The sequence below is a fragment of the Pseudonaja textilis genome, chromosome 1 (genome assembly GCF_049901715.1).
Source record: "Pseudonaja textilis isolate UNSWEBS1 chromosome 1, rPseTex1.2, whole genome shotgun sequence".
Classification (NCBI taxonomy): Eukaryota; Metazoa; Chordata; class Lepidosauria; order Squamata; family Elapidae; genus Pseudonaja; species Pseudonaja textilis.
In genome coordinates, this window is record NC_141990.1 from 252,754,293 (window position 1) to 252,826,381 (window position 72,089).

Genomic DNA, 72,089 nt, shown 5'->3' on the forward strand with positions numbered 1-72,089 from the left:
ATTTCTGGTCCGTCTTTTACAGTTAGGTTTTTGGTGGGTTGAGCTATAATTTCTTTTTGTGTGAAGACTGATGCAAATAATGGGTTAAGCAGTTCTGCTTTCTCTCTGTTGCCTGTTACTTCCTTGCCATCTTCTCTCCTTAGTGGACTGACTGTTTCCTTGATTTTTTTCTTGTTATTTATAGGTTGAAAGAAACTTTTTTCTTATTATCTTTGACCTGATGTTTGGCTAAGATCATATCAAAAATATGCATACAAAAATAATATAGTTTCAGACCAGCCAAGCCATGTTGATATTTGAATTTCTAATAAATTACAGGTGAAAAATTGAGATCATTAATTAATAATTACATTTAACTAAAAGTGAAATGGGAAACTTGAAATTTATGCCTGGCTATTGAAAGAGCAATAAATTTGAAAAATTTGGGAACGGAAAATCTTGGTGAAATACAAAAATCTGCCAACTTACATAAATGACCCCAAAACAATGGGAACTATTCAGTTTTCCCTCTCTTCTGTTTTGTCATTCAAAGGCATTGTGGTTCCTTCTACACAATACAGAGGAATTTCTCCTTCCTTTCTGCCCCACACAGACTCTCTCTCTTTTTTTCTTTCTCTCTCCAGCAGTGCATGCTACATGAAGTTTCAAGTCAATTAAGGCTTTGAATAAGAGATGCAAAAAGCCTGCAGAGGCAGACCAATATTCCTCAGGGTGCAGGTAAAAAAAGAGTGACAGGGAAAAATATCCTTACGGCAAGTTTTTTTTAAAATAAATTCATCCATATAATAGACTGCAGATAATAGAGCTTCAGGCTATCTAAGAAATTGGAAAGGTGTTTCAGTATAGCCAGTTGGCTCCCATATCTATTAATTGCACAGAAGCTGGAAACTAGCAGCATCAATAGAAGAAAGAGAAATGATGGCAGCTATGCTTCCAATTCCCTTGGCTCTATGGATTCAACCAAGACATGAAATTATCTTTGTAGCCTCTGCCTGATGTGGGTAGAATCAAGCTTCTACTCCCCCTACATCTCCTGCAAAAGATGTTTTGTTTTGACTCATAACAAAAAAAGTTCCTTGCACTTGATGGCAGGTAAGCAATTACTGGTAGCCTTTGTATACCTTTGCTAGTTGCAGAGTGGGGTTGAATCCCTACTTATTTTCAAACTATTCTGACTACTGAATAAAAACATGCTTAGCTGTTGATCACTGTCCTCCAATGCAAAGGTCTGACTATTACACAGTATGGTAAACTAGAACAGATACTGTAGACATATCTTACTTTCTTACCCCTGCATGCTTGGGTGCTATCTTCAAACATTGGATTGAAAATTTACAACAAAATAAATGCTGGTGCCTTGGCAGGCAATTTTTCTTGTGATTCTCCTACTTGTTCTTCTTCATTCTAAAAGGGAAGTTAGAAACAGTTTCCAAACACAAGACAGTTGGAGAAATTTGGCTCTACATTTCTGAAACATGTTTCTGGCTCTCATTCTCCTCGTTTGCTCAACCAGTTAAGTGATTATTTTTGCATCATTGAACTACAAGTTATTTCTTAATACTTACTAAGTTTTTCAAGTTAAATTAAGGAAAAAATATCCCTTTTCAAAGAATTTTTATTTAGATTATGCTAAAAGAAATCAAAAGTTCATAGAGACTTTTCTGTGCCATACAGAAGGCATTAAATATACACTGGAAATAAAAAATAGCAATATGCCCCTTATTTACATCATTTGACATTAAGCTGTTTTTACTCTTTTGATACTTGCGCTGGAATGATTTGACAATTTTAGATATTCATCCAATAATATTTTTCTTGATACATACTGTAGAGTTTTCAGTTAAGTATGTTAAGAACTGGGATTTTTCTGCTCCAGAAAGTAGGTTATGCTGTGATTTTACTTCTTGCAACTTCTTTTAAAGTGGAAGGAGTATCAGAATAAAACTGTAGATTTCTAATTTCAAAATCAGAATAGCTTCTTAAATTAAATTTACAGCATGGTCATGGAATATTTCTGCATCCTAGGTGCACATAATCATCTGTAGTTCACTGACGCAACCAGCTGTGAACCAGATTGTATTTATTTGTTTCCTTCTAATAATTGGGAAAAACAGATGGTTGAGAAGATGAAACCTCAACTTCTCAATTTCAGTTTAACCCTTTCTGATAACAGTACTTGGTCTCTGCTTTTTCCCAGCTGCTACACAGTCAAATTTACACTAGAACCGGCAGTGATTGTAAATATTTTGTGCCTCCTGTAGTTAGACTCCTCATGGATGGTCTATAAGAATGCAGCAAATTATTGCTAAGGAATCACTAAGAGATTCTGTAAGACAGGCAACAGCTGATCTCCATTGTTTGCTTATTATATTTGCATGATATGTGAAGAGCACTTTTGATTTCATTTCTTTATTCCCAACTTTAGCTGCAAAATCAAACCATCTGTAGCAACAGACCTAACTTCTAGTTTTATTTTGCAACAGTAAAAGAGAACAGTAAAAATAGTGTCTCAGCTATTCTTTCTATTCCTTCTGAATAACTATTTAATTTGATGTGTCATATTTGACCAGTGTGCTGGATATATGTGCTGAATGTTATAAAGTGAAAAAGCATCAGCAGGACAAAAGTCTTTTGTCAAATAAATGAAGGTAGCAAGATGCCATCACAGCATAAACTTCTCCCCATTCACATGCACATGCAACATCAGCATACATGTAGCTTGGCTTGAGCTCAGAGTAGATGGTGCAACAGTGTTTTCCCTATTTGTCCCGCACCTGAACCTCCTGCAGAAGCTTCCAATAATGCTTCTTTATGAATATTTGGTCTATATAATTTATGATCTGTTATGACACAATTTCATTGATCTTTGATAAATGATTTTTAAAAAAGAGTGTTGTAGCCATGCATTTTAGAAGGTTGGATGTTTTGTATCCAATTTTTCAAAATGCCAACATAATAAGAAACATATTGTACATTTAGTGTAATGATGCAAAAATAATCACTTAGTCCAGTATAACCAAGAGGAAGATAAGAGGTTAAATTTGTGCTAGCCACTGAGTGCTGCATCAGCAGGCTAGTTTGTAGGAATCAATATAGCAGATTTTCAAGTCAAACATCAGTTTTTTTAAAAATCTGTGTGAGGCACAGCCTTTGCTGACAATTGTGAGATGCTATTTATGCCAGCATCAATCACCTAAAGAAAAGGTGATACAAGGGGTATATATCCTGGCTGAAATGTTTTGTCCACAGCCCTAAAAAAACATTTAGCAGATTGAAAATGAAAAAGTTGGTTTTATCCAAAGAAATTGTATCCCACAAAATAAAAATTGAATGGACTCAGAATAAATAAAATAATCATGAAAGAAATCAATAAGTCTCTGATTTAAAATTTGTGCCACTAATCAATTGAAAGCTTGTTTGGTCAGAAAACAGAAACTGAATTGAGTTGAGAAGAGATTGGGGAAAAAAAGCAGAAACAATTGAAGGGAAGACGATCAGGAGCTACAAGTAAGGCCACCTTGTAGGTCATCTAACCAACCAACCCCCCACCTAAGCAGGAGACCCTACACCATTTCAGTTGTAGGCTCAGCTGGTTTTATCTGGTCTTGGTTGGGTTTCTCTGCCCTGATTTCTAAGATCATTCCCACAGTTACATGAAATATAGGTTAAAATCTAAATGCTACGAAAGAATACAAATATCAATCCCTAGGTCTCTAGCAAACAATATTTAGTTGCTTAAATTCATGAGAAATTCTAGGTTTCAGAACTCAAAGAATGGTTCCAGTGCTGGGCTCAGAGTGGATCAGAACAAAGACTCAAAAGTGAAAGACATTCCAGGGAGAGTCTTGCTACTTAACTGAAACAGAGGTAGTTCATATTGGAAAACCATGTTGTAGCAGAAAACTCAATAAATGTACAGGTAAGAAGAAGGAAGTCCAAGATGAAATACTGAACACTTAATGTAATTTGGTAAATGCTTTAGGATTGAGTCCCATTTAATACCAAAACTACTATATATATATCGACAAATTTACAAATACTTAACAATTAACTAACTAAATGATTAAGCATGCAATTAAATAATCATTCAGTGTACATTTGTACATGTGTACATTTCCATGGGAATTGTCCAAAGATTACTTTTGTGTTTCCAGAATAAAAGCAGCTCTTTAAACCGCAGTCATCAACCTTTCTATCTCCATGGAGCAGCAGCAGTAGCAGCAATGATGATGAGGGGGGAAGGATGGTGCAACCTAGCTCTTGCACATGTGCAAATGAAGCTTTGCATGCTTGCCCACCACTTGCATGGCCCAGTTTCCAATGGGCTACAGACTAGCCTGAGGATTGAGGACCCCAGCTTTAAATCCTATATCAGATATCTCCATGACTTCTTCTCCTTCACTTTCTCCTTCTCATTTTTCTGGGTCCTTTTTTTGGGTGGGGATGGGATCAACCAAATGTTGATTCATTGGTTGCAATAGGAATTAATCAAATGGACTGATGTCATGGGCTGAGAAAGAGTGACTGGCCTAAAATCACCCAGTCGGCTTTCATGCCTAAAGTGAAACTAGAACTGTCTCCTGGTTTTTAGCCTGGTGGATTAGATACCAGAGCAAAGTGGCTCTCTAAGTTGTCAACATAACTTGAACATTTTTTATTTATACTTCTTATATTTATATCCAGCCTTTTTTCCAGGAGCTCAAGGCAGCATACACAGTATTCCCTCAAGACAGACACAGACTCCAGAGAGTAATTAGGACTGCAGAAAAAACAACTACTACCAACCTGCCTTCCATCAAGGACCTGTATACTGCACGAGTCAAAAAGGTCGTGAAAATATTTACAGACCCCTCACATCCCGGACATAAACTGTTTCAACTCCTACCCTCAAAACGACGCTATGGAGCACTGCACACCAGAACAACTAGACACAAGGACATTTTTTCCAAATGCCATCACTCTGCTAAACAAATAATTCCCTCAAAACTGTCCAACTATTTACAAAGTCTGCACTACTAATACTATTAATCTTCTCATCACTCCTTATCACCCATCCCCTCCCACTTGTGATTGTATGACTATAACTTTGTCGCTTGTATCCTTACAATTTATATTGACTGTTGCCTATAATGATTTGCTTATTATACCCTATGACTATTATTAAGTGTTGTACCTTATGATTCTTGACTCTTGACAAATGTATCTTTTCTTTTATGTATACTGAGAGCATTTCCACCAAAACAAATTCCTTGTGTATCCAATCACACTTGGCCAATAAAGAATTCTATTCTATTCTTCCATAATAACAACCTTGTAAAATAAATTACACCATGGAATATTGACAGAATTTGTTTACATGCTTTGAAATAATGTTTGTTTCTCATTTCTTCTTTAATAGGGTATGCCTACTTATATTCCTAATATTCAATTCATACAGTATTGCAAACTAATACTGATATTAATATAAAAGGTAAGTAATGCTTGTTTCATATCTGAAGTAATGATGCTCTATATAATTCTTGGAATTTGAGTACAGTCAGGCTATTAACTATAAATGAAAAAACACCCCATTTAAAATATGAATCAGATAGCTTCAAAACATCTGACTGTTATATTTTAGTACATTATCATTCTGAACACAAATCATGAAAAGTAAGGAAGCATGGTAGTAAATCAGAAGGCAATTTTAGGTTAGGTCTTTGCAAAAACATGACAAATTGAGGGATACCTCAAACAGAACTTGGAGGATTAGCAAGGCAGAGAAAGGATATACCACTGCTGTTGTAAATAATCAAAACTTAATGAAGCTTTTCTTATCGCTATGCCAGTATCACAGCAGACAGCAATACTGGATTTTCTATCACTTTAGCAAATACATCATCATAAAATCATAAAAATACATCATAAAAAAATGTATGGCTTTCTTACCTCGCTGTTGTCATAGTCTGGGTCTGAACTGATAAGATATATTTGACACACAACAAAATAGGAAAACAATAAAACAACTAGTTTCCAAGAGATACATATTTCATAGGCAATAAGTCATAGAAATGTTATCTGGACAGAAATGCACTACTTAGCAATTCCTAAAACATTATACTGATACAGGCTTAACACACCACATGCAAAGAGATAATAGTTATCTAAAGTGGGCTTGGTAACAACTATTAAGAAAAACAAAAGGTGCCTAGGGCCATCCCATGGAGAAGAGACAAGATGAAAAATGCCCAGAATTCTTCATTTCACTACACTGCATTCTGTTATCAAACACGTAGGGCAAAAAATGTGATTGAATACTATCATTTAACATTGAGAAAACAAATACAGTTATGATATTACAGCCATAAAATGAAGCCAGCCTCTGATCTTCATCCTAAACTCATTCCTTGAATGTAAACCTCATCTATTTCCATTTAGGATTAGTGACATCTACCATACTAACCTAACTTGATAGTGCACTTCTAATATTTGGTGTGGGACACACAATACTTCCATTCTAAAACTGAAAATGAAATTGTTAAATCAGGAAACATTTGAAATGAGAGCTAAGAATTCTGGGCAATTAATTTCTAATGCTGCAAGATTTTGCCATTCAACTAATTATAGAATTGCTCTGCTGTCTTTAGTAGACTGGAAATTTGTCTTAATATTTTTCATTGTTTGATGCTCCAACTTCACAGCCTAGAAATTTCTTGAGGATTTATTAAAAAGAGAAAAAAAAATCAATGAGTATAGCAACCATGCAAAAACTTTCACCACCACAAATTCTGGAATAATTATTGGCAGATTGGCAACTAACATCTTATTCATGAACAGTGTTTTTATATATCATCCAAAAGGCTCAGGGCAGAACAGGAAATGATTGATGGCAGTGAGGACCAATCTCAGGTGTTGCTAATGCTGGAAGACAATTGAAACAAGGGTAGTCGACAGGGCCAGTGGGCAAATTTGCTGCCAGTACATTATCAAAGCACACAAAATTAATTATAATGGTCATGAAGCCACTTTCACCAAAACTGCTCTGTATCTTTGAAAGCTAGTTGATTCAAAGAATGCCAAATCTTTTTTTAAAATCTAAGTGGATGATTATATGTATTTCTACAATCACATGTAATTTTCCCCAATTGCACATACCAGTAATCTATCACCCCAGACCAAGTAGTGTTCAGTTTACAACCACTCACTTAGTGACGTATGAAGGAGAATATTCAGCAGGTTCTGTCCAGTTCTGGAGAACCGGTAGCAGAAATTTTGAGTATTTCAGAGAATCAGCAAATACCACCTCTGACTGGCCCTGTCCCCATCTATTCTCTGCCTCCTGAGTCCCAGCAGATTGGCTGGGTCTTCTTTTGTTGCCCTGCACAGGAGAACAGAGCTGGAAAGCAGGTTAGTGGGGTGGGGAGGGAATGGGATTTTGCAGTAACCTTCCCCCAGGAGTGGGGAGGGAATGGAGATTTTACAGTATCCTTCCCCTGCCACGCCCATCAAGCCTCGCCCACCAAGCCATGCCAACCAAGCCACGCCCACAGAAACGGTAGTAAAACAATTTGAATCCCACCACTGGTATGAAGCTAGGACAGAGTCCCCCTTATGATCCAGACTCAAAATTCCAATGGCCACTCCTGCAGTCATGTAACTGCAATGTGGACACTCAGCAGTTGGCCTACATTTGTAGTGTCCATGGTCACATAATCATAATGTATTGTATTTTTTGACAGAAACCAGCATTTACTTCCAATCTCTGGCAAAAAACAACAACAACCATCCACTGCAGACAATGGGTTCATTTAATGACTGCAGCTTACAACTGTCATGACATACAATGGAATGGTCATACATTGAGAATTGCCTGTATGCAATGAACCACCACAGCTTGAACCACTGGGGCTCTGGGTGGAGCAGGGCCCCCTAGTGAAAGGAGATTAGATGGGCTGGGATCCTCCAAGGAGAAGCCACCAATAGGTTGACCAGGTCCGCAAACCAGGGCCTCCTTAGCCAATAGGGTGCCAGGAGGAGAAGCTCCACACGTTCCTCCAACATCTTCCGAATTACTGCCAGAATGATGGGAAATGGGGGAAAGGCATAGAGGAGACCCTTGGGACATCTGCACCAAAGAGCATTGATCCCCTTAGCTCCCTGGCAAGGAAACCTGGTGAAGAATCTAGTGACTTGGGCATTTTGAGGAGTGGAGAAGAGATCCACCTCCGCTGTTCCTAATCTGAGGGAAAGATCCCTGAATAGAGATGGAGGAATGGGCCATTCTGCCTGGTCGACTCGGCTCCTGCTGACCCCGGAGATGTGGTCTGCCGAGATGGACAACAGGTACTTCTCTGCCCATAACCCCAACTGTAGAGCCTCTCTCATGAGGGCTTTGGACCTCATCCCCCCTTGCTGATTGACATGAGCCTTTACAGCCATGTTGTCCATTAGGACTAGAACATGAGAGCCGGTCACTGATTGCCTGAAATGCTTGAGAGCCAGAAAAATGGCTCTGAGCTCTAGCCAATTTATGGGAAGGGTCTGCTCTGATCTGGACCAAACACCCTGAGCTATCTGGCCCTGCATATGGGAACCCCAACCCAGGAGGCTGGCATTGGTGGTTATCACTCCTCCCTGAACAGGAGTCCCCTCCAGATAGATGGGGAATGCCACCAATTGAGAGCTCTCCGGATTTGTGGTGGGAGTGGGACCTTGATGGATGAGTGGCTGGTTCCTGCTCATTGGTGGGGAAGCAGGAACCATTGGAGGGGTCAGGAGGATGCCAATATAGGAGACCATCTTTCCCAGATGTTTGGACAGCAGCAACAGGGGGACAATTTGATGTGGCTGGATCTGGCTGATGATCTCTGCAAGGCTCTTTCCACGAGCTGGGGACAGGAAAACCTGGCATGACATGGTATCGATGACTGCTCCCAAGTGTTGCAATTTGGTTGTGAGAGAGAGCTGGCTCTTTTTGGTGTTGATGGAAAATCTGTGGCTCTGGAAACATGACAGGGTAATTTGCAGATCCCAATGGGCCGCAAGGATGGAAGAGGATAGAATCAAAATGTCATCCAAGTAGCATTGGATCCTCACTGGAATAGAATGCAGAGATGCCATCAATGCTGCCAGAACCTTTGTGAAGACCCTTGGAGCCATTGAGAGGCCAAAGGGAAGAGCTCAATACTGGTAATGGGTATTCTGATAACAGAAATGGAGAAACTGGCGATGATGAGGCCAACTTAGGATGTGGAGGAAAGCCTCAGTGAGATCAATGGAAGAGAGGAGGTCGCCCTCCTGAATGCTCTCCAAAATAGAATGCAGAGCCTGCATTTTAAATCCCCTGTATTTTACAAATTGGTTGAGAAATTTTAGATCAAGGATGGCTCGCCACCCCCCTGAGGCTTTGGGAACAATGAAAAGGAGAGAGTAAAGTCCACGTCCACGTTGAGAGGAGGGAACAGGTTGAATAGCCCTGATGTCAAGAAGGTGCTGAATGGCCTGATTCATGAGGGCTTGCCTGGAAATGTCTCGAGAGACAGGACAGATAAAAAAATTGGGGGGTGGCGTTAGGAAGTCCAATTGTAACCCTGACCTAATAGTGCTGAGCACCCAGACGTTCGTCATTGACTCCTCCCATTTGGAGGCAAAGAAGGGTAGGTGACCTCCGATGGGTGGGGAGAATGAGGGATTACTTAGAGCAACGGAAGGAACAACCCCCTCCCCCCGGAAAGGGCCATTTACCAGTAGAAGGTTGTTGCCTGCCAGATGTTTCCGCCTGTTGGTCAAGGCGTTGGGAGTACAGCCTGTGAGACCAGGGGAAATGAGATGAGGTCTCCACTCGGAAGGCAGGAGGGCGATAAGGAGCAGGGCGATAGCCGGCTTTCTTCCCAGAGGAAGAGAGAATTTTACGTTTATCTCTGGTTTCGATGAGATAAGGTTCCAGAGCATCGCCAAAAAGCTTATCGCCTGTGAATGGAACTGAAGCCAGCTTCCATTTTCAGCGTGACTCCACCTGCCAATTTCAGAGCCATAAAAGTCTTCTTGCTGCTACAGAAGATGCCATGGCCTTGGATGCAAATTTGGCGGAATTGAGAATGGCATCCGCAGTGAATTCTGCTGCTGCAATAATCTTATTAAGGTCTTGGTGAGACCGAAGGTCAGAAGCAGGCAATCTATTCTGGAGTTGGCGCAGCCACCATATGGATGCCCTCATGAAAAAGGATGCTGCTGTTGACGCCCGAACAGCCCAAGTAGCGGCCTGGTGATTGCGCTTGAGGGTCCGTTCGGAACATTTATCATCCGGTTTCAGGATATCTTCTGGCTCTGTGGGAGTGCCAGAAGATGAGAACGAGGCCAGAACCGGAATGTCAACAGAAGGCACTGCCAGGGCATTGTCCAGAGCTGCGCTGACATTGTAGAAATGTTATCCAGAGAAGATGGGCAAGGACCTGCTGAAGGAGAAGTGCACTGCTCCTTGACCATGTCCAGGAACAAAATGGGAGAAGGTAAAATCTCTGCATGCACTACAGGCTTGGAGAAGAGCAAATCCCCTTGGCTAGAGGGATTTCCTTGTGGCTTGGGAGCCACTTCCTCTGGCAACAGCTTGGCAGTGACCAAGGCCTTGCTGAGTAATGGCCTGAAGAGAGTAGGTTTGAAGACCAATGCAGAGGATGTCTGCTTTGGGCGAGAATCCTCTTCCTCTGAAAGGTTTTTGTCAAAAATCTCATCCTCTTCACACTCTGAATGAGAAGAGTAACTGTGTTCAGATGGTGAAGGCCTTCCTTCCTCATCAAACTCCTCCCATTATGGTAGAGAATAATGGACCCTGAGGTCCTGGGGCCTGTGTAAATCAGGATGATGAGGCAAGGAACTTATAGATTGAGAAGGGAGAAGTGCCTGAATCCTTTCCAGAGGTTGAAAAATTTGCTTGAAGCCTTCAGCCAATCCCTGCCTAATGGCTAATGAGACAACATCTTGGATATCCCTTTGGGCATATCCCTTGGATATGCCCAAAGGTAGAGGCAGAAGGCCGAAGGCCCACTGCTGTGGCAGTGAAGGTGGCTTCAGGCCTAGATTGAGGAAAAGTCCGAGGCCTGGAGAGAGGGGGAGGAGCATAGCACACAGAAGCCTGTTGGAAATAAGGCCCAGATCTGCTTAGATCCTCAGGATCTGATTGTACAGCAAGAGCCTCAGGAGACCAGGATGGAGGATGGAAAGGCTCCCCTGGGAGGGCTTGGTTGGGGCCCACGGGTATCACCTGAAACATGCTGTAGTTGCACTCCCTTCTGTTGAATAGTTCTGTTGAACTGCCTCTCTAGAGCTGCATGTCTGAGCTTCTCTGCTCTCAATTCAGCCTGAGTTGCCTTCTTAGGGGCTAGAATCTTAGCTTTGATTTTAGCAGCCACCTCCCTCTGGACTGATTGGGTGCGTTGCCTACATCTTTTTCTCTTATTGGGCTTAAGAGACTGTTCCACTGGGGGGGAAAGCTCTGTCTGAGCCTTATCTTGCTCCATTTGTAGAATAAAGGCTCCTGTGTTGGAAAGAAGCTGTTTAAAAAATTTTCTATTAGGCCCCTTAAGGCAGTGGCCCCCAACCTTTTTTGTCCCACGGCCCGGTACCGGCATCACAAAATGATCCACGGCCCGGTACCGGCATCAGCATGCATGACCAAGGCAAGGCGAGCCGAGCAACTGGCCAGCCTACCGTCCCCCACTTCTCCCCACCACCTTCAACTCCTCCTTTGTACCTTTGTCGATGGGCTTTTCCAGCTCTTTCTTAATCTCCTCCTAACGTGATACTCCACCGCCATCGCGACGGCTCTTCATTCAAAGCTCCCCCGAAACTAAGGCGCGAGGATTCAGCACCCAAACGCTGCTTTCCAACCGACAGCCGACAAGCTCACCCGGAAGCACTTTCTAAACTGCCATCAGAACAAGATGGTGGCGCCCGCTTCTTTACGGCCCGGTAAAAAATGCTCCCCAGACCGGTACCGGTCTGGGGCCTGGTGGTTGGGGACCATTGCCTTAGGGGATAAATGGCCCCCAGGCTTACAAAATGGCTGCTCAACTCGTGGTGGAAGGCTTGAATCCAAGATGGCCACTGACTACAGGAAAACAGGCTCCAAGATCGAAGAATCGCTCCTTAGGCTATACAAAGCCCCGAGCGGTCAGTAAGTGAAAAACGCAGCAACCAGCCACATGATCAGCTGGTTTGTGCTCTTATCAGTTTGCCGATCATTTTTACGATCGCTCCAAACCACAGGCGTGGGGGAGGTCTGCAGATGCTGCCCAGGTTGCCTGCACAGAGCACTGTAACACTGCTCCCAACATTGCAGGAGAGAGAGCCCTGCTCTCCTGGAAGAGCAGCTGCCCTGGGAGCTGCTTGAAGTGAGGAAAAAAGTACTGAAGATCGCTGTGAGTGCTGTCTAACAGAATACTTTCAGAGACACAGCTACTGACTGAAAGGAGCTGAGTCAAAAGCTGGGGTCTCTCCCAGGGGCTAGCTTTTATATCTTTGTACAGACTCAGCTAAATGACATCATAGGAAGGAGTCAACCCATCCTGGGCTCTCGATGCAGCATGGAGGAGAATAAGGAGAAACTTTCTGACAGTGAGAACAATCAACCAGTGGAACAGCTTGCCCTCGGAAGTTGTGGGAGCGCCATCATTTGAGACCTTCAAGAAGAGATTGGACTGCCATTTGTGACAATTTAAAAAGAAGCATATTCTAACCCTTCCATTTCCATGCTTTTGATGCTGAGATCTTATTATCATCAATGGGTTTTTTTTTCTGGTAACTCCAATTCTAGAAGCACAGTTATTAGATAATATCTCTCAATCTCTTTGCCTCATTAGTGAGGTGGAAATACAGTATTTTCTCCCAGAAAATAATTAGTTAATGAGACACATATATGTTGTAGAAATATCACTTTCTTATCAAGTTTATAATAAAATAAGGAAACCTGTGTAGCAAACTAATTTAAATTTAAATTGATCTGGTGGGTACACAAAATTCTGTTCTGTTAGGTATGCTTACCTATCTAGAATACTAAAAAGCAAAAGTAATGGATCTAAATCATGCATAATTCAACAAGATCAGAACTGTGTTTCATACACTAAGTAAAACAATGTAAAAATAATCATACACAACTTGTTTCTTTCTTTCTTATGGATTGTCAATGCCTAATGGAGAAATAGGTAGGAGGGAAATCAAGTAAGAAAAAGTATAAAGGGATAAGAAATTTTATATTGTGATAGAAAAGTGTTAGACATGTGTTTTAACTGATTTAAGTAGCTCTAAAGAAGTATCTCCTAAAACTATCCAGGATGGAAAAAAGCTGGTAAGATGGAGTTGCTCTATAAAAAAAATGTACGAATTTTTCTGCAAACAATTAACCTCTCAAATATCTTACAAATGAATATAATGGAAATATTCAAAACAAACTGCAGTTTTCACTCAGTTAGTGTAATTATAATTATTCCAGGCTGATGATGTTCTGTGAACAGTACTTAAATAAAATCTTAATTTGAATGGTGATATTAAAAATGATGTAATTATCAATAGTCTACATAGATGAATGCATTATTTAAAATCTGAACATAAAATGAAGATATTTTTTCTATTTTTCACACACACATTCTTTCAAAAAACTTCATAATGAAATATTTGACTTTCACACTGAGGGCCTCCAAAGTTTGTTCCCCTTTTAGCAAAGTAAAGATCATCAAATGTATTATGCTTTTCCTCCTTCTGAGCAAGTGTGCTACTGAGCTATTCTGAATGTTTGACTTACATTCAGGTATAGAAGAAACAATAGGAAGCAAGTCCCTCTTTAAGAGTTGTTGTCTCCCCAATTTAAATCTTTCTGCAGCAGAGAACTTGAATTTACCAACTCTCAGATGCAATATCCACTTTCCCCACATGACTGGAGTCTAGAGAAAGAGGCAGACAGTGTTGAAGGGCAAAAAAAAAAATCCTCAGTGGGTAAAATCCATCCCAGTAAGTCCTGTTAAATTTGACATGTTCTCTGACAGACTTACTTTATTAAATCAACAATTCTCTCACAGATTGGGACAATTCAGCCTTCATGATTATAGTGAACTGTCCAGGGTCCTGATGCTGAAAAACTCATTCTAAACTAGAGCTTCATTCAAACAGAGCTTCACAGATATTCAACTTGATTAGAACAGATGGGTGCTTGGAAAATGGAAGCATAAAGAATTTTGGTTATAATATACAGATGGATCAATGGGAAAAGATGTGGTGGAAGGCACTGAAATTCACACCATACTATAACTAAAGACAGATTTTTTTTCCCACAAAATAATGTACTGCTGTTGTAAGACATCAGGAAAAATGTCCAGAATGTACAAGTCTACTTCCAATCTATGTTGGAAATGTGAAAAACATGAAGTGTCATTTACCATGCCTTTTGAACTTGTAAAAAAAACTACAAAATAGAGGAATAATTGGTGCAATAACTAAATCATCACAAATGGCTGGTTCGTTTGATCAGGGAAAGATAATAAGTGCATTTATTAATGACTGGAAATCCTTTATGAACCTTTTTTCCAAAAATAGAAAAAAAATGAACTGGTGACTTATGGATTTGATTATTACAAAGGAAAATATGGGGAAGAAGGCAATTATGACATAACTTGAAAGAGAGAGGATAAATAACACATTTACATGTACAAAAAGCAGCAAACAAATCATATGAGTGTCCATTTTTGGAATCCAGCCTCTGTTTCACTATACCTTCAAGAGTAACAAAATGTGTTAATAGCTTGCAAAATAAAATAAAGCACTGCACCTTAGGAACATATGATATGTGCTTTTAATTATACTGACTGTGAGAAAGTCAGAGTTCAGATAAAGAAATCTAAGCATTTTCTATTTCAACTTATGGATATAATTAGCATTACAGATAATTATGCTTATGATGCTTATATTTTTTCCATATAATAGGCCTTATAATGGTGCAAGTATGAAACTCATAAAATGTTTTGTGAACTTGAACAGGAAAATTATACATAATACTATAGGCTGCACAGTAACAGGAATATTCTTTTTCAGCAAAAAGATAATACAGTACCAAAACATAGTCTCATCACCTCATGTATAATGAATCCATTTAAAAAAATTTGTTCCACATTCTCCAAGCAGTAATATGCTTTAAATAAATTAAAGTAGTTCCTTAATTAGATATTCTTTCCTCCATTATCTAAAAGATGCTGTTTGATGGAAAGAAAGGAAAATGCACTCTATTTACCAAACATGCAACAAGGGAAAGGTTGCTCAGACAATTACTAATTATTGTGGAATCTGGGAAGTAGGCCAGTAAAAAATGAAGCAAGAATCAATAGATATTAAATTATCATCAATGATTATGAATAGTTACTTGGCTAAGTTCAATAATTAAAATGTATGACATAATAATTGTTCTGCTTCATAAAAGCTTTTACTTTAAGTTTTTGCTTATTGGAAGTACTTCTAGTTAAAATTACTGCTGCAACAGATGATTAAAATGTTGCTCAGAGTAAGAAACAGCCTTGAGGGTTGCTGGAAAATCCCAGAAGACACAATATATATAGTAAAAATACCTTGTATGCAACCTGTACTTGACATCTGTAATCAAGGTTTGGAAAACCCTGCCTAATAAAACTGAAAAGTTGTCATTTAGTAGCTAGCTTAGAAGAATCAATTTAACTCAATGTAAGGACAGCTTTCAACTTTCTGAAGCCTCAGACTTTGCCACTGCAAACATGGATTCAGAATAGAACAAGAATCAAAAGGAATGTATTCACAATGCCCCAAATTAAATATTTTTTTAAAAAAAATAAAAGATGGTTATAAAATAATTACATTTTAATGGCTGAAATTTTAATGACATTTCAATCATAATCTCATGAGGTTTCAATATACAAACTATCCAATATAGCAATTCAGCTGTTGAACAAGTTCTAGTTTGTTTTACTCATGCAAATTTATAGAATGATTGAACTATTCACTCTGTCTTAGCCCAAACTACCTCATGGGATTGTTGCTGTTGAATGAATGATGGTACATAAATCAATGAAATAAACATTCTCAAGTGAAGTCATGAAATTTCTATTTTTTTCTTAAATTTCCAAAGAGCTCCCTAAGTTTGGGATTAGGGATGTAAAAAAATAAAGGAGCACATAATAAATTAGGAGAGAGGGTGGCAAAAATAAAGTGTATGAGAATGATGAAATGGTATTGTGAATCCTCCTTTTGAATATGTATGTAGCACTGAAATATCATAGGTAAGGAGCAAAGTCCATCATAATACCACCAGGTTCTTTTCATCAGTGTCACCTTCTTTGGAATGCCTGGGGACATTACGATCAGAACAAGAATAGCGAGCTAGTGAGATAAGCAGCATACAACTTTGATAAATCAATCAATCAATCAATCAATCTAGAATAGCTTTGTCCATTGTAAAACTATTCTCTTCAATAATGTCTGCAAGAAATAAATACAAAAAGCATCTGGAGAGCTGAATGAAATCTAGCTTTTTCAGTCTTAATCCCCCCCAGATGTGTGCATTTCTATTCCAGAAATTTCCAGGTAGGAAATTGAACTCTGCACATTTAGAGGACACTTAGTTTGGAAGAGGCAGCTATAAAATTTACAGATGGTAAAAATTAGCATATGAAATAATTCTAATAAAACAGGTGTTGTGGAAACATACTTTTCCACCTAAAACTTTTTCCAGGATTATGTCTCCAAGGCAATGAAAAGGTTGCATGTCAGCCCTGGATCCATCTTGATTCAGATTTGGGGCTGCCACAAGGGAGCATTGGGTAACTGTGGGAATGAGAGAGAAGTGAGAAGAGAGGATAGCCACAACAACATTCTTTCAATTGAGTTCAAGGTTGAGTCGCTGGAGTTTGGAGGGGAGTGACTGGACTTGGTGGGAGTTCAGAATGGAGGTGAATTAGAGTGTGTGACTTGAGGGTCATCAATAAGGGACTTGGTGTGAATTTTATTGTAGCAGGGGAAAATGCAGGAATTCAGATTTGGGTTTTCCCCAGATATGCCAATATGACTTCTCTAATAAATTCTTACTTGGATGGACTTTTTCTCAAAGTGCTGAATTTGGGATGGAGAGTTTGGTTGGAACGCTGACATTGCAGTCATGGGACTTCCAACTGCCAATCATAGACCCACAAAAAAGTACATGGAGGGCAGATTTGTGATTTGAGCTTCTTCTCCAAGATGAGATCAGCCATGAACTATGTGATTTTGCAATAATGAGGAAATGGGATGAATTCTCATACTACAGGCCTCTAAAAGGATATTTAGTATTAAAACTGAGAATGATTCTATTTTGCTTCACAAATAATTATAGGCACAAGTCACTTTTTATAAAAGGACCTCTGAATTCAGATTTTTCATGAAATAAATTCTACTTTATTCCATATTGGGTCAATTCATGATGTAACTATGTTTTAATAAAATTTAAATAAAAGGAAATACTGTATGCACTTTGTAGCAAATACTATTATTTGACTAAATAATAATACTGAATTAAGTATTTAAAGAAGTAAATGCTATCAAAATGCACACTGAATTTTCTTCGGTTTAAAAAGAGACCCAGTCTTAGCCATGCAATGTAAAAATGTTATTAGATTAGTAATCTTAATTGCTGACAAAAGGTTTCATTAAATTGCACTGTAGGAATTGATTTGCAATGGGCAATTTAAATGGACTCTAATCTTACAGAAGAAAATTACACTATCCAGCCTTATAGAAGAATACACACTGTATATTCAGTCATCTGATAAATCTGCAAAGATGAAACAAAAAAGAAAAGGGAAATGAAGCCATATGCAAAAAAAAATGGCTTTATGGGTTCATATTGTTCAAGATTCAAGGGACAATGCTTTAAGAAAAATATATTTTAAAGAAACCATTCAGCTTAAAACAATTGGATTATTTTTTTTTTGCTACATCTGAGTGGTATTTAGAGGTAGCTATAAGCAAAGCACACAGTTCTGTTATACCTGCTGTGGTTCTACTTGAGTTCAATATTTTGTTTCTAAAATCTTCCTGTTGTCCAGTATATTTCATGATTACTATAATCTAGCCATTTTAAAAATGGTTTCCTTGATTTATGAAGTCCCAAGAAACTAAAAGCCATTCCACCTGAAAGACTACAATCCAAAAATCCAATCAAGAGTGCCATTTTCTCAGTGAATGCCAAAGGTGCACACTATTTGTTGTATTCATCTCCATATTGGCCAATTTGAAAAAGACAGATGCCTTGTTGTATTCTGGAATTCCATTTTGAAAGAAAGTATCTAAACAGCAAGAATACCAAGTTTTCTTGCTGAGAGTCTTTTAGCTCAGATAAATTTTACTCATAAATAACCAGGTAATAATCCAATATTTAAAGTTGCAACGAGTTAATCTTTGTAGAATGTTCTATTTTTTACCTAGAATTACTGAAATAAATTTTAGGTCTCCAAGCATGATCTTCATTTTGAAACTAAGTCCTTAGGAGAGAAGAGGATAACAACCTAAAAATAAATGCTAATAATCTGATAGTACTGAATGCTTTCCTAAAGTATATCAGTGATTCAGGTAGTACTTTAGAAAAGCCTGCCACTATTAGGAAACAGCAGTTATCCCTGCAGTTATTGATAACCATTTAGATCTTCCCCTTGAGGTCATCCTTTTAAAAATTAGATTGTCACAGCCCAGCTCTGACCCAAGTAAAACATGATACGATTAGCATTTTGAATCAATTCTTTAAATAGCTCTGTCATTTACTAAACTGAAATTAGAAAAGTCACAACATGAAGCTATAAGTTGACTTGCATATTTTAAAAAAATCTAAGGCATGCAATTTTATTCATCTAAATACCCCGGGTCAGAAATATGAGAATGTATTGCTTTCCCAAGGCATAAACACCTTTTATTAAAGTTCAGATTGTCACCAAGTCATCACAGGGAAAAAGATTTTTACTTAGCAAATTTATGCAAATGAACCTAGAGCAAAGTAAAAGCTCATAGAACTCGGGTTTCCCACACTCTATTTCTGCATGAAAAATACAGATTGAATGCATTTCTTGCTCATATCACTCCCAAATTTATTATTCGATACTTAATAAGGAAGTTTTCTTTTTTAGATTGCATTCTCTCTTTTAATGGAAAATGCTGAAAAATCCTAACATTGAAAACCACAATGTATAGTTATCATAATGAGCACGCCTCAGCTAACAAAAGATGAGTTTAACATTCAGATAGCAATTTAAGAAAACTAGGCTCCAGAACAATGTCATTTTAATGCCATCATTTCAGGCTATTGTCTGAGGTAGGTTATCCTTCCCTAACATGAGAAACTGTGGAATAAATCACCCCTGTAGCAAGAGAGGGAGACTTGCTGTTTCAGAAATCTAATTCTAGAGTGATAAACCTCACAGCCTGACAGATTTCCATGTTTCAAGGGTATGGCACACTCTGCACAATCCTAATACATAAATCAGAATAAATCCTGCTGAACAGAAGAGAGCATTCTCCTGCGTAAGTGAATTCTATAGTGGAACCTTATATTAGCGCTGTTTATGGGATACTTCCAATTCTTCCTATCTGCTTATTCCCCCATTTATGCTCTTTTGGCCTATCGCCGTGTACTTCTGCTGACCTGCTGGGACAGGCTGGGGCTGGCTCCATGCTGCAAAAAGAAAAATAAAAGCAAAAAAGCAGGCTCTTAAAACTGCTTCTGCCTTTATTTTTCACAATCCGATACCCCCATATGGCCCAGCAACCAGGCAGGGAACAGCGCATCAGCAGCGGAAGCAAAAGGAGGCTGAAGGTAACGGTGGGATAGTGGGAGTCCAGGTGGCCAGGGTCTCAGGATACAGGTTACCAAAAGGGCAGAAATGGGGAAGATAGGTGAATGTGGGGGGGGGGGGGACCCTTACCTTACTGAGGCTTGGGAGTAGGAAGACCAAGCTTGGAATAGCTTGGATTGAGAAAGGTCCTCAGCTAACAATGAATACAATTTGCTTATCAATGGCAACGAGGACTGCTGGGATTGCCATCGCTTAAGAGCTGCGGTGGTGCAATGGTTAGAATCAGCCTGACAGTAGTACATTGGAAAAGGGCTGTTTATCCTACCAGGCAACAAGTTTTGAGGATTTCCATTTTTCCAAACTATAATGTCATAATATGTATCTTATTTTTATGAGTTTCCCATCCCTTGAATGGAGACGATTGGCCATTTTGTCTTTATTAATTGCTTTCTTCCAATCTGCAGGTAGTCCTCAACTTACAACTGCAATTGGGACTGGAGTTTTGGTTACTAAGTGATGTGGTTTTAAAGCATTGCTAAGCAATAGCAATAGCACTTAGACATATAACACTTCACAGTGCTTTACAGCCCTCTCCAAGCAGTTTACAGAGTCCTCATATTGCCCCCAACAATCTGGGTCCTCATTTTACCTACCTCAGAAGGATGGAAGGCTGAATCAACCTTGAACCTGGGGAGATTTGAACTGCCAAATTGCAGGCAACAGAAATATCCTGCAGTGCTGCATTCTCCACATCATATTTTTTTGCTTTCTATTATTATTTTTTCTCTCTCCAAATGCAGGAATTTATTTCTTGTTAAATTTCGCTCTTTATTCTGGACTACTATTCAAACCTCTGTAAATCTTCCTTAATCTTCTTTTCTCTTATAGAGTGTTAGACAGGATACATGACAGAAAAAAATGGGTCAAGATACACAGGTAGTCCTCGACTTACGATCACATTGAGCCCAAAATTTCGACTGCTAAGCAAGGCAGTTGTTAAGACCATTTTGCCACAGTTGTTAAGTGAATCATTGCAGTTGTTCAGTTAGTAACACAATTGTTAATTGAATCTGGCTTCCCCATTGACTTTGCTTGTCACAAGGTTGCAAAAGATGATCATTGTTATTCTTGTTTCCCGCAGTAGAGTTGCTGCAATCTATTCAAAGCCTCCATTGCATAAACAGGTACTCCTCAATTTACAACCATTCATTTAATGACTGTTCAAAGTTAATGACATTGAAAAAGAATAACACCATTTTTCACGCTTATGACCACTGCAGATTCCCATGGTCACATGATGAACATCTGGATGCTTGACAACTGGCTCATATTTATGATGGTTGCCATTTCTTGGGGTCATATGATCACTTTTTATGACCTTCTGACAAACAAACTCAAAGTCACTGTACAACTGTGTTACTAACTTAATAAGTGCAGTAATTCATTTTACAACTGTGGCAAGAAATGTTGTCAAATGGGGCAAAACTCACTCAACAACTGTCTTGCTTAGCTACAGAAATTTTGGGCTCCATTGTGGTCGTAAGTCAAGGACTACCTGTATTGTCCATGTGTATAAAAAACTGTCTTATTTTGTCGGGATAGCCATGCAATTTGTATTGGGACAATTCAGTGAGAGGTATTATTATAATGTTATGCTAAGTGGCTAAGTATTAGGAGGTGTTCACATAAGACTGGGCTCTCAGAAATAGATTAATTTAAAGAAGAAAAAGGAGCCACATACTAGCTACTTTGGCAAGTAACATAAACATGCACTGATTAAACTAATAAGAAATATATATGCAAAATTCTCTAATAAACAATAAAACCCGCTTACCACTATTTACTTATTTATTTATAACTATTTTAAAAGTAACTATTTAAAAATAACTATTTTTACTCAAGACTATGAACATATGCAATACACCTTCCTCTTATTTTCCATAAAGCAACCACTTGTGAGGTGAGTTGGCCTGAGAGAGAGAGTGACTGACTTAACATCACACAGCTGGCCTTTATGGCTAAGGCAGGACTAGAAAGCACAGTCTCCTGCTTTCTCACCTGGTGCCTTAACCCCGAGACCAAAGAGGCTTCTTATGCACCAGGCATGCAGACTCACTTTGAACCTCTGCAAAGCTCTAAACGGAGAAGAGCAGGGGTGCTTAAACTCAAGGGGTGCTTAAATCTGGCCTGCAGGGCCAGCCTGGAAATAGCAAAGGACCAGCCTGTGATGCCTCTGCTAGTGAAAATGGGGCGTGGGGGCCAAAATGGGGTGCAGGGGTGGCCCCCGCAACACCCCGTTTTCTGCCTGGAAGGCCTCCTACACCCTCTGCTGTCCAAAACATTTTGGCCAGCAGGGTGCTGCCTGAGGCGTTCATTCCGTCTCTCTCCCCGCCAACCTGCCCAGCCTGCAGAGAACTACCATGCTGATCTGGCCCTCAGAGAAATCCAGTTTAACACCTCTAGAGAAGAGCCGTGCAGTGTGCCTGAAGGATTGAGTGACACTGACTTGCTCTCACAGCATGTTTATCAAAACAGATGGAGATATATGAGTGGGTTTTACCCAGATTTCAAGAAACAGTCCTTCTTACAATCTGCACTCATGACATAGAAGGAAAGGTTCCTATTATTGAAGTCATGAAGGAGGTAAGACTGTAATCTGTTATGTTAGACCTATGGAAATTGGCCTGAAGCTTAACACCATCCATTTGCATAATAATGAGTTATTCCCTAAAAAGTGCTAAAGGAAATCAGCACGCTAATGAATGTTGATATCTAACATCTGAGATAGACATTTGGGCCACGTGAAAAAAGGGAGAGTCTGGAAAATAAGGAGAACAAAAAAAATTGATAGGAAACAATAGTTGCATTTAATTTGGTTGCTGCTTTCTTTATTTAAAGACTTCATCTCAGTGACTCTGAGCAACAATACTTGGGTCCATACTACATCATATAATCATTCTAATAGGTTGATCCATTGATCCATAACTCAGATATTTGCCTGAAATTACCAGCTCACAGGGCAGCATCTAGTCGTCTGTGGCCAATCTTCAAAGAAGCTAAGCGGGGTAGATGTGTTTAGTATTTCAAGTTAGTCTAGTAAGTCAAGAAAACAGCCTATAAGAAGATAGAGGCAAACCACTGCTGCACTGTTGCTAAGAAGATATTTTGCTTGTTTGTCACGTTTCTAGGCCAACTGACTCAAAATTCATTGTGTACATGAAGTCACCAGGAGTCAGGTTGACCTGAAGCCTTCTACTTCAGTATTAATCTTAGTTCCCCAGGGTGACCAAAAGCAAATGGCGAGAAATTATCTTACTATATTATGTTTGGGTAAGAAAGCTATGTCTAAAACTAAATAAAATATACCATCACACACATACACACACAAACACACACAAAATATAAAGAAAAAGGTGCCATCTTCAGATGAGAATGAACATTACACTGCATGTTTTGTTTTGTTTTTTGAATGAGATTGTCCATGATGTTCCATATGAAGAGTACTTTATATTTCTCCTATCAACATGACTCAGTTTTGGAAGTTGTTCCAAAAGCAGCTTTTAATGTGATGTGAAGGGCTGTAGGGATGAGGAGAAGCTGACAGATATATGATCCGTGCAAAGGAATATCTCAAGGCTTTTTGGGTGCCAGTCATGGAATCTGAGTTTCAAATCTTAGTGGGGATGGGGAATATATAGAGCAGTAAAAATTGATCATCTGGAAAAGGAATAGGAAGGGATTTGTTTTTTCCAAGAAGAGGTTTCTACTAAACGCAGGTGCTAATTCCAACTGAAAATAAAGCAGAAATGACTTTTGAGTATCGTAGAAGCCAAAACAGCACAAAAATTCAGTACCACCTGCATAATGTGAGCCAATGAAATTAGAGACATTTGGTTTAAATGTTTGGTTTTAAGGAGTAGTAAGCTTTCATGTAATAATTTGGGTTTGGTTTGATGGCCATGTTGTATCTGAAAAGTGAATGTTTAGATAGTGGCACAGAAACCTACAACTCAGATTCTAACTGCAAACCTTTCCCATGATTGTTAAAATATATTTTTGAGCAACCAACAAAAATCACCATGAAAAGCTGAATTCTATGCATAAGCCAATTTACACAGAATTTTGTACATTGGATAAAATTATGCAACAGTGTTAAAATAATGAATCTAACTATCTAACATCATGGTCACTATTATTTTCAGCGATTCTAAAATAAGAACACCTCTGAGTCCAGAGCATAACAGAATAAAGGAAATTACTCTTTCCCCCCAGTCAGCACTGTGTGATTGACATAGCTTATTAACACATGCACTTAGAGAGCAAGGGATGAGATCTGCTTCTTTTCCTAAGCACCAGATATTGATCATTGCCAGAGGCAGGATGCTAAACCAGATGGACCACTAGCCTTCTCCATTCTGTCAGATCTTATAACACAACGTCAATCTTCAAAAGAGAGAAAAAGAAAAGAAACAAGGCCACATCTTCACAACAAGGACGGAATGAATAAACATTTTGATAGCATTTCTCCTCCTCACATATTCATGATGTGCATTTTGGATATAACCCAATATATTCCTCCTTAGATAAGAATTAAAGAGCTGCAATTCTTCAGTGCAATGAATGTGAACCAGCACATAATGGAGCCCTGAAACAGCCAACAAGAAAAAGAGAATGATGAACAATTCTCATTAATACCGTCAGCCAGGAACAGGCTGGATAACTAAAAGCAAACTAAGCAATAAAATAAATTAAATCCTGCAATTATAGAACCAACACTCTATAGTCAGAGATATCATATCAAAGAATGAAATATTTTTCATACATGCATTAATGGCTAAAGCAACATCTGGATGCTGTACTTCATCCAGCCCAATGAACAAACTCCAGAAAAAAAAAGCATCTACGTTTGCAACTTCAATTTTTCTCAGGGCAACAACAACTGATTATGTGCGTTCTAACCACTACACTACCATGGTTCTTAGCAATAATGTGAGACAAACATCATTCGTTAAAGGCATTAAAAACTATTACAAAATATTTCCATGCGACTATAAATGCGGTGTATAAGGGTTTTTCATTCCTAATGTACAAGAGAGAGGTGTTTTTTTTTAAAAAAGGTGTTTTTTCCTGTGTATTTTTCCCTCTTGAGAAATTATTTTTGGTGAATTTTGGAAATGCATCACAGTTATAGATAGTCCTCGAATCATAACCATAGTTGAGACCACAATTTCTATTGTAAGTGGTTGTGGTCATATGTTAAGTCAGACCTGACTTTACAACAATTATTATGGCTGTTGTTAATTGAATCACGGGATTGTTAAGCAAATCCAGCTTCCCCAATGTGTATTTTTTTTACTACAAATCATAAAAACGTTTGCCATGATCATGTGACTGCAGGATGCCAAGGGTGGCCATGATCATGATGATCACCATGATTGTGGAGGTGGTGTGATAGTTGTCAGTGTGAGCACAAGTTATACAAGTTATGAGTCACTTTTTCCAAGGCTGTTGTAATTCCAAACCATTGTTAAACAAATGGTCATGAGAACTACCTATACTTAACCATAAGTCAGAAGCCCATTTCATGAAAAAAACATGGCCTGATGCACTTATTTCTTATTTCTTGCATTACATAGAATGTGGGAGATTGGTTGAGTGAATGGTGCACTCAAATCTGGCCACCAGCAGCTTTATTATTAAGCGTGTCATAGATTCTGTGATTTTTGCAACAACTTTTAAACATGCCCACCAATTTCACAGTACTCCTCTTCCCATGGTTGGAGCCGTAAGTGCTCTATTAGTGTTAGCAGTGCTGTCCAAATATTGCAAATATTAATGATTTGAGCGTATCATCTGCTTAAATCATCTCTGAAATAAACAGTTCCTCAATCAGAACACACTGTGTTAAAATAAATGAAGCGTTGTCTATTGTATTGAAGCATGCTATCGATTCCCTTTGGATTTTCTTTGAGATCTTAATATTCTTCTGGGTTCTAAACTGTCCTTTGTATGCAAAAATTAAATCAATTATGAAAAATATGAGCCTGTTGTGAGCAGAATACTCTTGTTATGAGCTGCTCCAATATTCTATTACCAACAGGATGCAGAAACAGGATGAAATAAATATGTTGAAATAATAAATCTTGCGGAGGGCTTATGTAAATCAATGTGACGCTGAAGAAGCTTTGCAGATTTACTTGCATGTAAAGACTTTTCTTATTCAAATGGCATAAGGGTGAGTATGTATGTTTGGATGTGTGAGAGAGAGGAAAAGATACAGTAGATTTAATTTTTGCTTAATTTAAAGTCAGGCAGAATTTTGACAGTTTAATAATGCTCTTTTGTCATAATGATCCGTATCATAGGAGAACTTCAGCTTTTATATTTGGGATCCCTTTCTTTTTCTCTTTTCTTCAAGGCTCAGACTTCACAATCCTTAATCAGCTGCTATATGAAAGGTTGCTTTCATGTGAGGAGAGTAAGAGTTCACTACGAAGTCTGTGAGCAAGCTTGTGCCTCTTATTATAATAGAAAAAAGAAGTCATTGCTCCCAAATAATCGTTCCCAAATCTACTAGTGATTTGATTGCAGTATTGCAGGCTAATTCTGCTGACTGCCAGGAGTTTCATCCTTACCAGCTCAAGGTTGACTCTGCTTTCCATCCTTCCAAGATCGGTACAATGAGGACCCAGATTGTTGGGGGCAATATGTTGACACTGTAAACTGCTTAGAGTAGGCTGTAAAGCACTGTGAAGTGGTATATAAGTCTAAGTGCTATTGCTATTACTATTATGATATATGTGGTCAATAAAAAGTTAAAGGAAGGAAAAAGATAAATAGGAGAGTTGAAGTCTTCAAATTTTCAATTCCGTAAAGCTATTATTAAAATAAAATATGGGATGGTTCTCAGATGGTTAGTATTAGTTCAACAAAACTAACAACTGAGCACAAAACATAAAGACTTCAGAATCAATTTATTTTTACATCTAAAATGCCATCTCATTCAGACATTAATCAATAAGTATTTATTAGGGAAAAATACGAATTATGTTGTATCCTCTGAATCCTCATATTCAAACCACACATGCCTTTGAAAATCTAAATGAAAAAGTTAACAAGGAAAAAATGTATCCAAGCTAAATCAATCACAGAAAATTTCCTTTGACCTCATATGCAATGGTTAAATAGATCTTGCTAAACTAAGAACAATACTGGGCTCTGCCTTACAGCATATTTTACATGGTTCATAGTCAGGTAAATTAAGGTATCAGCACTTAATTCACCAGACAAGGAAGAGAATGATTAAAAACAGCAATCAGCATCCCAATGATCTTCCAAGAATTATTGACCGCCACCAGTCTTTCTTGTGCAGTGCAATGATAGCACAAAGATATTGCTTTGCCTATGACAATGCATCTACAAGAGCACCCAAAGAAAAGATAGAAACACAAAAATAAGTTGAATAAATAGAAAATAAATTCACAGAATTTTAAAATCTTTTTCAAGCGAAACTTTAAAAATAAGGATTTAGCCTTGCAATTCACATTAAAGGCCTTAAAATGGGGTGGATAAATCCAGTATAATTCTGAGATAATTGAAGTCAAAGCCACTTCAATATTGGCAGGATCTAATCATGATTTGGGGAGAATAGGAAGAGACCCCAGTGTCTGGCTTTATGGAGCATTGTCTATTATAGGTGGTCCTGGATTTACAATAATTCACTTAATGACCGTTCAAAGTTACAACAGCACTGAAAAAAGTGGCTTATGACCATTTTTCATGCTTATGATCATTGCAGCATGCCCATGGTCGCCTGATTTACCTTCGGATGCTAGGCATCAGACTCCCATTTATAACAGCTGAAGTGTCCCAGGGTCATGAGATCCCCTTTTGCAACCTTCTGACAAGTAAAGTCAATGGGGAAACCAGATTCACTTAACAACCATGTTACTAATTCAATAACTGCAATGATTCACTTAACAACAGTGGCAAGAAAAGTCATAAAATAGGGCAAAACTCGTTTAACAAAATTCTCACTGGACTCAATTGTGGTTGAAAGTTGAACAAGAAAATAAGGCAAGATACTCTCAGTATTAGTCTAAAAGAATGAAAAAGAAAACTACTTAAAGTCAATGTACACAGAAATATAATCCTAAAAGGCAAATTAAAAGTTGTGCTGGAAATGCATGCATAGGTCAATATTGCTCATTTAGTTCCAATGTTGGAACAGACAAATTCACATAAGGTCATTCTTATATATACATAAAAACACTCTCGGCAAGCTTGTGCACATTGTTGTTACAATGTCATACTTCCAAGATAAAACCTTGCAGGCTCCTAACACCAGATTATTTACTCAGAAGAAAAAAATATAAGGCAAAATTCATGTCATTTCTATGTCACTGATTCAAACAGGAATCCAGTTTATTTCAAATGAACAAAATCTTTTCCAATAATTAATTATTAATGTTAGATAGCAGCCTCATTACACAGTCCCTCTTTCTGCACATTTCTCAGAGAATCAGGAAGGTGCTCTGTCTTTAGCAAAAGAATAAACAGCATAATTTCCTTTCCTTCTGCAAGCCTAAATCTGTTTTACCAAACTTTCCTACCCACAACTTTAAAAAAAAAAAACTTGAAAGGTTCAGCAGGGAAAGGAAACCTAATACTCTATTAAATGTTGTTTTGCAAACATAAGGAAGGAAGAAAGACATCATCCAGGCGTGAAGAGTCATTAAAATGGATCTTACATATATCATTATAAATTTAATAATCTGCATGATGGCTAGAGTTCAAGTTAAAATGAATGTCAGCTAAGCATGACCAATTGATGTTATCCCAGCTGCCACTGAGCCTCACTTGGGGTTATATTATACTTTCAGAGGCCCCATTTTACATGTGCACCAAACACCCAGAGCCAAGCGCAGATGGGAGATGGAAAGGCTTTTGGATGTATCAGCGCTGAAGTCGAAATTGCATATTAATATTGGTAAACCTGCTCAGCAGAATCTCGGTGTCAATGTTGTCAAGGACACAAAATGTTTTCCTCCTATATCACAGAACCTTGTATAGAGATGGCTTAAATATATATATAAAAAGAGAGAGGGGGGGGGCTTCTTGGAAATTAAGTCAATAGGAAGGATTTTCTTTCACTGCCTATTGGGCATTATTTCCACCTCGGAAGAGGGCTGTGAAAATGGGAGAAGAATCTTGTCAGCTTTAGCTGATATAGCTAACATGGCACATTAAAAATCACAGAGAGATTCTATGGGGAGGGGTTCCCTAAAGAAAAGAAAAAAAATGTGTTTTGTTTCCAAAAGACTGGTTTTATTTCCAAAGAAAAATTAACTTTATGTTTTGTCAAGGGAGTTATCAAAAGAAAATGAAACACACATCATCTTTCTTTCTCCACTATCTCTAAAATCAGCTAATATAACTAAAATGATAGAGTAAATCAGGGCAAATGACACATTTATTGTTTACATACTTCAATGGCTTTTTTTAATAAAACTATCTAAGCCATACTGAAAGAGAGTCTCCCCAGGAACCAGAATACATTAGATTGTCTACTGACAAGTAATCTCCATTGATTTCTATAGCTAAGGGATATTTTAAAATTTGCTTGACTCATGGCAAAAAGAAAAGCTTTAATTCAACTGTCTAATCACTACTTTCCAATATGACTAATGATAACAATATACTGTGGACAATTACATATTAATCTCTCTCTCTCTCTCTTTCTCTCTATCTATCTATCTCTATCTACATCTACATCTATCTATCTATATCTCTATTTCCATCTCTATCTATCTATTTATATCCATATACAAAACAAGGCAATGTTATACCAGTAGTCATGTGTCATTCTCATTCTGCATTTAAGCAACCTTTTTTCAATATGCATTTCTAATGTTCAAGACATTGAGAAATGTACTTCAAATCAATTATCCAATCCCAAAACCCAACATCTTTTCCATCTGGAGGTCATCTTACCTACATTGTCTTGAGAGTAAATCCAATGAATACCACGTTATTTTTATTGTGAGTAAACACGAACAAGTTAGTAACAATTACAAAGTCCTTCATACACAAACTTCAGCAAGGCAACCAATATATGACCTTAATATTTATCTCCTTTATTGATAGCATTATGTGGCCACAAACTTACAGTACTCTGATTCTTCCTTTCCCTTTCATAAATACCAAGTTAGCTTTCAACTCCATATTCCTGCCTTACAAGAAAGTATTAGACCAATTAAACAATGTGAGTTCAGTCCAACGAAACTCACACACCATCAACTATTACATTAAAAATCTGTAACTGATATACAGAAATTGCCAATGGAATTCAAACTTCTCAAATTTAGCGTGGGGTGAAGCTTAAATTGAAACACCAAATAACAGTGGTAACGTCTAGGTCACTTACTCTTTTTTGATCTTCCAGTCCATGGGTCACAGGCTTTTGTTTTTTATGCTGGCTAGATTCCAAACCAGATTCCATTTCCCAGTAATAAAATTCCTTGGGTCTTCTGAAATCGTTTCCCTCAAAATCCACAATATAAGTAAGAAAATATTAATGGGAAATTAAAAATATATATATAATCTTCAATTCTCTTCCTTGTTTTTTATAATTCTCTCAGAACTCTGGTGTGCCATCACTTCTAATTGTCTCAGCAGACAAACATTGTACATGTTGTTATCCTCTATTTTAGCTCAGATGCAGAATTCCATTGATGTGCTTTATAGGGGAATGGCCAGACGGAATCCATATCTAATAGCCTATGACACATCATTGCTCCAGTAGCATCTTCCTCATTGCTCCAGCAGCATTCTTCTGCTCATTGCATTCTTGGCATGGATAAATTATATGTCAATAAAGGTGCAAATGTGTGCTTAATCCACTGTGTTGATAACATCAGCATCCCTTTCCTAGGCTTCCTTCTGCCCATAAATCAGTTTAAATACTTCACAATGATAATTGCTTTTTTGCGAATCTAGGATGTGTAAATTATGTAAAATCATCCATGCAGTGGTGTCATCAGCTTCTTCTTCTTCCACACATAGGAAGGCCTAAAAGGGAGGGAAAGATGTAAGTGAGCTTTGTGATAAATTATCTTTGTTTTGAAAGAGCAAATCAGATGAGATTTTATCAAAGAACTTTATATATGACACTTCTCCTCTGAACCAAGCAAATATTACCAATGAATAATTAATTGAATGATGAGTAAGCATGGTGAACTTCTTTATTGTTATCAGTTGCCACTCTTCGCTTATGGAACATTTAAATAGACTATCATAAAACCTGCATCAAGTTACTGCTACTTAATCTTAGCATACACAATCAAGACGTATGATCTAGAGCAGGGCTGTCAAACGCTCGACCCATGGATCAGATGAGTCATGTGCTGGCCACGCCCCACCTGGTTTAGCAAAGGGAGGGAAAGTCCCTATATGTCATGTGACACCGCCGTGACGATGTGAGTTTGACATCCCTGATCTAGAGCAACTTTTTATGACTTTGGATCTCAAAATTATTTGATTGCAACTTCTTTCATCTATTAACACTAGCTGTGCCAGCTGGACAGGATGGTAATTATTGTTTGATAGCATCTGGAGACTCAAGGCTTTCTCAAAGCCTGTAGGAAGAACAAAGAAAACAAATATAATTAGGCTCATATAAATTTTGTCATATGCGCCTAGTCAAAAAAAAAAAGAAAGAAAAAATCTGCACATTATTTCTTTGATATGACTTAATAACAACTTTATTTAAATAGAAATACAGGAATTATGAGGAAGACCTGCCTGTCTGCCTGATCTACTGTTTAGGAAGTAACTGCTCTCTTTTACATTTTAAAAAAATTGATTACAGGCTAAAATCCTTGCTATCAACTCCTCAAGACAGGCAAGGCCAGGAAACTGCACAAATTTGACTGGTTTTATATTGATTGACATAGGGCATTATACAAGAATCTTGAAAGGCTCACCGCATTTTCCCTTCCCTCCCTTTCAGACTCTAGGGAAATAACCATTCTGAGGTTCATCCCAATATTTTCTTTGTTCCCCAGTTTAAAATATTCAGTATTTTTTTACCCCATATGTAACTGTTTCTGCACAGTTTCTCCAAGGACATCACTGTGGTTCTCTGTATAAGCAGAAGACTATCCCCTTTGACAAGCTTCAAAATAAAGCACAGTCATAAAATAACATACAATGATATCTACATTTTTCCTTATCATGTACAGTTCCATAAACATCTATCATGTTATCCTTAAATTGCCTTTTCCCTAAGTTAAAAACCCCTCAAAAATGAAATGTTCCTTGGCCATTCAGGCTACCTTTTTGCATTGTCTTTAATTCTTGAATATTCTTTCTGAAGTGTGCCATTGTACAGCTACTTTTATCCATGTTTTCCCTGATGTATTTGTTATTGCTAGATATTTTGGGGGGGTTGTCACCTGTCATTCACTCCTAGCACGGTATATGGAAAGTCTGGAATTTCTGTCCTAGTTATATGTCATTTTCTTTCTTTCTTTGAATGGCACATGCAAAAATAATTTGGAACATTATTTTTTATAACTGTACTATATCTTTGTCAAATCATATTCTTCACAGCTAAGAAACACAGCTGTAATTATTCAGCAACTTTTAACACTATCAAAAAATGAAGAAGAATGATATACCCATGTATCATAAGACACTTCACAGCAGGAGTGGGATGCTACCGGTTCTGCCCAGCTCTATAGAACTGGTAGCTCTGAAGAGCAGCAAACACCGAACCAGTTCTGTGTTTGCTGCTGTTTGGCCCACCCGCCCTCCCGGGCTCTTACCTGTCCTTTATTTGCTGCTTTTTCAACCTCAGCTGCTTTGCACGGCACAGTTGAGGTTGAAAAAGCAGGAAAAAGGGGGCTTTTCAAAAACTGCGCACCTGCGCGCAGCACTTTTCAGCTATCCGGGCAGCACAGCGAAAGGATTTTTTACACACACACGCAGCAAAATGTTGTCACTGAACTGGTAGTAACACCAGTTGAATCCCACCCCTGCTTCACAGTCCTGTATATTCAAAATATTACAGCAACTTTTTGGAGGGAATAATTAGTCCTTACTCTCTTTCCTCAATACAAGTAATCCTTCACTTACAACGGTTCATTTAGTGACTGTTCAAAGTTACAATGGCAGTGAAAAAAGTGAACTTATGACCATTTTTCACACCTGCGAGCATTGCATATCCCCATGGTCATGTGATCAACATTCAGATCTTGGCAACTGGTTCGTATTTATGATGGTTGCAGTGTCCTGGAGGGGTCATGTAATCAGCTTTTGCGACCTCTGACAAGCAATATCAATTGGGAAGCCAGATTCACTTAACAACCCTGTTCCTAACTTAACAACTGCAGTAATTCACTTAACAGCTGTGGCAAGTAAAGTCATAAAATGGGGCAAAACTCACTTAACAAATGTCTCACTTAGCAACAGAAATGTTGGGCTCAATTGTGGTCATAAGTTGAGGTCTACCTGTACTGTTAATAACATTTAAATAAAAATAGTACTGTGTGGTTATTTTATTATTATCTACTATATGTAGAGTCTTAGTAAGGTATGAAAACATCTTATTTAAAAAATATCAATTTACTGCTCAATGGAATTCTGCAAATACAAGATACAAATAAGAAATAACAGAATATCAGTCTCCTTTTCTTCCAGACAGCTACATTTCTTTTCACTTCATCAAGTACCGCAGCATACTTAACCAGGCCAAAAAAAGAATTGGCAAATGATTTTCTACAGCAATGCTAAGTTTGGATAGCACTGATCCTGTTAGACTTTCTTTTTTTAATGGCTTGGCATCTTGTGTGAACCCTGAATTGGCAAATTCAGTAACCATACTGCATGTTTAAGTGAGTACAGCCACAAAGGAATATTTTATCATTTTCATCCTCTGTTTTGAAAAAACTGTTCTTTGTTATTCATTTTGTGTGGTCTATTAATTCTTCAGAAATCAGACTAATGGCATGGGAAAGCTAGACACTGACTCCTTGGAAAGAGCTGTCCTGTGGCAAACCCACAGCAAGTTTTATCCTCTAATCCTATAATGTTAAGCCACGATTTTCCACTCTTGGAAGCAGAAATTTTAAAACAAAACATACAACATATTGATGTCACAACTCTAATAAGCCTACCTAGATATTACAGGAAAAATGCATTACATGGTGAAGACTGTAGGGAGCAAATGTCTATGAAGATTCTCGGTCATTCAAATCATGGTTGTCCCAAAGGTGTTTCTTTTAACTCAAGAGGCAACTGAATATTTTGCTTCTCATCCAAGAAGTTTCTTCAGAGCTGAAAAAGCTTCTTGGATGAGAAGCAAAACATCGCCAAAGAAAAACCAGAAAGTCCAGCTCCACTTTTACTTGTACAAAGTGAGTCATCCCATTTTTGTTGCCAATTTGAATTAAAGGAATGTTTTGGTTCTATTCCTGGGAGAAGATTGATTAGGATCAACCATGAGACCTTTCAGTATCATGTAACGGTTTGACATTAAGTAACTTCAGTACTTCTAAAGTACCATGACAGAGCTAAGTCTTGCCAGAGGTCAACAATCCCACCCTGAGAGAATTTTGCACAGTTTTATATGAAAATGACAACATCCCATAAGATTTTATATTAGCAAATCAGTGTAAGGTCTGCTGCTTATTTAGATCATTTTAATGTTTAAAAATATTGTAAGTTTTAAAACTTAAATCCAATATTTCACAGACATAATTTTGAGGATATCATGGGATCCCTGATACCCATGAGTGATATGTCACCAAACTATGCCCAATAATATGACACAGAGGGCTAAAATAGGGGAAAATCTTATCTTTCTTACTACTGTTCAAATACAAGCACCTCCACTAGTACAAATGATATTTATAAAGACAGACAGTTGGACCATATCAGCCACTATATCATCTTATTAGGAAGAGAGAAGAACTACCAAGATAATCAAGCCAACAATACTCAGAACCATTGAAATACCATGATTGCTGATTTGCTTTCTGCCCCAAATAAGTTAATAATTAATTATGCAGTTCAATGCAATTTAAACCACTGAGAAAGATGGAGCTCATGAAATTAATAGAACAGAATATTATATAGACACAAACTAATATTTTACCAATTTTCTATAATCTTCCACAATCTGCTATGGCCATGCACTGACCTCACTATGATGTGGCGCATGAAACTGCCTCAGTCACATCAAGTTATGCCTTGCTGTGACAGCATGACATAACCAAGTGCAAATAAGGACAATGAGAACAAACCTCTGAGGCAGAAAAAGTGCAGTCTTTCTCTTTGAGTCTCTTTGTATTACAGTTTTCAGTTTTGTGACTACATCAACACCCCTGCAGATTAATCTCAGGCCATGCATGAGCAGAAATAGGACTTCACAGGCAAGCTTCAAGGCTCTCCTTATATCCTTGTACAACAAAGAAATGAATATAGTTGCAAAAACTCCTTTAAAACTTTCATGACCAATAGAGAATGACAAGAAAATTCTAATTTTGAAACACAACTTTCTTCTTCTGTCATAACACAAAAATGTAATGTAACTGTTCTCTTAATTAGTATTAGAATTTCATATTATTATCATCAGCTTAAAATATTTGTGAAGATCCAATACCTTCTTCTATTTTATCCATATCCAAACTTGTGGAGAAAATAGTGATAGCACTTATATACTGTTTTAAAGTGCTTTACAGCCCTAAGCAGTTTACTGAGTCAGCATATTGCCCCCAACAGTCTGGGTCCTCAATTTACCCACCTCGGAAAGATGGAAGACTAAGTCAACCTTGAGCCTGGTGGGATTTGAACAGCCAATAGTCAGCATAAGTGGCCTGCAATACAGCACTCTAACCACTACACCACCAAGGCTCTATCATCCCAAGATCAACAACTGAACTGGAAAGATAAATCAGAATTCCATATGACACTCAATCTGCTACATCATGTTCATTTTAAATATGGTTTTAATATGAAAAGCTTAAGACTAGAAAAATCCTGCAAACATCTAAAGGTTAAATACAAATTATCTATACACTGAACAAAATTGATAGAAATTTCACTGTTAAATACATCTGCACGATCCTTATTATAGTGATTGAACACTTTCATGCAGTGTACCGCAAGGGATTCCTATCAATGCCAGATATTTTTGCTTAGACCCACAGTTTATCCTTGCATGGATCTGAGCACTGGAGATCCAATCTAGGTGGTGATAGAAAGCAACATGGAACCAGCTCCCTATTCACTTCTTGGCTGATAATATTCTAATCCAAGCACAGAGACACTTAGGGAAGTTATGCATGCAATTAGGTTTTTACAGAAGCAAGAGCTGGTAATTTTACTAGTAAACACTGCCTCTGACATCCAAGCTGCATAACACCTTTTCCTTGTATAGAGAAAGCTGCACATAAGGTCTCACTTTCTGGCTCCAGGCCTAAAATTTTAACAACCCACCAATACAGACATCCCCTGAAGCATTGAAACCAGCCAGAGAAATTATACTCCAAACTATTTCTGACTGGAATTCTAATTCCAATGCTCAGGTAGGGTAAATATAGGGTAGACATAGAAACAAAATGCACATAATTCCAACATAAATTGTGTCCAGCAAAGATGCAGATTTTACACTCCGGTTTTTTTTTTATGAAGTACAAACCCCAGCATGAAAACAGGAGTGAAACAAGACAGACTTTTAAGCATGGATGTCTTAAAGCAGGAATGGATCAATTTCAGTCTTGGGTGATCTATTCCATCATCCACACCAACATCCCAGAATCCCTGTGATTGTATGGTAATGTATTTATATGGTAGGAGGAAGCAAGAGCAAGATTTCTTAACAGCTGAAATATAAAACCAACCTGCACTAGCTGCTCCTGACTATGTACTCTTGCTGGGCTAAGAATTTTAAACACAAAAGACCTAATTGCATCAGAATGAGCTCACATTCGGCCAATATTCTTTATAAGGGTCCCAGCATCCACCAGGTAGTAAGAGATCTACAATACACTACAAAAATGCAGGACAAAAAATTACATTTTACTTCCTGCTCAGCAACAAATTTGCCGGAGAACCCTTATTTAGCAGAATGTATTCAAAACATGCTTTTCTTACTGGGCTACAATACCAATTCCGTCTCAATTTACAGGAGCAAGCACCGGTTTAAATGCCGGCGTGTTCCCCCTTGCACATTCAAAACTGGCTACCAAACTTTGTCAAAGACGGCATCCAGGGATAACGGGAGTTGACGCCAATCCGATTTTTCTAGCGGAACCCGCGTTTACCCTCATTTACCTCTCGCCTCCACGAAAGCCCCGAACTCCCTTCGACCTCGGACCGGAAGGGCAACACGGTTTAAACACAACCCCACCCCACCCACCCACCCCAAAAAACCACCAAACAAACAAAAAAGAAGAAACGCCACCCAAATCGTGGAGGGGCAGGGACGCAGATGATGAATGGAAGCGGGATGCCTCTGCAACCGCGAGCTGCTGCTGCTGCGGCTGCTGCTCCTGCCGCCGCCGCCGCCGCCGCCGCCGCCACTAATACGATGCACCGGCTCTGTCTTGTGGTTTGAAGCCTCCGACACCTCCCGAGCGGCTGCCCGCATCAGCTTATCTCGTCAGAACTGTCGACTGCTTTTGCTTGCTTGGCTGGCTGGCGAGTCTCATTTGGGAGCCCCGCTCAGCTGGTCCTCCCAGGCGAGGCGGCTGCTGTTGCCCTTTTCACGCAGGGAGACGCAGCAGCAGCAGCAGCAGCAGCAGCAGCAGCCCCAGCTGAGGAACAGCAGGCAGCCGGGAACGGCGTCTACCTCTCCTCCTCCTCCTTCTCCTTCTCCTTCTTTCTCCCCTCCTCCTCCTCCTCCTCCTCGAGCACACGGGGCCCTTCTGGGCCCTTGGGGCTACGTCAGCTCCATGTGCCCTTCGCCTCAGCCCTCTCTCCTCAGCCCTTCGGTAGCCGGACGCTCTTATCCCCCCGCACGCGGGATAGGGCGGAGAGCACCGGCACGAGCAGGTCTTCTTGTCAAAACTCTTGCCTCGCGCTCTCCAACCGCGCGCGCCGTGCCGACCTTCCCTTCTTTCTTGGCGGGGCGAGGCAAGGCTGCAAAACTTTCCGCCGCCTTCTCCGAAAGCCACCTTTTTACTCCGCAGCCCCGCGCCTTACCTGTCCCTCCAGGCGCGCCTCCTTCCAGAGCTGCAGCCAGTCCCGATTTGACCTGCCCCTGCGCCTGGACCACCCCGGGGCTCTCCATAACCCCTGGGTCGCGGAAGGACGCCGTCCTTGAATCCCAGCTCCCCTGAGGAAGCGCGGCGGGAGGGAGGGGGAGGGAGGGAGGGGGAGAGAATCTTCCAAGACAGAGGCTGCTCTTCGCTCTTCCCGGTTGCCTTAGCAACCGGCCAGCCAACCAGCCCAACCCTCCGGGCCGGCGCGTCGTGGCGGCCAATCGTGCGGGAGTTTCGCGAGCGCGCGCTGCGGGTGCCTTGAAGAGAGTCCCTTTTTCGAGTCCGGGACTCGGGACTCGAGCGCGAGCCGCTGGAGCGGGAAGTAGCGAGTTTGGGGCGAGAGTTCTAAATGGTTTTACAACTATGCGTTTCAGCGTCGGAATTTTCCAGTGTGGGAAAAGTCAGCGGCTCTTTCCTGCGGACTCGGATCCTAAGAAGCCTCGGATTTCTTCAGCTAAGGATAGCAGTAAAACAAAAAACAAAAAAACATTTTTTTTAAAAAAAAAAGTTTGATGGCGTCTGCAAAACTAAAAGCGAAACCTCTCCCTGTGGCTTTTGCTCAAGGTAACACCTTGTGAAATATGGTTAGGGTGACGCTGCCCAGGCGAAGAAAAGGGGTGTAACGAAAAAGTGATGAAGCCTGAGAAGAGGATGTCCTACTACGCGTGCAGTAGCAGCTGTCTCTTTTTGCAAGGGAAGCAGAAAGGGGAAGGTGAAACGGGCTCGTTCCGATCTTTTGACGCCAAACCGGGGTAACGAATCCGGACCGATCGACAGTAAGCCGTTGGGAAGCTACTTACGGAGCTGCAGCGCCCCTCCGTGGAATGAACGTGATATAAAATCACCCTTTTCTACTACAAAGAGAAAGGAGTTAAAAAGAGCCGGTTCAGTGGAAATGGACTCCTGGATACCTTTGTGTAGTTGTTGTGCTGTCCAGCCAGTGTATGGGAATTGAATAGTTAGATAGCAATTGTGAGCTGTCCCAGTTGTCTTGGCAGCCATGGAGAAGTGATTTCCATCCACTTCCTTCTTCCAGGTGGTTCCCCCCCCCCTCTCCCCTTCCTTCGCAGCTTTGAGTCCTTAGATTGACAAGTAATTTTCCATCCAGCTAGACTCCACCCTGTTTATTTTATTTTATTTTTCTTGAATTTTTTTGAATCGGGTCCAACTCTCAAAAGACTGCCTGGACTAGTCCCTGCAGCTTTCTTGGCAAGGGGTTTCAGAAGTGGTTTGCCATTACCTCCATCCTAGGACTGAGAGAAAGTGGCTGGCCCAAAGTTACTTAGCGCTGGGCTTCATGCCCAGGATAGAACCAGAACTCACACTCTCCCTTTTGTAGCCTGATAAACTACAACACCAAACTGATACCTTGTTTAGGTGCATACAATATTACCTGGGTGTTAGCCAGTGATGGGATTCAAAAAGTTTTACTGTGGGTGTGGCTTGGTGGGCGTGGCTTGGTAGGAGTGGCAGGGGAAGGATACTGTAAAATCTCCATTCCCTTCTCGCCCCACTAACCAGCTTTCTTGCTCCTGTGCAGGGCAACAAAAGAAGACCCAGCCGATCAGCTGGGACTTGGGAGGCAGAGAATAGATGGGGGCGGGGCCAATCAGAGGTGGTATTTGCTGGTTCTCCAAACTACTCAAAATTTCAGCTGCCGGTTCTCCAGAACTGGTCAGAACCTGCTCAATACCACCTCTGGTGTTAGCCCACAGAGGAAGTTCTAACCCGATTGTTGATTATTCTGCTGTTCCTGGAGAGATTGTGGCTTAATTTAGCTCTTCATGGAAACACTTGGCCCATTGGAAGATTAGTTAACTATGAAAATCAGTCAACTTTCTGGGTGACAATCTTTCCGGTATACCAATAAAGCTATATACCCCACCACAAGATTACTTGTAGTATAGGAAGGGATTACATTCATGCCCTCAGTAACCATCCCTTGAGAATAAAATACAGCACCTCAGGCTTGTTATATATCTGTCATTTTATCAGCCTCAGCGCCCTGCAGTAGCTAGAGTGTTGAGTCTGTGCCCAGAAAATCAAATTGAAATGAAATCTGTTAAACAAATCACTCGGCTAAGCTTGCTACCAACATTAATATACCAAATAAAAAAGATAGTCCATATAAACCAGCCAGAACTCTGGGAGATATAGAAAGATTTTAGAATTATTGCAGAATGCTAGAGGAAGCAAGAGAGGCAAGTCATAAAAAATGGTGGACTTTATTAAAGAAGGTTTGGTGTGGAGCCAGTTTAATGTAGCAGTTGAGGTGTTGGTCTAGAGATTGTAAGTTCTAGCCCAGCCCTAATCATGGAAAATCAGCTGGGTGACTTTGGGCCAATCACTCACTCTCAACCCTACCCATCTCACAGGATCATTGTGGGGAATGTAGGAGGAAGGAATATTGGTATGATAACCATCTTGAGTAGTGTGGGGGGGGGAGGTACAATAAAGATACTCTAAAAAACAAGCGGTTTGTAGATCATGCAAAAAGTTACATCTGTGTTTCTGCTTCACAGTTGGCTGTTTTGCGATTTAAAACAATATTGCTGTATGGAGGATATGTAGAGTACATGTAGACAATAATCTACCTTCCTATTTTCCATTATAGTACATTTAGAAAAATTATACATGGCCACAGAAAGAGAGAAACAAGGCTGAATTGCCTTCTGTTTGTCCGATTCAGATCAGCATCCAGCACAAAGTTCGATTAGATGGCCTCCAAGACCACTCTAATTCTAAGATTCTAGAGATATGCTTCCCTGTGCAAGGCATTGTGCTATCGATAAATCTAATTAAAATGTGTTCCGTGATATCTAAGAAACAGCACATATGCTTGTCTCAAAACACAGGGCACAGAAGTATAACCTTGAAATGCTGTGTATATGGAATTTAATCCTATTTTGAACAGTTCCCTAGTGAGAGAGTGAGGATTCCTTTTTGTTCCATTTGCTTCTTACCTAATAATTGAATTACATGTCCACAGTTTCTCTGAGATTCCTTCAGTCTAAACAAAAAATGGAACAGAATAAAATGCAATAATTAACCGCATCCAGAAGATCCGTCCATGCTATATATCATTATGCCGAAGATGCCATTGAGATGAGAAGGGCATGTTTGATGTTCCTAAAGCGGAGGAACAATTTGCATCCAATGCCAATCAAATTGCTTAATTACAAGTAGTCTTCACAAGCGGGATCGTAATGTTCATTGCTAAGCAAGGGGGTTGCTAATTGAACCATGTTGGATTTTATGACCTTTTTTGCTACCACTGTTAAGGTGAATCACTGTTGTTAAATGAATCATGTGGTCATCCAGCAAATCTGCCTCCCCCCTTGGCTTTGCTTGATGGAAGCCAGCTAAGGAAGGTTGCAAATGGTGATCACACACATCCTCAGGGTCCTGCAGTCATGGTAAATGCATGCCAATTGCCAAGCACCCAAATTTTGATTATGTATCTGTGGGGATGTTGCAATGGTTGTAAGTGTGAGGACCAGTCATAAATCATTTTTTTCAGTGCCATTTTAACTTCCAATGGTCACTAATTGAATTATTGTACGTCAAGGGCTACCTGTACTTCTGCAGCAGAACTGGACAATATGTGCCTGGGAGCTGCATGTACTCCCAATCCCATCCAAAAATTCCTGACATTTTTGCTCCTTCCACAGCTTCTCAAGTTATTCTAGAACAGGGATGTCAAACTCACATCATCATGGCAGCGTCACATGATGTATTGGGACTTTTTCCCCTTTCGCTAAACCGGGCATTGGTGTGACCAGTGTGTGACGCATCCGGCCCATAGGTTGGGAGTTTGACAGCCCTAAAATTCAGGTGCTTGTAGCGTTTAGTATAACATGTTTTCTTTTTAAGTAAAAACCCTCTAGTAATTTAAGATGCCCCTGATGAAATGAATGGTTGTAAATGAAAGGCTACATGTATGTATTTTATGCAGCACCCATGTGATACATGCACATTCTTACAATGTTTCTGATTACCTTTTTTGATAAAAGTTGAGCTTTCATATTTCTGTTTTTTTCATGTCCTGAGTGAAATTTTCTCAATACCATTCTTGCTCAAAGAGGCAAACATACAATGTATTCCAACAGCCATTTAGAAATCAATACAATACTTTAATTTCAAACAAAAATCTGAAAACATTTCCACTGGTAGCAAAAATAGTTGATCTCAAATTCTTTTCTGTAGAAGGGGAACTTTGTGTGTATGGGGGAGGGGGGGTTGTTTAAGTTTATGTTGTGAAAGCATGTTCTCTGAGTAGCCCTCAGAGAACAAAAGATTTCTCTCTTTTGATAATAGTGGCTAAAGTTCTATCCAGATTGAATATAACTTAATCCCACCAGCTGAATGGGAGGTCTGGGGCCAGCTATCAAAATATATCATAATGTACATTGTGAACATAAAATGGAAGCAAATGAGAAATAAAATCCCCAATACTGATTTCTATGAAGGAAGCACAATATGAAAATGTCACAAACTAACTTGGAAGAATGTCTGCTCAAAAGCGCAAACAGATATCTTGTTTAGAGATGTGTGAGTACTTTTATGCATGCAGTTCTGCTTATTAATACATTGTTTGCTTTAAAGCTCAAGCATTAGGGCACATTATTACAGCGCAGTAATGGGCCATGTAACTTCATTGGTCTTGCTGATATCACCAGTTAGTCAAATTGGATTGGGTTTACAGATGTTAACTTCTACCATTTTAACACATGATTTTTAGAAAAGGTTCCTTTGCAATTTTTTAATTTAGAAATATGGGATATAAAAACGAACATCCTGGTTGTTGAATTAACAATTTTACAAACTAAGAGTTGTGCTGATTTGTGTGAAATCACATCTTTGGTTATAGACTTCCCTTCCCAAATGTAAAAAAGATTTCTGTCAAAACTAAGCTAATAATAAGAATAATAAGGCTAAATGCAAGGTATTTCTTCTCATCTGTAGCTTCACCAGACCAGTCATCCCTGAGCATCAGAGTGGAAAAGAAGGAAATGACAGCAAGAATATGTCACTATGCTGGACCTTTTTCAGATTGCTTTGGGTGATAAAATTAAGATGGACTGAGAAACAGAAATAACATTGTGCATTTTACACATGCCTGCCCATTCTTGAAAACTGGAGTTATGCCCCTGTGATCTAGCCGTGGAAGCAGTGAACATCACGTTGAAATTACTACTGCTTCTACCAACAGAAACCATGTAGGTGTACTGAGGGTTACTACATGGAAAATGTCTGTATACCAATTCCCACCAACACTAAATAAAGCTTTAGCAATGTAGCTCTTAGAGGATTCTGCCTTGTCATCTACAATTACACCACACCAACAAGGCTTTTACATGTGCATTTTGTCCACCTCATTCTAGCATCTTATCAGATATGGTTAATGTGTCTTCTGATATGCCTGCCATCATACCATCCAAAACATTCTGCGAAGAACACGTACCTTGCCAGAATTTTGTGAGACTTACTAACACTAACAAGGAAAGGTGAATGCTTAAACCTCCTCCCCTAATTAATATAACTTGATTGGCAGTGGGTACAATTCACAGGAGAAATAGTAGAAAAGATGGGAACTTCCATTCTGTGGAAGACTACTCTACTTTTTCTTGTCCGCTGTCCCATATGCCCTTCTCCCTTGGGAGGAATTTATGCTTTCTTTCTCACCTTACTTCCTCTGTATCCTTCATGGGTAAAAAACAAGACTGCCCTGAAAGTATCCAGGGTGGGATACAAAATAAACACAGTCACAAAAAACAGGTGAAGCCCCTTTTATTCCTTCATTTTTCTTCCAAGCCCCAAATATCCTTGACTAGAGACAAAAAACTCCCACACAAGCAGTTACAAGAAGGAGGAAATGCCATTTAAATTATAAAGAGTAAAAAACAACAGAAATCAGGCAAGATAAGGTCTTGATGATGTTCACAGATATCAGTACACACACTGGAAAGGACGCCAAACTCAGAGACAAACAATAAATGAGAGATATTTCCACGCTTTGCTTCCAGCACTCGCTCGTATGCATGTCCATCCTCTTATCCAGTTGTCACAGCTGCAGCCCATGATGAGGATCAAGGCCCACTCCTCCCGAGTAGACCATGCATCTCCCTTATCCTCTCCTCCCTCCATGCCCTAGGATGGAATGGGGATGGGCCTGGGTCCTCCTCTGACTGCCCAGCGGCCTTTCGCCCTTCCCCAGCCTCCTCCACAACCTCCGGAGCCATACTTCCACTCCCCATCAGCTGTTCCTCCTCTTCTTCAAAGCCAGTCTCCACCAGGGGCATGACAGTATCATACACCCTCTTGCACCAACTTCTTGCAATAATGGCAGTGATCTTCACAGTGACTACTGCTGCTTTTTTTCCTGTCTTCTGTAGGAGAACATACAAGAATGGACAGCAGGAAGCTGATACACTAGTGCTGAAAGGGGCTAATGGAAGATTGGCACCAGTGGTGGGATTCAAATTTTTTTACTACCGGTGTGGGCATGGCTTGGTGAGCGTAGCAGGGGAAGGATACTGTAAACTCTCCAGTCAGAGGTGGTATTTGCCAGTTCTCCAAACTACTCAAAACTTCCGCTACCGGTTCTCCAGAACTGGTCAGAACCTGCTGAATGTCACCTCTGGTTGGCACATTCCAGCCCCTGACCACCTCAGTGCAAAAGGCTTTGCTAAAGCACCGTCCACCAAGCAAATAACGATTTGCGTTGGCAGAAAGCAGAAAGTACCAGTTCCCCATTGGTTCAGATAAATCCAAAATAAGCTGCCGGGGCTTTGAGCTGGGGATGAAAAAAGAAAAAGGCTACAGCACATGCTAGTGAGGCATTTTCAAACTACTAGTAGGACTGTTAAGCATTGTTTAGCATTGTTAAATGCATCTCTCAAGCACTGTCTTAACTGATCAGTAGTTTGCTTTAGTGCTTTTCTTGTATGTTGCTGTGAGAGGAGTAACAAAGTATAGAAATAATTAGATAAACAATATCCAACCCAGATCTTACCTAATCAATTGTAAAACTGTCTCAAAAGTTACCAAATTAATGTTTGTGATGCAATTCTAACAGTCTACAAAAAATGGCATACAATGTGATACTTAGCTTTCTGCTGATACATAAATTCCATGTGGTACAAAGTCAGATAAAGAATGCTGAAAGTCATAGTAGGCTGGAACTATACAGCTGAGTTTTTGAATAATGAAGGCAATTCAGTGAACTTCCAGCCCTTGTCAACGAACCTGACCTTTTTCATATAAAATCTAATATATGGAGAAAGATAAAATTAGAATATAAGTCGGTGACACTAACTGCCCTGCTAATACTCCAGGTGTTTTTGGTTTTGTTTTGTTCTAATATGAGATCAAGTATTAAATAAATACCATAATTAGCAAACTCATTTAAGACTCCATACATTATCTGAAGAATTTAAAACATTTAACTTTGAACAAGTTCTCCTTTGAACTTTAGGTTGTGCAAGCCACATTTCCTAAGGGGTTGACTGAGACTTTTTAGGTCAATTTGAAAGGTCTCTCCTCATCCTCCAAGACAGAGCTACTGTAGCTGCAGAAAATAAATGTTATAAACTAAAACAGTTTGACAGACAATATATTATTAGATAGCCAGGCTCAGATTTGGGCAATATGTTGCCACAATGCCTACTAGATCAAAAGGTTATAGTTCCCAGACTCAGCTAGGAGATAGATACACATTTAACAGCATTTGAACTTTTTTTTGGCTTGCATTTCCTAACTTTGAATGAAAGGCTTGACTGTGCTATACACCTGAATCTTTTTTTGTTGTGAATTGTGAAGATGAAGGCTTTCTGAGAGTCAATATTGAAAGAAGGGTTTGCTAGGGATGTGCATTGCCCAAGAGCAGAGCCTAAAGTGAAAGCAACTTCTTTCAGAAAAATTTGGATTAGTTCGGTAATTAGGTTTGGGGTTTTTTCTTGCATGTAGTACATGTTCTATCTTTTATAATTACTGGCTGAATGTATAAAGACAGACAGGCAAACTCTATAAAGTCTTCCATGCAAAGTTTCTTTATTCGATTATATTAGGCATCCTCAAGGTAACTCACGGTTATGTCGAGATCCATCTAATGTCCAATTCTTTGCATAGCTGACTTCATAGTGTAAAAAAATAGTGATCTTTCATCCCATAACGAAGGAGCAAGGGGATGAGATACCAGAACGTTGCTGGGGTCCAGGCAAGAGTGAAGGAAACTCCCCCAACCCAACCAAGGGTCAGTTCAGTGACCAATCAGGATTACAGATGTGACCACATGACATGAACTACATTTCCCAGGATGCATTAACTACATTTACCGAGAGGAATTCCCTTAAGGGGCCAGCTCCCAATTCTAACTTAACTATCTCAATTACCATTACCTATATACTGTCTGGACAGCACAGTTCAAATAAAACAGTCTTGCAACAAGTGGTTTGGACAGCTATTCATCTTGGCTTTTACATCCAATCTGAATCATTGTTGAATTTGCCAAAGGCTAGATCTATATAAAATGAAAACAGGATGTCTATCCTTAATCTCTTCCTCTCTCTATGATCCAGCTCTCAATTGTGTTGTCTCTTCTCTCTCGCGGTCCCCCCCACAAGTTGCAATGTGATCCCTCCTTCCTGGGAAACTGCTGCATTACTGTAGTCTAGGGGTGCAAACCCAATTTCATTGAGGGCTGCATCAGGGCTATGATTGACCTTGGAGGACCAGGCGGATGTGGCCAACTGGGTGGACATGACCAGCTTGATGTCACTCATTGGGCGTGGCCAACTGGGTGGGTGTGGCTGACTGGATGGGCATGGCCAGCTTGATGCCACTCCCCAAATTGCTGGCATGTTTCCTCTTCGCACTGGGTAGACAGGGCCGAAGCCATGCTGGCCTGATGTTGCCTCTTCACATTGGGTAGACTAGGCCGAAGTGATGCAGGCCAGTCCCTTACATTATCCAAGAAGACCCCAAGGGCTGGATCCGACCACATCGCGTGCCAGATCTGGCCCGTGGGCCTTGTGTTTCACACCCCTACTGTAGTCCATCATACTATTTCCCTCTTCCTTGATACATCCCATCATAGAGAGGGAGAGATGGCTTGCACTTGTTTCCATCTGGGATATTTTTTTCAACTATTTCATTTAATCTACATCTGGAATTTCTTTGTGGTCTTCCATCCAGGTGCTAGTCACATCTGGTGCTGCTCAAGGTTCATAGGTGTTTACACCTGCTGTGATTTTATGGAAATAAAGCCTCCTTATTTGACTTCCTTTTTTATTCTTCTCCCTGTGCTGTACACTGTCTCTTCACTCTAAATTTCTAAGAACAAAATTTCCAGAATTGCTAGCCAGGACTACCAAGGCAGCAGGAAAGATTCTGAGCCTGTGCATAAAAGAATGGGGGTTGGTCATTAGGGAAGGTTTTAGAAGCCCTTTGGCTTTTAATGTAAAGTCACACAATGATCTTCTTTCTGGGTGATGGAATGAAAACTGGATCTAAGGCCATATTGTGCTAAGCTGGTTATTTTGTCCAGGCTCTGCTTTGCTTTGGCTGCAATTCACACAAGCTAAATTAAAAACTATGACTTCTAAATCTCAGTGTCTGGCCTCGCACAATGTATTAAGCCAAAAGCAAACAAATCCCTTTATAGTTTAGCATAATGTGTCTGAACCCAGCCAAGGATGAGGGTGACCCAGACACCCAATCTTACGGAATGAGCTGTACACTAGGTTTGGAGATGCTTTCCCACTCTGTTTCAGCATGCACTCATATGTCCAAACGTACTTCAACTGGAAGAATACATGTTTAGGATTCTCAAGACAGTAAGCACAAGCCTAGCAGTATAAATATAGACACTGTACTCTAGAGTACAGAGATGACCTTAGAAAAGATATACAGAGACAGCTAATGGAACATGGACTTAGGCCAGGAAAACAATAATGCATGAAAAAGAAACTCAAGATGCCTCCCTCCCCTTGTTACAAGAGGGAGGAAGGCCAAACACTGCCTTTCAGGATTCTGTTATTATAGTGTATATCAAGAGAAATCTAGTATTTTTTTAATTATAAAATTGGTTTCCTGATCTGACCTACTTCAAGGGCTGATATCGATCTTGGATGTATTTCCAATTCCTTTCCATGTATACCAAACAGGATAATATTTATTTCTCACACTTTCTTGTTCTCTTGGGCTAAGCTCCTGTTTTACTATGTGTACTATGTGTAAAACATTTTAGAAGCATTGTAAATGGTGAAAATCTGTTCTGGAAGAGAAGTTATCTTGATCTCTAGGCATTTTTGGTCATAACTTTATTCAACTCTCTCATCTCCTTTCATAAAATTCTCAAAAGTGAATTAAATACCATCTTTCCTACCATTATCTCAGTCCATTGAGTAACAATTGTCCCTTGAGTTGTGGAGATTGCATTACCATATACTCTTGGGCTCTCAGTCACAGTGGGCTGCACTCCTAATAGGTTTCTGTGTTTCTATCAGGAAAAGAACATAGAAAGGAAAGAGAAAATATTCTATAGTCTCAGCATCAAAGCTCCAAAGCCTCAGATCAGGGAAATCAGCTGGAGAAATAAGGATAATGGGTCCCACAATTTACTGGATCAAATGGGTAAGATAAGTGGGTTTTTACTTGCATATTAAGTCTTCAGAAATCCAGCATTCTAATATTATTACTGGCATTTTTGAGTACAAATAGAATTATGCCAGGGTGATTACTGCTCTATTGTAATAGGGTTACCCCAATCCAAAATATATGGCATCTTCTCAATAATGAGGTCAGAATTTTATTCATAGTAAGAGAGTGAACTAATCTGACCATGCTTCTTCTTCTTCTTCTTCCTTTTTTCCCCTACAAATGAATTTTGGCAAGCGAAGTATTCCCTAAGCATTTTTCCTATTAGGATCATGATTGAATAGTATGCATAAAAGAATGGATTGTTATTATGCAAAAATTAATTAGCCACTAGTCATCGGATGGGAGTGAGGTATAATTTTTGTAAGGAAACAAATATTATTTGTGCCAATGGCATTACGTCTTCCAAAAGCAAGGCTTTGCTGCCTGGTACCAGAAGTCATAAAATAATTTAAAAATGAGGAAAACTCCAGTCCTTTTGAGTTTTTCCTCCTTCACTGCTAACAACATTAATGTTTCCCTTTGAAGTTCCATTTGTCACAGTTCCACTTAGCTCTTTAGTCACACTGGCACTTTTTTTGTCAACTTCAGAACTAAAATAGGCACTCCTGTATTTGCGCTTTAACACACGTATTGTATGTAATGAAGCAGGGGTGGGATTCAAAATTTTTAACAACTAGTTCTGTGGGCGTGGCTTAGTTGGTGGGCATGGCTTAGGTGGTCATGTGGCCAGGTGGACATGGCTTGGTGGTCATGCTATTGGCTGGGTGTGGCCAACTCAATCTCAATCACATCGAGGCACGCATCTCCTCGCCTGGCCTCTCGTGACTGTGGGGATGCTGAAACAGTCGTAAGGATGAAAAATGGTCATCAGTCACTTTTTTCAGTGCCATTATAGCTTTGAATGATCACTCCACACAAGCAAAGTATCAGCAAAGGAGGAAAAAAAACTCCAGAGAAGTTCCAGAGACAGGAAGTCTAGTCCTGCCAAGAATGTAATAAGGGTTAATGGAGAGGCAGTTTCTGTAAGCAACACCAGAATGTTTCCTTCCTGCCTTCCTTACAGGATTAGGCCAGTAATTTCTTCTAACAACCAGTTCTCTGAACTGCTTAGAATGTTAACAACCGGTTCTAGCAAATAGGTGCGAACCTGTAGAATTCCACCTCTATAATGAAGCTTCTCTGGATGTACAGGGATTTTTTCACTATCGGAAGTCAAATTTGTATAACATATAAGTGATACCTTTCCTATGCAAGTCCTCCTTTTTGGACTTACCTTTCCCAAATCAAATGATGCAAAATTATATTTTAATCAATATCTACACCCTAAGCTCAAAATTTGAAGGTATGAAGGTTTTTCTAAATTTCACTTTTCTTTGGCTTGTCTTCTTTAAGATTAAATCAGCTTCAGGAATCCCTTTCTGGTTTTCAGCCCTTCCTCCATATCAAATGTGAAAATGTTTCGGACCTATTCCATCCTATCTGCTGTTGACCCAGATTCAGATTGCTAGATTATATTACCATGGCTAGTCACACAGTCAGCTGTATGTTTAGCCTGGTTTTGGCATTTTTATCCACCTACTGAATTCCTCCCAAGGACCTGAATAGACAGATGTTGCGTGACGCTATTAAGGTATCATCCTTTAAGGATGTTAAGCTGTTCCAAGTAAAGCTGCTTTTTGTAATTGGCTGGTGATTATTTTGTTGGTGCTGATAGTATTTAAGACACACTTGGCAACTTTAAGACTTGTGGACTTCAACCCCCAGAATTCCTCAGCCAGCTAGTCTTTAAGTTTGGTGTTTACACAATTGTAAAAGACCCAGGTGGATTTTGTACATAGGAGGTTTTCCTCTTGCTTGCAGTGGTAATTTGTGCATTCTGCCTTTATCTGTCAGCATAAGGTGTGGTATTGGTTTTTAAAGCTATGCCAGCTGAGGAATTCTGGGAGTTGAAGTCCACAAGTCTTAAAGTTGCCAAGTTTGGGGACCCCTGATCTAAAAGGTAGTCCAGTTGTTTCTGGATTGCACCCAAGGTGCCAATCACTTTTGGTACTATCTTTGCTTTCTTTTGACACAGTTGTTCTACTTCTATTTGTGAATCTTTGTATTTTGTTATTTTCTCCAGTTTTTTTCTCTTGTATTCTGCTGTCTCCAGATCCTGCGGTGTTATTATAATTATTGGTCCTCTATTTCATTCTTCTCCCCTATCCAGCCCTTCTGAAATAAGATATTTTAAGGTTTCGTGGAAAAAAGACAAAGACAATAAATGTGCAAGTTAGAAAAAGAAACTTTGTGGAACTTTTCACCTATAAAGAAAGAAAGGGCCAGGAGTTCCTCTCTTTCTTTTTTGAAAAAGACAAAAAAACAGCCAACATTTCAGATTCTACTATCGATAGGAAGGAAGGAAGGAGAACAAGCAAACATTTCAATCTTCTTCTGCTGAACCAGTTAAAAATAAAAACACTTTCATGGAAAGTAGACCAACACAAGGATCTAGGGCAACTCAGCACAACCAGCTCAGTGTGGCCAACTCACCACAGCCAACTCACTGCGCCAATTCATTGTGGGACCACTCACCACAGCCAACTTGCCATGGGACAACTCGCCATGGGACAAGTGTTACACTAATATGAAAGAAATGGTGGAATAGAATAATTTTAAAAAAATGGAAAAGGAGGGAGAAAGTGAAATGTGAATGACAAAAAGTAAAATAATGTTTTAATTATTTTAAATACTTAAATTGAATTGTTGAATTGTCCCAGTTAGTTGGTCACAGTGAGTTGTTCCATTGCAAATTGGCTGTGGTGAGTTGGCCATAGCAAATTGTCCCATTCCATAGCACAAAATGACCATTGCAAGTAAAGTGGGAAGAGGAAACAGGATGTATGTCCCCTGACAGCATATGTATCAGCCAATTGCTACAGAGCAGAGCATAGGAAGTGGACTAGGGCTAGTTGAAATGCCCCTGTGGTCATGAGTGCAGGTAGGCTGCCAAATGTGACTACAGGGTGGTGGATACTACAATAGCCATAACTTTGGGGGTTGGTCATAAATCAGATTTCAGATTAACAGAGTTGGAAAGGACCTTGTAGGTCATCTAGTCCAACCCCCCACCCAAGCAGGAGACCCTACACCATTTCTGACAAATGGCTGTCCAATCTCTTCTTGAAAGCTTCCAGTGATGAAACTCCCACAACTTCCAAAGGCAAGTTGTTCCATTGGTTGATTGTTCTCACTGTCAGAAAATTTCTCCTTATTACTTAGGTTGAATCTCTTCTTGACCAGCTTCCATCCATTATTCCTTGTCTGGCCTTCGAGTGCCTTGAAAAATAACTTGCCTCAGTTCTCTGTGGCAGCCCCTCAAATACTGGAACTATCAACACTCCTATCCCTTTGTTTGGCCTTACCATAACTTTGTATGGGTGTCTACCTGTATGCACAAAAAATAACTAATAAGTTCCATATACATTTTTAAAGCATTTTTAAAATCCATGCAGTAAAAGAGCTATAAAATTAGCATATTGTTTTTTTAAAAAACTTGAGAAAATCAATTATCTTTACTTGGCACAAGACAATTTCCATATACAGTACTCCTGACAATGTGTTTTCTTTGCCATCTGTTCCTAGGAGTACAAAACAATAGAAAAACGTTTTCATTCTTACATGAAAAAGAACACAGAAACATAGCTATATGTTTTTTTTTAAGAAACAGAAACATAGCTATAGCTTGGGCTTTCTTCCAGTGCCTTTGTTTGAATTTTTAATTTATCTCCCTCCTTGGTGCTATTCTGTAAGCAACTTAATTTCTCTGTCTTGTATTAGTTTTTCTAACGCCCTCCCTTTCTTTCCAATTGGTTTTCTATTTTGATTTTTATTCTGTTAAAAACCAGAAACTCATATTACTGAATAATTTAACTCTACATTATTTGAGGAATATGAATTCAAAATATCAGGCAAGTTGTAGTATATTAGCAGGGCCAACTGTACTTGTTTATATTGAAGTCTATATTGCATGGGTATCCATTTTGTTGGAATATGGTGTATAGCAATTTTTCAGTTTTCTTTTTCTGGTGTTCTGGGTTGCTGAAGTGTATTTGTACTGTTTAATAATATTCTTACATCACTCCTCTTGTTGGAGATTGGGTTGTTACTTTGATATTGGAGCACTTGGTTAGTATGGGTTGTTTTTCAATATATGGTTGTTTTGCAAAGATAGATTCATATGCTAAAATGGTGTTGGCAATTCATTTTTTTGTGTTGTCCATTCTTGAAGAATTAGAAAATGTAAATATCTTAGCACTGAATATTGTTTAACAAAAAAGATCAAATATATTAGAAACGTTATATAGTAATTACATATTTTCCAGTGCATAACACCCAGAGGACATATAAGAAGAATTATATTATAGAATTTCAATAAGAGGCTAGAATGAATTTTTAACATTCCACCATTATAAAGAGCAGTGTTATTTCTTCCAAAAGTGCAATGATTTATGTTATTAATATTAAATGTAATATGAAAAGATCCCTTTACTATCTATAAATGCTGACCAACTTTTAGAGTTATTGGATAAAAAATGGCTAAATTATAATGCGTAAAATATGTTGGCTCAAACAACTAGAGGCCTTTGTTCTGAATCTTTTTTTTTCTTATAAAAACATTCCTTTAAGTTATTCCTCCAGAGTGTGAAATGTCTTCAAGAAATCAAATATTTCACACATAAGTTGAAATGGTTTCTTATTATTCCTTATCACTTCTTCAGTTTTGTCAGTATGTTATGTTTTATACAAAATGCTAAAGTGGTAACTGGGATGCTTCCAGACAGATGACTACAGTACCAATCAAAAGACATTATATTCTGTCTTTCCTTTTTAACATTTTTCACTGGTAATAAGAATGATGGAAGCTTTGGAAGGAAATAAAGAAAGGAAAATTACAATGTCAGGACCTCCTACAAAATTCCATAAATGGCCTCCTGCAACATTATTATGATTGTTGATAATTGTTGAGTTAAAAAACCCAAATTATCCATAACTGCAGTCTATGAGCCTAAGGAAATGGCCAGGCAATTCTGATTCAGCTCTTCTGATATCTTAGTTTTAGCAAAAAAGGAGATGCGTCACAGCAGGTAAAGACAGGGTTGTAATACAGGATGTGCTTAAAGATCCTGAAGACATCCAACACAAAAAGAGTTGGTGGCAATTCTACCACTTTCTTGATGTTGCTGTCCTAATTTGGTGGGGTGGGGGGGTGTTCGATATAGCAAGGGCAATTGAAGACACTCCACTGCTGGAGGGAAATGACATTATTCCTGGTGCAGAACTGATTTGGATTGTCAGATGAAGCTTCCTTCAGTACTGTTCCATTTTCCCACCAGTGTTGCCTGTGCCAGTAATCAGACATCCTGACGATCTTCTAAAGCAGATCCCTACTGACAGACAGGATCTCACTTAACAAAGGCAGCCAATGTGGGTAAAGTTTCAGATATACCATTCCAAACTGTTCAGAGAGTTATAAAGAACAGCTAGCATTTTGAACTCTGCTCAAGGAAAAAAAATGCTGCCAGGGCAGTTTAATAAAACACAACTAAGTGCCAGAAAAGTGTTCATGTATCAGCTCAGCAAGAATTTGTGTGCCACTGAAATAAAAGACAATAATTTCTGACAATAACTGTACAGATCATAACCAGCAGTTCCTCAAATACTGTTTTTCTCAGTGAATTTCCTCAGAATAACCCACATGAGGGAATTGGGGTCATGGGATCAAAAACCCAAAAGCAATGCTTTTGGAGCCTTTTGCCTGGGTTTGGAGAATAGTGCTAGAAAGCAAAGTTAAATATATATTCTCCAAGCTCCATGACCCAACTGACATATGCACTTAAAGATTGCTTGCATCAATTAATACTGTTTTCAAATTATCTTCCACCATTCTTCTGAACCTTTTTTTATGCCTTTGAGTCAGTCTTGTCTCCTGACAATTGTCTGGAGAAGTCCCCAAAATTTTCTTAGCAAGATTTCAGAAATGTTTTGCCATTGCCTCCTTCCTAGGGCTAAAAGAGAGTGACTGGGTCCATGGTCACCCAGTTGGCTTTGTGCCTTACAAAGAATTAGAAGTCACAATCTTTAGGTTTCTAACCTGTATCTAGCCAGGTAGTGGTCTCCAAGATGCATAGAAACATCCATCAAAGAATTCCAATGGTTTGGCATTGCACTTTTAGATATAAATGAAAATTGAACAGCAGAAATGAGACCAATCTGTTATTAAAATTAGCTCATTCTACATTTATGCACATGTTAATTCCATTGACAGAATTACAGGTGAAACCCGAAAAATTAGAATATCGTGCAAAAGTTCATTTATTTCAGTAATGCAACTTAAAAGGTGAACCTAATATATGAGATAGACTCATTACATGCAAAGCAAGATAGTTCAAGCTGTGATGTGGCATAATTGAGATGATTATGGCTTACAGCTCATGAAAACCCCAAATCCACAATCTCAGAAAATTAGAATATTGTGAAAAGGTTCAATATTCTAGGCTCAAAGTGTCCCACTCTATTCTGCAAATTAAGTAAAGGGTTTCTGAGCCTTTAAATGGTCTCTCTGTCTGATTCAGTAGGAATCAGAATCATAGGAAAGGCTGCTGACCTGACAGTTGTGTAGAAAACCATCATTGACACCCTCCATAAGGAGGGAAAGCCTCAAAAGATAATTGCAAAAGAAGTTGGATGTTCCCAAAGTGCTGTATCAAAGCACATTAATAGAAAGTTATGTGGAAGGGAAAAAGGTAGAAGAAAAAGGTGCACAAGCAGCAGGGATGACCGCAGCCTGGAGTGTATTGTCAGGAAAAGGCCATTCAAAAGTGTTGGGAACTTTCACAAGGAGTGGACTGAGGCTGGAGTCAGTGCTTCAAGAGCCACCACACACAGACGGATCCTGGACATGGGCTTCAAATGTCGTATTCTTCTAGTCAAGCTGCTCTTGAACAACAATGTCAGAAGTGTCTTACTTGGGCTAAAGAAAAACAGAACTGATCTGTTGCTCAGTGGTCCAAAGTCTTTTCTGATGACAGCAACTTTTGCATCTCATTTGAAAACCAAGGACCCAGAGTCTGGAGAAAGAATGGAGAGGCACACACTGCAAGATGCTTGAAGTCCAGTGTGAAGTTTCCACAGTCTGTGTTTTGGGGAGCCATGTCATCTGCTGGTGTTGGTCCACTGTGCTTCATTAAGTCCAGGGTCAACGCAGCTGTCTACCAGGAGATTTTGGAGCACTTCATGTTTCCTTCCACAGAGAAGCTTTATGGGGATACTGACTTCATTTTCCAGCAAGACTTGGCACCTGCCCACACTGCCAAAAGCACCAAAACCTGGTTCAATGACCATGGGATTACTGTGCTTGATTGGCCAGGAAACTCACCTGACCTGAACCCCATAGAGAATCTATGGGGCATTGCCAAGAGAAAGATGAGAGACATGAGACTGAACAATGCAGAAGAGCTGAAGGCCGCTATTGAAGCATCCTGTTCTTCCATAACACCTCAGCAGTGCCACAGGCTGATAGCTTCCATGCCACACTGCATTGAGGCAGTAATTGCTGCAAAAGGGCCCCAAACCAAGTACTGAGTACATACGCATGCTTATATTTTTCAGAGGTCCGATATTGTTCTGTGTACAATCCTTGTTTTATTGATTGCATGTAATATTCTAATTTTCTGAGATTGTGGATTTGGGGTTTTCATGAGCTGTAAGCCATAATCATCTCAATTATGATGAATCATGGCTTGAACTATCTTGCTTTGTATGTAATGAGTCTATCTCATATATTAGTTTCACCTTTTAAGTTGCATTACTGAAATAACTGAACTTTTGCACGATATTCTAATTTTTTGAGTTTCACCTGTACATAGTAGTTAGGCACCAAGAAGCAGTCATTTCCCAAAAAATGAGTGAAATGAACTTCAGGAAGGTTGATTCCATCATTGTACTTAACAGATACAGATAATCAGAGTTGGAAGGGACCTTGTAGGTTATCTAGTCCAACCCCCCGCCCAAGTGGGAGATCCTACACCATTTCTGACAAATGGCAGTCCAATCTCTTCTTGAAAGTCTCAACTGGTGGCGCTCCCACAACTTCTGAGGGCAAGCTGTTCCATTGTACTTGATAGGAGAGTGGCCTAACATTTGAGAGTAATGGAAGTTTTATCTGATTATATTGGAAATCTAAATTCTGTATTCCATTTATTTTGAAAACTAGTAGTTTGAAAACTACTGCATGAAATCAATACATGCACAAAATTCAATTGCTATGTCTAAGAGGCAATGTATGTGTTATAATTATAATTCTAAATATTTAAAAAACTGAAAACTGACTTTGGTTTTAGCTCCCCCCTTTATAATTTTTCTCTAGACAAAATTTAAGGATAGTTAGCAGGATTCAACTGTCTTGAAGCCAGTTGCATTTAAAGTGGTATGACAAGTTGCTGTTTTAAAGTAACATGCTGTATATAAACATGGTTGCTTTATCTTTGGCTGCTTGTATATAGAGGAACAGTGAAATGAGAGAGAGACAGAGACAGAGAGAGAGACAGAGTTAGATGAGAAAGGTTGTTGAGCCTATTAACCTGAGACAGTCTTTCGGAAATAATCTAACAGCAGGGAGTAGTGAATCTTTTTTTTAAATAATCAGTGAAGCAAAAAAAAATCCCTCTTGACCAAGCTATTTCCATTTAAACAAAGACCCAACTGGGGGAGAGGGGGAGAAGGAGAGAGAGAGAGAGAGAGAGAGAGAGAGAGAGAGAGAGAGAGAGAGTTTTCTTTTAATGGTAATATTCTTCTGATCTTTCCAGAGTTGTATTTTTAATGCCATCTTTTTTCTCCCATTGCTCTAAGAAATTCCTATCTTGAAAAGAGCCTGACCTGACTTAGATTTTCATTCCTGCGAACAGTATCCTATAACGTCTTTTACTTTCAACTCTACAGACCTTTGGGATTAAATTTGGTTCATTGTAATAATTCATGCTTCACTGTTACCTACTCCAAATACTGATGTTTTCATCTAATGTATAGCAAGAATCATATTTTTAGACTCTTGAAATTGTCCCAATAGCTTCACAAGACGTAAGATTCCCTCATTATGTACTGCTCCTAGTGGCCTCTCATGTTATTTGAGTGCCTATAAAACCTTTGTGCTTTCACTGTCGTGAAACTCAACCCAACAACACACTGGATCTATAGAGAACCCAGTCCCTGGTGCTTCCAAGCCTTCAGAGGGAGCCATTCATTGATACAAAGAGAAACCCTGCTCCCAGCGTGCAGGCTGGTATATATGTCTGGCAGGCTTGGACTTGCTAATAATATCACTTTAATTGTAAAATGATTCTCCCAAGAAGTCAAAATGACTGTAGTTGTCTGGAAAGGTTAAAAATAAAGAGCCCTTAACTACTGATGGAACTCAGCTCTAAGAAGCCACAATACCGAAATTAGATTTACAGTGTGAATATATATCCTATAAAGTATACAACTTGCAATTATTTGGGATGATTTTAAATTCTAAAATATTAGTAAGGGACATTCTCAGAGGGGGCCAGGCAGAGTTTTCATTTTGTTTTGCTTTATATTTTATTTTATTTTAATGCCATACGAAAAGTCCCCGTGAGGCTAACCATCTCATCATAAAGTATAACAAGTAAAAGAAAATATTTGTTTCGGGGTCTTTTGTTTATTTAATCTAGTAGGCCATCTAACTCCAAAAATATCAGTGGCATACAATATTAAAAGCAATAGAAACCAATGAAAATGAAAACCGCAATACACTTCCTGGGGCAAAAATATTCAGCTAATATCTGAAATCCATGCCACAACTCTAAACCAAGACCTGGGACAAAAACCAAGATTTTCAAAGACTTGAAAAAGACAATGTGTGTGTTTGGGGGTGGGAATATACAGATCTCAGAGGCTATTCTAGAGGACAGTTGCTGTGGCAGAGAAGGCCTACTTCCTGGGTCCTCTTGGGTGACATTGTTTTACTGATGGGATCTGCAGCATGCTCAGTCTGCCTGATTGTATAGGGTGGGCAGAAACTGTCCAAAATGACCAATCCCTCATATAGCCAGGTCCTATGCCGTGAAAGGCTTATAGCTGGTAAACAATGCCTTGAACTACACCTGGAAGCTAACTGGCAACCAGTGCAGTTTTGTAGGCCAAGAGTGTAGTATGGCCATATTCAGGTATATGTATTATTGCTTGCATCAATGCATGCTGGACTACTGCAACGTCTTCATGGAAAGTGCTATAGAGGGCATTGCAGTTGTCCATTCACAAAGTGATTAGGGTATGAATGACCTTCTGGAGGTCATTTCTGGTCTAGAAATGGACACAAGTGGAATACCAGATAAATGAATCTATGCAAATACCTCATGTTCACAGCTGCCATCCACTCTATGAGTAAAAGCTGCAAGTCCAGGAAAATCTCCAAGTTGCAGACAAGTCCCAAATGAAGAAATGTTACAGGACAACAGATAGAGAACCAGGGAATCCAAAAATCTTCTCCGTAAGCACAAATAGAATTCCAAAAGTAAGTAACTCAGAGGATACATGTCAATAGAACCTTTCTATAAAAGCAGGTGGGTGTTTCTCTACATAGATATTAAGGATAAATATGATCCCAAAGTTAATGCACTGAGATATCTCTAAGTGCATGGAAATAGATGCTTTGAACAAAAGTACCTCTTCATACATAACTGCAGTGTCACTAACATAAAGCTTTAATCTTCTCATCTGTTCTTGTGCCCTATTATAAAATCGGTGTCAAGTGGGAAAATGTGAGTAGGTGAATCTTCACTGGCTTGGAAGATATTCAGCTTCTTCTATGTAAAAAAGTAACAATAGAAGTTTTATTGTCATGGATCTTAACCAATCCATCACTTTGTGGCTACTTTGACAGCCTTTTAAGGAAATGGATTGTGAAATGAGATATCAGTTTAATAGACTAGGAGTGGGGGGTTTTCCTATCCAAAATGGCAGTTTCAGTACTAACAGAAAAGATAGTTAGAGGAAAGTGCCATGGGGAAAACTGGCTGCTTCTTTAACTTCCTTATTTTGTCACAGAACTGCCTTAAAGATGATTAACATGCCACTTGTTCAGATCCGTAACTTGGCTCCTCCTAGCATTCGTTAGAGTCTTTAAAACCAGCCTTTCCAATGCACTCCAAGAATGTTGGACTGCCATGTTGGCTGAGAATATTGGGAACTGAAATCCAGCACAACCCAGTGGAGTAAGGCTGGTTTAATGATAGTACTATCGGTGTTTGATCGAACAAAATTAGAGATTTAAGGATTCAAAGGTAGAATGTTCCTCACTGGCTTTGCTAGATACAAATTAGAAAACAAGTTGAATTATAAACTACTGTAGGAGGTTTTTCATATCTTGAAGCACCTGACGGTAAGACAAGAAACGATGGATCAAAACTAATCAAGGAGAGAAGCAACCTAGAACTTGGGAGAAATATCCTGACAGTGAGAACAATCAACCAGTGGAATGGCTTGCCTTCCAAAGTTGTGAGTGCTCTTATCGCTAGAGGCTTTTAAGAAGACTGGACAACCACTTGTCAAAAATCATATAGAGTTTCCTGCATGAGTGGTGGTTTGACTAGAAGACCTCCAAGGTAATTTCCAACACTGTTATTCTGTTATTCTTAATAAGGAGAATATATCTTGTATATGGAGTTTGCCTTCCTCTAGCCCATGGGTGTCAAACTCGATTGCGTCACATGATGTATCATGACGTCTTTTGCCTTTGCAGAGCCAGGGTGGGCGTGGCCTGCTCATGATGCATCCAGGCCCACAGGCTGCCAGGTTGACATCCCTGCTTCCAATATTTTTTGTAGCATGGATCTTTATTTTCAAGTTGTCAATGATCACCCAACACAGAGATTCAAGAGTGAAATGTATTTTGTAAACTCCTCTCCTCTCTCCTCTCCTCTCCAGATTTTTTTTAAAAAATGGCCTACACATCTTTAAATGTCCAAAGTCAAAACAGGAATAATCTACACAAAACTCCCCAAATATGGTGTCCTCCAAAGGTGTTGTAAGACTACAAATCTATACTCCTGAGCAAGAATTCAGGAATCGCTCATACCAATCAAGAGGGCACTAGATTCCAAAAGGCTAATCCTAGCAAAAGTATCCAAGCAAATGGAAATTCTTTTTCTTTTTATGTTATTTTTAAGTTTAATTGTGACTTTAATGGTTTTTATGTATTTTGATTTTGTATGTTTTGCTTTTATTTTGTACACTGTCCAGAATCACTATAAGTGGTGATCAGCAGCTATACAAATATGATAAACAAATAAATAAAACCTATATCTGTTATTTCACCAATATTGTATTTTAGTAGCCAATATATAAGGATTCTGAAACCGTCTATTTTTGACTTGAATATGGTCAGTTGATAACCAAGAAAAGACATACCAGAATGACTGCTACATTTTATCATAATCAGAACAAAGGTTTTAGCTTCCTTTTTTACTTCCCTTAGCACACGTTAAGAAGCTTTTGTTTCTCTTCAAATGCATCTTACTTCAATCCAAAATACAAATATTTCCAACCGCTAGAGTTCACGCCATATTTCCTATAAGTAATCTTACTGAAAAGCTCATTTTGGAAGTGTTATTTTTTTTCCTGCCTCAATGTTATAAAGAGAGATTAATTCCTTGGCAACAAATCTTAACTGAAGATAGTGGCCCCATGTATTTTTGCTTTTCAAATTACATTATTGATCCTAAATAGAAAACCAGCTGTTTCTCCCTCTGTAATTTTAAAATAAAAGATTAGATTATTATTGACTCCGAACAAATGTTTATCTTGTTCTGCCACTGTCTGATTGCCAGACAAAATGATCTGGAAAGAGCAGGAGGATTTTCAGTAAATATTGCCTAAGCTATGTGATTATCTCCAAAGTGATGGGCTACCAGTTTTAATTTACCATCAGACATTTTCCTTAGATTTGTTCAGTTTGAACTTCAACAACTCAATAAGTTATTGAATAATAAGATAGAGATAAAAGTCCTTTTATGGATACCTGATCTTCAACAATAACATTTCCAGATCCAATCCTGGTTTTACTGAAACCAGTGCCAGCATTAACTCATTTAAAATCTACCAGCTCTCATTCTTTTCAAACTTTAAAGTATATCTGTACATCGACTTGGCAGATTTGTTGAATCTGCTTTTTCAACCATTCTGGAGAAAGGCAGGCACTCTTGAGAGATATGCTTACAAATGTAGGTAGTCTTTGATTTACAACAATTCATTTAGTGACCATTCAAAGTTACAGCAGCATTGAAAAAAGTGACTCACCTATCTACTTGATTAAGACCATTCCTTTGATAATACTGGACCACAAAGATTTTGCTTCCTGATACTTTTGGGTATATCTCATGCATTGCTGGCTGCTAATCAAAATTAGGAGAAATAATCCAATTTAATCTAACACACCATTTCATAGAAATCTTCTGTCTTTACACAATGGCAAGGTACACCCTTCACTATTGCTGCATACATGAAAGAAACATATGCAACTGTCGTTGACATCACATCCGATATACCTGTTCTGACCCAGCTCCTCAAACACAACAAACCCTCTGACATGAACTCAAAAGATTCCTTTATTAGGAATGGCAGCAGCCCTGGCAAAAAGTTTCTCTTGCAGGCTAACAAGTCCAGCCAGCTGGAAAATGAATAGTTGTCTGTCACACTCATTCATCTCCGACCGCTGCCTTTTATCCCCAGAACTAGGGTGGGGCCTCGCTAGTATCGGTGACTCTTTCTTCCCCAGATTTGGCCCACAGCTTTCCACTGTTCTCCTCTGCCTTCTGCACAGCCATGCAGCAGGCACTGGACCCAGCTGTTCCTCCTCTTCATCAACCACCTCCAAGCCTGGGGGCTGTTGACTCTCCATCTGAGGGCTTATGGACAGCCCAGGCTCTGCCTCTGCCTCTGTCTCTGTCGCTCTCTCTGCCAGTTCCATTCCCTCTTCCCCCTCAGAGCTCCCAGGTTGCCCTGATGCTGACCCTGACTCCTGCACCTCCTCCTCCTCCTCTGATTTGGCTGCTGGAGGAGCCCGCAGCCAACAGGCCACAACAACACCAAGTACAATTGGAATATCTGTGGAGAACTATTGCAGTGGTCCCCAACCTTTCCGGCTTAGCAGATGGTGGGGGGAGAGGGGATGGTTCCATGTGAGCAGCGGGTGAGCATGTGTATGCATGCCTACTGCTCACACAAAAGGAGCTGCACATGCACTCATCTCTGCTTCCATGGCCCAGTTCCAAATGGGCTGTGGCCTATTACTGGGCTGTTACTTGGGGGTTGGGACCCCGACTGTACTGCTTGGAGTGTAGCTCTGATATATCAAGCACTGTTGTTAGATATGCGAATGGGACAGCTGTACAAAAAAGTCACATTCCATTGTAAAGAAATGGACACTGAAAGAATTTGGATCATGACAGAACAACGTGGCACATGAACCACTTGTTGACCTTTCCCATAAAATTCGGTCTGGTGAAAATTTTGTGAAACTGATGACCAAGGAAAGTGAACATTTTTGTTGTTTGAAACAGATGTTTCCAATAATAACTGATGCCAGGATTAAAGAAGGCATTTTTGTGGGATCACAGATCAGACACGTCATCAATGACAAGTGGATTGAAGATCTGCTAGTAGAGGGCCAGTGAAAACCACCTGGAAAGCATTCAAGGATGTCATTTGTTGAAAGGTGTCAAAATGCCTTTCTTTCCAGGATTCGATTTTCCCACTGGGAGAGCTCCGGCGCAAGGATAAGGACAACTGCTTGAAAGCTGGATCTTTTTATTTTTCAGGAAGGTGGAGAATAGCGAGAAGTCTGCGTTCCTGGGCTAGCTAGCTTCTTATGGTAAGTCCCTGGTTTTTTATACCCTTTTCTGCCTTTGTAAGTTGATTTTGTGTGAGTGTTTGTATTTGTGCCTAATGTTTCAAATCCTGTTTGAGTTTGTCTTCATTTCCATCGGAGGGCAAACTCCACGCAGTGCGGAAGGCAAACTCCGTGGGGTGGCCAGATTGTATTATTGGTTTTCTGTAATCTCTTTTAGCTTTAAGATAGTTTTTCATATTTGTTCTGTGGCAATCTCCTATCCGTCCCTTTTGTAATTTATATTTTGTGTCTTTTGTCTGTTTGTTTTGCTTATTTGGTATGTCCTGTGTTTGTAAGGGTTTTCTAAATTATCTTTTGTTTCTTTTTCCTATTTGTCTAGTTTTCTTAATTACTTAGGCTTTTGTCTATAGGGATTCTTTAATACTTTTTATTTGAATCCTTTTCCTATGTAAATTTGTTTTCTGGCTGACCTGATGTTCCCCTTGGGCTTTTCCTGTTTTTTGTGACACTACTGCCTTCGTGAAATTCCCTTTCCACACATTGAAAATTTTCTTGGCAGCTGCACAGCATCAAACTCCATTCAGCTGATTGACAAACTTCTTATAGCACACAAGACCATGAAGTGCAGCATGTCACTGAAGATTCATTTTCTGCATTCACATTCGTAACATATACTTCTGTTAAGCTGTGGGTTGAGATTTCTTAGGAGGCAATTCTTTATTCCAGGTAATGTATCCAGAGCAGAAGGCCAATGAAGAGACTCAGCTGCAAGCCTTGGAAGAGTTCCCAAAGAAAGCAGATGCTGATCCAACACTTCTGAGCTTAGCCAAACCCATATATTCTCAAACAGAATCAGGCTCTTGTCAGGGTCTGTCTTCAAGGATGAGATTGCTGGCAATTTGATTTAAAGCCTTGCACAAAAGACTTTTGAACAGTTTTAACTGATGCTTAGAAGTCCCAATTGTAGCTGAGGATTGAGCTATGGAGTCCTTAGTGTTCACTGAGCTTGGCTGTTTGCTTGCAGTCATTTTATTACCCAGTAAGTAACCTCATCAGTGCTTAGAAGTCTCTGTGACAATACATCGTGATGTTTCTCAACTGTCACTATTCTGACAGTTCAAAGTCTATTAACATGATATATGTATGTATTCCATATAGTAATGTCTATCTTTTTTCCTAATACTTGCATGCTACTTAGGACAGCTCGTAACTAGTACGTTCAGTTAAACTGAATTAAACATTCAGTTAAAAAAAATAAAAGAGGGTGCTTCTAATAAAACAACCCTTTTTGTCTTTTAGCACAGCAAAAACATGCCAAAATAAAAACGTCTTTACTAACTAGCTGAAATTGAACTGAGAGGGACTGATCCATATTTGAAAGGGCAAAATTAGCAGTTTTAAAAAGTGGAAGCAATGAACCTTCCCTTCTAATTTTAAGAATCAGGAAATTGGTTTGTGATAGAAAGAATAGAAGCTATTTAGGACGTAAAAGATAAGACTTCAGGCTTTCAATTATGTCCAACAGTAAACCAGCAATCAATACCAACATTGCATAAGAAATGTAGCTTGTCCATATAATACAATTAATTGTCTTTGGTTGCCTTCTGAATTTTCTGAAGCTTCCAATGACTCTCAAAAATAGCACATAGTTATTCTATTCTTGATCTGGTTGATTTCCAATCTTATTATTATAACCTTAAATCTTACTTGTTCAGACACTATGAAACCTATTGATCAAAGAGCTGCTAAAAATATCCTGGATCATAACAGAAAGGACTGCATGTAAAAACACATCTTTTACGAAAATTTAAATTATATTTGCATTTTTCCTTCTGCTGTTTGTGACTTCTACAAAAAAAAAAAAAAGAGAGAGACAAAGTGATATTTCCCAAGAAGCCTAGAACAAAAATCACCCAGGGCCTTGCTCCTTTCAAGTTTAAGATCATAATATGAGTAGACATTGCTAACTGACAATCATGACAACTAAGTATATTAGTAGGATATGCTCTCAGATTTCCCAAGGGTTGACAGGGACAATGAGAAGCTCAGTGATTAACATATTGTATGAAGTAATTTCACGCTCCTAGGAGATCTGTTGGGCAGGTTTGTAAAACAAATTAGTTATTTAAGATCAGATAAGAACTGCTGTGTTCCAGATTGGGATTCATGGAGAAGATATAATACCTGACTGCCTCTTCAAAGAGATCATGCCACAGTATGGAATGTTATCTAATCCAGATCCTGGTTAGCTTTTATCTGTATCCAAGGCGCTAAAGTTTAACACTTCCAGACAGCATTCAGTTTTTCTTCTAAGAAGCCTGCTCTTCAGATCTGTGGAATACTTTTATGTTCCACAGGGAGTGAGAGCAGGATTGGCGTTAGAAAGAACAATGCTTTTCTCTGGACAACCTGGCAATATTTCTCTCCAAGGATCATCAGCTACCTTAAGCAATAGCAGCAGATGTTGCAGTGCAACAAATGAAGCTGCTTCAAATGAAGCTTGAGCCTAAGCAGACCATGTCCTCTCTTCTCCCTTATTTAGTTACAACTGCTTTGCACTAGTGTTCACAACTCATGATTCAGAGAGTAATATGCACTATCAAAGACATGGGCCATTGCTAAATATGGCAGGCCCGTGATATGTTTTCTGGGCCTCATTATTAATATGTCCACACTCATATTCTTTTACCAATTTTGCTGGGCATTTCCCTGCCCTGTACGAGTCCATGATATGAAGTCAAACTTTAATGCAAACAAAGATCAGATGGGCAGGTGAAGTGATGAGGGGTTCCCAGTTGGGAACTGGGAAGAGGCTTGAAGTTTGGATGTCACTATATCAACCATCTCAGGATAAGGAATATAAGGGATATATTTGCCCATTGCCGGATCAATTGCAAAATCTCAATCACAAAGAAACCACCATTATGGTAAGATCTATTTGGCCCCTGTATAAATGCCTGCTGAAATTTCATAGTTTTGTTCCATTACTATCAATCTTCCTCCCCTTCTCTGGTTATGTTTGTCTTGTTATTTAGACCATTTATGCCAAGGGAGGCTAATACAAAACAAAAAAACCCAAAAAACCTTGTTCCATGTGTTTGTTCCTAAAAAATGCTTTGGGCAGTAATATTCCTTTGAAAAACAGAGTTATGCCCAGAGGTGGTATTTAGCCAGTTCTGACAGTTCTGGGGAACTGGTATAAATTTTGAGTAGTTTGGAGAACTGGTAAATACCACCTCTGGTTGGCCCTGTCCCCATCTATTCAACTGCCTCCTGAGTCCCAGCTGATTGGCTGGGTCTTCTTTTATTGCCCTGCACAGGAGAACGGAGCTGGAAAGCAGTGGGGTAGGGTGAAGTGGAGTAGGGTGAAAATGGAGATTTTACAGTATCCTTCCCCTGCCATGCCCACCAAGCCACACCATGCCTACCAAGCCATGCCCACAGAACCAGTAGTAAAAAAAATTGAATATCACCATTGGCTATGCCTATATGTGTAACACACCAAGATAGATATATCACCTCAACTGTGCTTTCATTCAAATCCCCTTAACAGAGTACAGGATTGACTATCTGACATGATGCAATGAAACAACACAGAATAGCTTTCTATGTAGCAAAAATTAATGCGCTAAAGTCAAGAGCTAAAGTCAAGCAGTTTTGATAGTCAGCGGGAACAAGGTGCTCCTTTCTTTGAAAATTGGTGGTCCAGAAAGGTAATGTATTCTCTTTCCTTAAGTTTCCCAATGAAATGCTAGTTTTTATTTTGCAAAGATGCCTTGTGCTGTTTTCAGAATAAATGGCCCTTGAAAAGATGTCAACGTGATGGTTGGCACAATCTATTATACTTCGCACTGTGTACATAATATGTCAAGGGTCTCTCCGCCCCTTGTCATTTTTATAGACAACTCTCTATTCTAGCTAAACCAATGTCAGTGCCTTTAAGGGGAACTGTAGTAATCTTCTCAGAATGCCATAAATCCTCAATTGACAAGCCAGAATTGGGGAAAAGGATAGATTTAAATTTATACTGAAAGTGAGACATAACCATCATTTTCAGGTGTTGAAAATTTTACACTACAGAAGCATAAAAGAAAATGTTTTTTCTTTTTTGTGGATAGCAATATAACAGTAATCCTAATGCCGTTACTTTTCGGGCAACCAATATAGACTGTAAATACAGAAAGAATAAGAAACAGTAAGTCAAAGAAAATAGTGTGAGATAAAAAGAAAGACAAGTATAGATAAATATAATTTATAGGTCATCCTCAACTCAACTTATGACTACAATTGGGACCAGACTTTCCATTGCTAAACAATGCAGTTGTTAAATTAGTTGAGGCCAATTTTATGACCTTTTTGCCATGGTTGCTAAGAAATCATTGCAATTAAGAAAACTGTGTGGCCATTTAACAGATTAACAAGAGTTGGAAGGGACCTTGTAGGTCATCCAGTCCAACCCCCTGCCCAAGCAGGAGACCCTACACCATTTCTGACAGGTGGCAGGCCAGTCTCTTCTTGAAAGCTTCCACTGATGAAGTTCCCACAACTTCTGAAGGCATCTGTTCCATTGGTTGATTGCTCTCACTGTCAGAAAATTCTCCATATTTCAGTTTCCATCCATTGTTCCTTGTCTGGCCTACAGGAGCTTTAGAAAATAGCTTGACCCCTTCCTCCCTGTGGCAGCCCCTCAAATATTGGAAGACCGCTATCATGTCTTCCGAGGTCCTTCTCTTTACTAGACTAGCCAAGCCTGCAAATGTTCGTTGTATGTTTTAGCCTCCAGTCCTCTAATCATCCTGGTTGCTCTTCTCTGTACTTTTTCTAGAGTCTCAACATCTTTTTTATAATGTGGTGACCAAAACTGGATGTAGTATTCTAGGAGTGGTCTTACTAAGGCTTTATAGAGTGAATCATTTAGTGAATCCATTTCCCCCCATTGACTTTGCTTGTTGGAAGACAGCTGGGAAAATTACAAATGGCAATCGCATGATCTCAGGACAGTGCAGCCATTCACATGCTGGTTGCCAAGCGTCCAAATGTTCATCACATGATCAGCAAGGATCGGTTATATTTTTCAATGACGCTGTAACTGCAAACAGTCACTAAAGTAATGATTAAGTCCAGGATTACCTGTACTTCATTATTATTGATTACTCATTTTCATAGGCATTCACATCATTCATTCATTCTTGGCTGTACTCATGTTTACCGCACATACATCTTAACCAACAGTCTTCAAACTTGGCAAGTTTAAGACTCCTGGATTTCAACTCCCAGAATTCCTGAGCTAATATGACTCAACTGGAGGAGGAATTCTGGGAGTTGAAGTCCACAAGTCTGAAAGCTCTCAAGTTTGAAGACCCCTGGTTTTAACCATCTTCTTTCCCTTGAGTTTAGCTTAATTTTATAATTATCATACCCAGGTCACTTCCTTATAAGAATATAGGAAGTAGCACGCTGTAATCCATGGCCATTTTTCAAAATACATTCATTCCTTGGACCAGACCACATTCTACCCACTGTCTATTTTTAGTAAACATAGTATTATACACAAAATTATCTACTTTTCTGTTATACTTTTTCACCATTTATATACAATTTGCAATCGTTCATTCCATTTCCATTTTCCAAGACCCAGCTTACCTTGGTCTTTGACACATTCATTTTCAGATGCATGCCATTCATTGCATCCTATAATTTTTCTAATATTCACTGCAAATCATTTGCGTTTGCAGCAAACAACATGGAATTATCTGCATCAAAAAATACACATACATTCATGTCCCCAGCCAATATACAAGCATTCCTCGTGTAGTTATTCGTAAATACATTAAACAATAAGAACATTCAAGGTTCTTTTTTCTTCTCTCTGCTGCATGTTGACTCTTTTGTTTGGTATTCCATTTTATGCAAACTTTCCTTCCTCTGCATAGTAATCTTGCTTGCTTACAACAACCAGCTTTCATTGCTATATGCATATAATAATTCAAGCCTCTTTATTTTATTAAAAACTTTCCCTAAAGCTATAAACATACACTAAACTGTTTTTTCCTCCTCATAATCATGTGTTACTCAGGGATACATTGAAGGGCCAAAATCTGATCTGCACAGGAAGCTGTGCTGCATTTTCCAAAAGTTGCTCATTGTTATGCTATTTCAGCACATGATTATTTTACGCATGATGAGAACATGACAGAAGAGTATATACACAACCCACATAATTATATACAAAACTTCTATGGGGGTACTGCAGCGGTCTCATAACTGGATGTTCAATTCAGCTATCCAGGCGATTGCTTCTGGCATTGCTTTGTACAGTTCTTCTAAGGAATTAGAAAATGCACATTGTGGACAATCTTGCACAAGATGTTTAATAATTTGTATATCAGTACCACAGCCTCCCGTCCCTGTCCTATTGTCTCCATTTAATCGTACCTATTTTCTGTATTCTTACTCACATTTATACTTATACCTATTTTTTGTAAGCGATTGACAAATCAAATAAACAAACAAACAGTCACAAAAAGAGAAATCTTTCCATCTTCACTGATACAGGGCAGTGGCCCTTCTTTCAGTATCACATCTAATTCTGTTCAATTTCATTCAGTTAGAGTAAGACAGGTCCAAACCAGATGGTTTGGTAAAGGGATCACTAATGGTCAGGCCACAAGAAGCTACCTTGGACCATTCCTCTCTCCAGGCATTCTTGGGGTTAAACTGATTTTAAGTGAATAGCTGTTTTTCATGTTCACCTAAGAGATTTCAATCTTGTGATGGATTGTCCACTGTCCTGATAAATAGGGAGGGCCTTGTTGTTCAGCATCCTTGACCAAAACACTCACTTCGCTTTTTTATTGAGTCACAGCAACTAATAACTTTCTGAAGAGATCTATTTTTCCTAGGAAAACATAATCATCAGATTTTTGCTCTCTACAACATCATCACTCAGCATAGAAATCTTCCATACAACAGAGCATAATGAAGGTACGATGATCATGGGCTTCAGACGGTTCATGAATTTTTAGAGCTATTCTTCCTGTTCAATCACTCGATGTGCAACAAATCCAGAGACTGTAATTAATACAGAATGTAGGAGCAAGGCTGATAGGAGTCTGGTCAAGTGATTGCTTTGCACCTGCTCTCTATATATCTCGGTCTCAATTCAATGCAATAATTCTGTCTTCACACCTCCCCTGATTCAGTTCAGATGTATTGCTTTCCTCCAAATCAATTGACCCTTATGCCTTCATGCATTTTTTTAATATCACTTTACCTCATGGAGCAGAAGAAGAGGGATGAATAATTAGGTGTTTTCTTAGGAATCCTAAGATGGCCCAATTTATTATGGGCGAGTCTGTTTAAATATGTGTTTTTAATTGGAATTAGTATTCTTGCTGGCTTTTGAAATCTGAGATAAAAGTACAGTCTCAATGACAATAGCTATTGATGCCTTTATTTTAATGGTTTCAGGAGGTTCTGGAAAGCTAACACAGGTACGTAATTTTCAAATTTGAATTGGCTCACCCTATCTTTAGATAGTAATATATTATCTGACATATTTCAAAATATGGTAATGCAGATCTATTACACTTAGTCTCTCTGGCTCATTTTGCTGGATGGAACCCAGGATGACTTTGGAATAGTATTCAAGTTAGTAATGCTGTTTGGTAATCTGCCCAAATTCATTAAGCTTCCAGAAGGACTAGAACCTGAGTCTCCCCATCCCTAAGCCACTTTAACCCCTGCACCGCATTGACTCTGTTCCAAATCGTTCCTCCAATAAAAGAATATTATTGGGTATTTTCAGGTAACATAGCTATTTCCTCAGTTCAGATGCTATTCTAGAAAAAAAAAGTATTGATCATGGATATCTAGTCCAATAGGACACCTCAACAGCTGCTATTATTCCTTGTCACTTTAACATTTTGGGGAGGAGGAGGAATTAAAGAAAATAAAAGGAATCCTAAGATGGCCCAATCAAAGTTGACCCACCATGAACAAAAGCAGAGGAGACTTACTCACTCATCCATTTCATCTCATTGTTCATCTCATTCATTTATAACAATTTATATAGCCACCTATCTCACCAGTACAACTTGGGGCAACAAACAGAATCAAAATACAATATATTTTCTTTTTAAAAATGTTCATAATCAACTGACACATCATGACTCACCCAAACACCATCCACTAATAGCATAGGCTTAATTACATCCTAGGCCCCCAGCTAGGTCTTCAAGTAGTATAGTATTCCACAGGGCAAGGAAAGCTATGAAAAAGGCAAGCTTCTTGGTCCCACTTGATGACAATTCCCAATTTATGACAAGTCACTTAATGACTGGTTGAAATTACGACAATCGCCCCAAAGGTTATTTACAATCCAGTTCCAGAATTTTAACACCTGCACATACCATATGTACTGTGGTTACATGATCTTGGCAACCAACT